The sequence below is a fragment of the Humulus lupulus genome, chromosome 9 (assembly GCF_963169125.1).
Source record: "Humulus lupulus chromosome 9, drHumLupu1.1, whole genome shotgun sequence".
NCBI classification, from domain to species: domain Eukaryota; kingdom Viridiplantae; phylum Streptophyta; class Magnoliopsida; order Rosales; family Cannabaceae; genus Humulus; species Humulus lupulus.
This window is the reverse complement of record NC_084801.1, coordinates 126,726,450-126,798,538: the sequence shown is the minus strand read 5'-3', so window position 1 is coordinate 126,798,538 and position 72,089 is coordinate 126,726,450. Positions and strand designations below refer to the sequence as shown.

Genomic DNA, 72,089 nt, shown 5'->3' with positions numbered 1-72,089 from the left:
ACTACCGCTGCAGAGTCTTCCCCACCACATTGTCAGACACTGCCCAGGAGTGGTACTGGAAGTTCAACCCAGACTCCATCACCTCTTGGGAGAGCTTTAGGAAGGAGTTCTGCAGGCAGTTCAGTACTGCCCGAACCCCTCCTGTTTATGCCAACCACTTGGTGGGTATTAGGCAGGTTAAAGATGAGTCTCTCAAGAATTACATTCAAAGGTTCATGAGAGAAGCTAACCAAGCTACCGCGGTTGGAGATGAGGGGAAGATGGTGGCGATCTCTTCCGGTATTATCTATCGAAGTCCTTTGTGGGACAGCATCCATCGCCATCCAATTTCAACTTTACAACAGTTTTTAGACCGGGCGGACAAATACATGAAGTTGGATGATGCTATTGAGAAGGGAGAGAATGGGTTGAACAATCCAAGTGGATCAGGTGATACTCCGAAGGATAGCAGAAATGATCAAGGTGGTAGTAAGAAACGTGGGAATAACGGGTCTGACCGCCGCAATGAGAAAAAGGCTAAGTCGGGACCAAACGACAAGCCAACAAAGTATGAGCCTCGATTCACCAACTACACCACTCTTTCGGCGACCCGGGCGGAGATCTATCTAGCCAGTCATCAGGAGGTCCCTTACCGGAGACCCCCACCAATCAAGAATGAGATGAGTAAAAGGGATAAGAACAAGTTCTGTCATTTCCATGGAGACTATGGTCACGACACGAATGAGTGTAATCACCTTAAAGATGAGATAGAGTTTCTCCTCCGGTCGGGGAAATTAAAAAAGTATAAGGCAGAGAAGACCCAGGGAGAGGGGAGCAACAATAATCCTGGTTTCAAGCGGCAACGGTCCCCACCTTTGCAACCTGAACCTGTGGACTTCACATTAGATACTATATGTGGAGGGCCACATCTTGCTGGGGATAGCAACAAGGCGAGGGAGAGGTATGCTCTCACCCTTCGTCATGAGTTGGGTGCGGCATCCACCTCCGAGGTTATGACGGTGGAGGAGCGACCATCAAAGAACCCAAGGTATGAAAGTGAGTCCCTCACTTTCACCGAGGAAGATGCTAAACACGTGAGGTATCCTCACAATGACCCTCTTGTTGTGACAGTCCAAATTGCTAATATGAAGGTGAAGAGATGTTTGGTCGATACAGGAAGCTCTGTAAACATCATTTATAAGTCCTCCTTTGAGAAAATGAAGCTATCTATCAATGACTTGAAGCCATGCTCTCACGTCATTTATGGGTTTACTGGAGAAGGATTGTCACCAGCGGGGACAATCAAGTTACCGGTGACGACGGGGGAAGCCCCCAAGCATGAAACCGTAATGACTGAGTTTTTGATTGTTGACTGCCCGTCCGCCTACAATGTGGTTATTGGTCGACCACTACTCACCAACTTGCATGCGGTAGTTTCAATTTGGCACCTATCCATGAAGTTCCCGACCAGCGCTGGCATAGGCTGTGTCCAAGGAGACCAAAGGGAGGCTAGGGAGTGCTATAATGCCTCGATAGCTAAGGCGAAGAAAGGTGCCAAGGAGAACAACATGATTGTATGTGTTGAGAGAGAGGAGGTTGATGAGATGGATGTAGACCAGAGTCTTGTGGTAGTGAACGATGAAGAGATGTTAGAGGAGTGTGGCCAGGAGAGCACTCCTAGTTTGAAAAAGCAGAAGACCCCATCCGGTGATGAAGTCACCAAATAGGGCGTTGCCCAAAGCGAGGGAAGAGATTTTGATCCTCGCTTTGGGGATTATGAGAGTGATGTGGGACCGTCCGAGGAGTTAGAGGAGGTCCCTATAGATGAGAATGACCCGACGAAAGGGGTCAAGATTGGAAAGAAGTTAAAAGCTGAGGTGAGAACACAGCTGATAGAATTCTTGCGAAGGAATCAAGATGTCTTCGCCTGGTCTCACAAGGATATGGTGGGTATCTCACCAACTGTGATCAGCCACGTGCTCAACGTGGATGAAGGATATCCAGCAGTGCAGCAGAAGAGGGGATTGCTTGACAAGGATCGAGCAAAGGCTCTTAAGGAGGAGATAGAGCGATTGAAGGAGAATGGGTTTATCAGAGAGGCATACTACCCAGCTTGGGTTTCAAACCCGGTGTTGGTGCCCAAACCCAATGGAAAGTGGAGGACTTGTGTAGATTTTACTGATCTAAACAAAGCGTGCCCGAAGGATTGCTTTCCTTTACCGAGAATAGACCAGTTGGCAGATGCAACCTCTGGTCACGAGACCTTGTCCTTCATGGATGCGTATTCGGGGTACAACCAGATCAGCATGCATCCTCCTGATGAAGAGCATACCAGCTTCCGAACAAATATAGGGCTATACTGCTATAAGGTCATGCCCTTCGGATTGAAGAACGCAGGAGCTACCTATCAGCGTTTGGTGAATGGTATGTTTCGAGACTTAATCAGCAAGAGCATGGAGGTATACGTAGATGATATGCTGGTAAAGTCAAAGGAAGCTGGGGGGCACGTGCGAGACTTAGAGGAGTGCTTTTCAATATTGAGGAAGTATAACATGAAGTTAAACCCCCTCAAGTGCTCATTTGGAGTGGGTTCTGGAAAATTCCTTGGGTTTATTGTTAACTCCCGAGGAATAGAGGCAAACCCAGAGAAGATCGAGGCTCTCATAGAGATGAAGTCTCCAACAAGAATAAAGGATGTGCAAAGCTTGACTGGGCGGATTGCGGCTCTAAGCAGGTTCGTTTCGAAATCGACGGACAAGTGCGTCCCATTTTTTAACCTACTTAAAGGAGGCAAGAAGTTTGAGTGGACCGCAGAGTGTGAACAAGCTTTCCAGGCGATAAAGGAGCATTTGGCCCAACCTCCTGTTCTTTCCAAGCCAGTTGATGGAGAAGACCTATTTATGTACCTAGCAGTCACGGAGCACGCTGTTAGTGTTGCCTTAGTACGTGAGGAGGATAAGGTGCAGCACCCGGTATATTATGTTAGCAAGCGATTAATAGGAGCGGAGTCCCGGTATCCCATGATCGAGAAGTTGGCTTACTGCTTGGTACTTGCATCACAAAAATTGCGGCCATACTTCCAAGCACACCCCATTAAGGTCCTTACTGACCAGCCTCTACGCCAAGTGTTACAGAAGCCGGAGTCGTCTGGTCGGCTACTTAAATGGGCAGTTGAGCTAGGCCAATTTGAAATCAAGTACCAACCGAGGACTGCTATTAAAGGTCAAGCTTTAGCAGATTTCATCGCTGAATGTACCGGAATCGCTGATGTTCCCGACCAGCAAGAGAGTGTTACTGGGCAAAAAGAAGAAATTCCTACTTGGCAACTTTTTGTTGATGGGCTGTCGAATGAGCACCATTCAGAAGCTGGGATTATACTAGTCACACCAGAAAAACACCGAATTCATTGTGCACTAAGATTCGGATTTAATGCTTCTAACAATGAGGCGGAGTATGAGGCCCTCTTAGCAGGCTTGCGACTGGCTAGAGATGTACGTGCTCGGTCGGTGGAGATAAATAGTGATTCCCAATTGGTGGTCTATCAAGTATTGGGGGAATACCAGGCAAGGGGCCTACGCATGGTGGCATACTTAAACAAAACCAAAGATTTGCTAGCCCAGTTCGAGGAGTATACCATCAAGCTAGTACCACGAGAGCAGAATTCCAATGCAGATGCTCTAGCAAAGCTTGCTAGTACAAAAGACGCCGAAACTCTGAATATAGTACCAGTAGAATACTTGGTGGAGCCGAGCATTGATAAACAAGAGGCCATGCCGATCATGATAGCCGACACCTGGATGACTCCCATCATTGCTTACCTTGAGCAAGGGACCCTCCCAGATGGTCGTAATGAAGCAAGGAAGGTTATGAGGCAAGCTGCTAGATACACCATGGTAGATGGAGTGTTGTATAGGAGAGGGTATTCCCTACCTCTACTCAGGTGCATAACGCCCGACCAGTCAAAGAACTTATTAGCTGAGGTGCATGAGGGGTTTTGTGGAGATCATGCTGGGGGGCAGAGTCTATCTAAAAAGATCTTAAGGCAAGGATTTTTCTGGCCTACCATGAACGAGGACTCTATGGAATACGTGAGGAGGTGTGACAAATTCCAAAGATTTTCTAAAGTACCCAGAGCGCCCCCAAATGTCTTGAAGCAAATGCAAAGTCTGTGGCCTTTTGCAGTGTGGGGTATTGATCTGATCGGGAAGTTGCCCAAAGGAAAAGGAGGAGTGCAGTTTGTAGTGGTTGCGGTAGATTATTTTACTAAGTGGACTGAGGCCGAGCCATTAGCCATGATCACATCGAAGAAAGTATTGGACTTTGTGGTTAAGAACATAATATGTCGCTATGGTCTGCCTAAGAAGATAGTGTCTGACAATGGCACCCAATTTGACAGCGACATATTTACCGATTTTTGCACTCGGCATGGCATCACCAAAAGTTCTCCTCGGTAGCCCATCCTCAAGCCAATGGGCAGGTTGAAGCGGTAAACAAAACATTGAAGGACACTTTGAAAAAGCGCCTGGAGCAAGCTAAGAGTGCTTGGGCAAAAGAGTTACCAGAGGTCCTTAGGACATATAGGACTACTGCTCAGACGGCAACCGAACATACCCCATTCTCTTTGGCATATGGGTATGAGGCCATGCTACCTGTAGAGATAGACCCACCATCTCATAGAAGGACCATGTACAACCAAGAGGAGAACCATCAATTGTTAGCAGAATCATTGGACTTCCTCGAGGGGAGAAGAGAGGAGGCAAGCCTCAGAGTTGCTGCTCATCAGCAAAAAGTGGCGCGCTACTTCAATTCCAGAGTGCGAGATCGAAAGTTCCAGGTCAGAGATTTGGTCCTCAGAAAGGTGTTTGTAAGAGACCCGGCAGCTGGTGTGTTAGGAACAAACTGGGAAGGACCGTATCAAATTGAGCAAGTCTTGCCACCAGGCACCTACAAGCTTGCTCGGTTGAATGGAGAGCTGATCAGGAACTACTGGAATGGCGAGCACTTAAGAAAATATTATCAATAAATACTGCTTGCAGAGTAGTAGCTTTGTATCAAGTGCTTAACTTGTTATTTAAGTTTTTGTTTGTGAACTGGTTATTTGCTACCCAAATCACAGTATTTTGAACAATGTTATTTTGTTTGGAACTCGTTGTTAGACACGTTTTGTCACTTATTATTACGAGTAATAAAAGAGACCACGCGCAGCGTGGTCGAATCTTGCTACAAATTTTGCATATGTGTTGATTATTCTTGCTTGGCAGTGTTCAACTATCATAATTATTTAAACAAAACAGGTCTTCTAAAAACTAACTGTAAATATATACCGGACAGTGTTCAACTGGTCGGTATCATGATATGAATGACCAACGTTTAAATAATGTTTTTGTAGTGGTCAACTACTGAAATATGTTCGTATATTTTATGTGTTTCACGAGTAGTGACTACTCAGACAAATTCGATCAAGTAGCAAGTGATCAAGGATTTATCAACCCTCAATCACTTGGGGGGCACATAGGGTATACTGGTTTGTACTTCAACACAGGCAATAAGAGCACGAGCAAATATATCCGTTTTTGGGCTGACTTGTAAGTTTGGAAGTCTAAAAAGGCCATTAAGCTAACTTGTTTAACAAAGCTTAAGTAACTTAGAATTTTTAAAATTTTAAGTTAGAAACAGATATTCGTGTAATGATAAAATTTATGCTCATAAAGGGTTAGAGCAATAAGAGCATGAGGAAGCATATTTAGTATGGACTTATGGAATGGTTAGAATTTCTAAGTTAGAAAACTAAATACTCATGTGAAATTTAAGGCATCTAGGAACTTTACTATTCACAATAAAGACTTAGAAGTTTAGAGTTAGTCAAAAAAGAAAAAAAGTAAAGTGCTAAGTGTCAAAATAGCTCACTAATCCGAGCAAGAATATACAAAGTAAAGCAAACTATGATAAGGAGTCATTGGCGTGCTTCTCTGGTGGGTTGATCAACCCCCTCCTCGGCTTCAACTGCTCCTCTTGCTCGGAATGATAAGGTAGAGGAGGCGGGTGCAAGTGTAGGAGGATTGGCAGCTTCTTCAGCAGCCCTTGCTTCGCATCTAGCAAGCTCCTCTGCCTGAACCTCCTTGGTGAAAAAATCGAGATTGAGAGGTTTGTTCAGCTTCCAGACCTGATAAAAGCAGTCGAAGCTGGCCTCCTCAAAGCGAATTAAATCAAACTCCTTTTCTTGTTTCAACTCTTCATATTCGCTGATCAGTCTCTCATTATCCCGAGCTAACTCCTTGTTCTTGAGGGACAGCTTCTCCAGTTGGGTTGTCAAGGAATTGTTGTTTTGAACCTGCTGCTGATTCTCATTAGAAAGTTTCCTAAGAGACTCATCCCGTTCAGCTACGGTTTTCTCTGCCTGCTCCAACTTGGATTTGGAGTCTTTTTCTGAAGCCGTTAAAGTCTCTACTTTAGCCTGGGCCTCCACCAGTTGATCGTTTAGCACCTTGATCAACTCCTTGTAATCTACCGCTCGAAGCTGAGCATGACTGATGGTGACAAGTGACTGCATGAAAGACAAAAGGTTATTACAAGCAAAAATATTAATAACAAATTGTCTTAAGACAAAATACCTACCTTCATCAGTTGAGCAAGCCCTCTTCTTAGGACGACTTTAACGCTAAGCCTAGGGAAGGATTCGAAGCTTTGGAGCATTGAAGCGTCATGGTCGATCTCCTCAAGAAGTCCTTTTCCTAGGTCACTAGCAGCACGGAGGACCTCACTCGAGCTAGCCAGGCGGATAGGAGTTAAGCTCGCAGAGGGAGGAAGCGAAGAGGGAGTCAGCGGCGGGAGTGTAGTCGGTCCCTCGGGTTTTCTCCCTTGGCTGGGTGGTACTACCTTCGGAATCTTCCTCGGGGGCATGGAGCCACTTCCATCACCAGCTTTCCTCTTTGGAGCAGAAGCAACGCACTGTCTGAACATGTCTGGATCTGCAAAAGAGGAAAACACAAAGTTGTTAGAGATATAAACATAATAAAATGTACATGAGTATATACTACAATTTTGTTACTCTCGAATCACCAAGTTATCGAAAATATTCCTATGTTCACTAGACATGTGTTACCTGCGTTGAGGATCTGATCGAGGAACTCATCCTCGTCATCCGAGGATGAGCTGAGTTCCCTCTCAACCTGGATAGCCTTTCCTTTCCCGGACTGAGCAGGAATGGCAAATCTGCGTTGAGGCTTAGGCTCCCTAATGACAAGGTCACCAGGTCTACGAGAGAGTGGAGAAGGTCCAGGAGAAAGCTGATCAGCCACTAGCTCCGTGCCTGCGTTGGACTGATTAGTCGTGTTGTTCTCCCCGGTGGTACTTTCCACCGCCATATCTTGGCCACACGGTATCAGGCTTACCATCTGAAGGAGGTCCACAGTGACCAACTTTTTCACATCCTTCTCCCCAGGACTCATGCTAGCCAGCTTCTCTACTCGTTCAAACATCCCTTTAGTAGGAAAGGGTCGCTCGAATGGACCCGCATGTGTAAAGGCCAGATTTTTGGCCGTAATGTCCGATGTAAGGAAGTATTCTTTGTGATACTTCCCGGGGTTTGATTTGTGAGAGATACCACTGAGGTATGTAGTCCCTCTTTGCATGTGGTAGAAGTGAAAGAAGCCCGTGTTGTTGTGGGAGGGATTGGTCCTAAGGTCAAATAAGTAGTGCACCTCGTGAGGGGTGGGCTCGTCCCAACCATGCAGGAAGTAGAGGATGTACAACGCAGAGAGTGCCTGGATCCCATTTGGTGCGATCTGGAATGGGGAGATATTGAAGTAATCCGCTACAGATTGGAAATAGGGGTGTAGCGGAAGTGTTGCTCCGGCGTGCACATGATGCCTGGACCAGGCGCAGTATGTTTCACCAGGCCTATTGGCTCTCTGATGAGAGCCCGGGCATATCACGTTTGCCTCGCTCAAGCCCAAAGCCTCGATGTGTTTTTGGAACAACGCGGGATTAAGCCTTGAAGCTTCGGCAATGAACCAGGAAGGTTCTTCTTCTCCCCCCTTACGTGGCCTTTGAACAGCCAAGTCCTGGATCACGGTAGCAAATTTCTGAGAAGGTTCTTCTAAAGGAGTGGCAGTGCGAGCGTGACTGCGCTTTACCACCTTCTGCACCGCTCTACGAGCAACCTGTGGATCACGTTCCTGAGGAAGTCTGTTGGATTGTTTCACCCTCATCGTCGACTGAGAAACTTGTTGAAGAAACTGTTCCTCGTGGAGGAGATACAAGGCTGAGCGAGGGAGGATCTGCTTGAAGCGACGAAGGCAGTCCTCTGGAGTGCAACCGGTGGACGAGTTTGGTGAGGAATCGCTATTTAGAGGAGTCTCGATTGATTGCGGGATGGATGTATCGGAGTCCGTATGGTTGTCACCTCCCCTATAGTCAGAGCGATTCATCTACAAAAATGAATAAAAAATGGGGAGGTGAGTAACCATACAGAAAAAATTCACCAAGAATAAAATTTATTTTTATACTTAGAAAAGTTTGTCTAAGTTATAAAAATATAGCACACAAGTGAAAAAATGATCTTAGTGCCCAAGAGTGCCTAAAAGTGCCTTTAAAATACTTGAAGTATTTAAGGTCACTAAAATCTATATAAATGGAAAATTTTGGAGTTTTCCATAGAGGCTAAATTCCCTATGTGTGCATGCCAAAGGGTTGTGTATGTGTTTAAAAGAAAATGAAGAAGGCCGAAGCTAAGGGAAGTGAGTGTGGTCTGATCGGACCACATTATTGATCCTAAGAGGTGGCCATGCCTAGTGCATCCGATCGGATGCCTAGACACGCTAGTGCGCGCGACCGAGGAGATGTTCAGCAGCCATGGGAAACCGAAGAAATTGCCTCCGTGCAAGCCCAGCGCCAAGTCCCCCCAAGAGACCCGATCGGACGTAGCACACCCAAGGAGAGGCATGCCACATGGTCCGAACGGTGGCATCCGAGCGTCCGAGCCCAACATGTCCGATCGGACATGGGCAGTCGAGAATGGTAAGTGTGGTCCGATCGGACCACATACTTGCCCAGAATTTTCAATGGCTGATTGGCCACTTTCCTTAACTTTACACTTTTCATACCTCAAACCCAAACCGTATGAGCAAAGCCCTAAAATCCCCATCTTAAACACACTTATTCATTCACACATACAAAAACAAGATCAAAACATGGAAATGAAAAGTTTTTTTTGTGTTCTTGAAAACCCACTATACTATCAAAAACCCCAAAACCCATACTCATGATTCATGTCAAATTAGCCCATTTTTCTTGAAATTCCTATGAAATTAAAGGTAATGTTGGGTTACCCATACCACAAACATCATCAAAACAACAAGCTAACACATTGTACAAGCATTCATATGAACTTCAAGAACAAACTCAACCAAAAAAGCTATCAAGGAGTTTCGGCCATGGCATGGATTTCCATAGAAATATTTTGAAAAATTATAACAATGTAAAGGCATGGAAAAGAAGACTTACTCAAGGTTGGAGAACCTTTGGCTTGCTTGAAGATTGCTTTAAGATGGAGAGCTTCCCTTGAAGTTCTTGAAGATTTGGCAAAGAGAAGAGGATTTTGGGGGTTTCGGCCAAAAGAGAAGGAAGAAGAAGAGAGGTTTTTGAAAGATGTGATTTTTTCTTGTGTGAAGAAAAGTGTGTAAAGTTGGGTTATTTAAAGGGAGAAAAGTGGGGTTTATTGTTTATTTCTGGACCCTTGGCATTCCGGGACTATTTTTTCTCTCCACGATCATGAGCAGTTTTTTGCAATGATCGTGGGTCTACTGCATGGAGATGAACAATTATTATTTTTTATAATGACGTCAGCTGGAGAAAAAGTTTATTATGTGAATGTATCATATAATAAACTTGGGGGGCAAATGTTATCCCAAAATTTGAAAAGGATGAGGTGGCAGTAAAATTGACACGTGGCATGGATTAGTTGGGTGATTTGGCTTAGCAGTAGCCCAATGCATCAGTGAAGAATTTGGACTGCTTGAGAGATGCCATAGTCAAGTTAAATACACCCGAGGAGAATACTTGGGCTAAAGTGTGCTTGGCTCGGACCCTTGTCCGAGAAGCCCAAGTGTTTGGTTCAAACCCAAGTCTAAGGAGCTTAAAGGATGGGTTTGGACTTTGGCTCGAGGGACAGAAGCAGCAGGTCCGATCGGACCTTAGCTTGAGGAGTCCCTAGATGCTTAGCTCGGACCTATCCGAGGTAAGCTTTCAAGAGGTTTGGCTCGGACCAAGTCCGAGGAGAGGTCCCATGCATGCCAAGAGATGGACTTAGATTTTGGCCAAGGAGAGGCCACACAAGGTCCGATCGGACCTTAGTTGGAGGAGCCAAGTGCTTGGCTCGGACCTATCTGAGGTGAGCTTCAAAGAGGTTGCCTCGAACCTATCCGAGGTAAGCTTCCACGTGCTTGGCTCGGACCTATCCGAGGTGAGCTTCCAAGTGCTTGGCTCGGACCTATCCGAGGTGAGCTTCCAAGATGTTTGGCTCGGACATGTCCGAGGTAAGCTAATAGGTCCGATCGGACTCTAGTCCGAGGAGCCAAATTACTTGGCTCGGACCTTAGTCCGAGGTATGCTCAGAGAGATTGGCTCGGACCATGTCCGAGGAGAGCCAATGCATGTGGCTCGGACCTTGGTCAGAAGACGATACTCATCAACAAACAAACTAGACTACGTCAAATTCCCGGAAACTACTTCAGTAAGAATCAGTCTGGGCACTGCGGGAATCTCTCATTCCTCACTCAAATTGAGGAATCTGTTGTATTTTAAATATTTCTTGTAATTCAAATATAAAATGAATAATAAAATATCCCTATCTGAAGGGGATATCAGTTGAGGATCCCAATCCTATAAATAGAGGGTTGATGGGATCGTAAAGGGACTTTTTTGGGAAAATTGAGAATTAGTCTGTGTTCTAGAGAGAGAAAGTGTGTTTTTCTTGAGAGAATCCCTTTTTTGTATTCTGGAATATTTATACTTAAGAAACTCAGTTGACACTGGTTCATCTGATCTTAAGTGTGAATAAAGTAATAAAATCTCTAAGTGGATTAGGCTATTACCGACTGATCGGGGCTGAACCACTATAAAATCTCTTGTGTTATTTACTTTCATTGATTAAACTGTCTGTTGTCGTTTACATTCTCTTGAAGGCTTGTCGTTATTGACGTTCTCACGTCGTTGGCTAAAAACACAGTCAACATAAGCTAAACAGGGCCCACATGCATATTAATACTCGTAACACATGCATTTCACATATCCATATAATCATGCATTTAATCATTTAAATCACACATAAACCAATTATGCCCTCCTAGCACGCTAATCAATGCTCTTAAGCCTTATTAGTGATTTTGGGTCGTTATAATATACATTGTCTATAGCATTTTCTATGTTGTTGTGCCTGTCTGAAATGATTGCTATACCTGTATGAAAATCACGATGAAGTAACTGGTTATTGTGTCCAAATTAAGTAACTGGTTTCATTAATTTATATGACTATTATTTTTTTACACTGTTTTTACTATTATATTGCTGAATTATTATTAAACAATTTATTTTATGTGTTTAGTTTGTTTGAATAAGAATATAAAAAAGAAAACAATACCTTCTCTTTCTCCATATGTCTCTTTTAGCTTTGTGAAAAACCATAACCATGATGAATCATTTTCAGAGTCTCCTATTCCAAAGGCTAATGGAAATATGTTGTTGTTAGCATCCATTGTTGAAGCAATGAATAAAGTTCCTCCAAATGATGTCTTCAAGTAAGTTCCATCTATCCCAATGATTGGCCTACAATGTTTCCATCCTTTGATGGAATTTGCAAATGCTATGTACATATATTTGAAGTGATCTTTATTGTCTGTAACCAGGTGCGTTATTGTACCTGGGTTCGAGACTTTTAGCATGTGAAGGTGGATGGGAAGTTTCTGGTATGAATCATCTTGGTTTCCTCTTGCCAATTCTAAAGTTTTTCTCTTGCTCTCCAGGCTTTTTGATACCCCATTGAAACACCATAACCATCTAGCATGTCACTGATTATGTCATTTGGTGTGTGTACTCTCTTTATTGACATGCATTTTGTTTTTATTAGTTATCCAATCACATTGCAATTTGCCTGCCTGTGGCCTTCCATAATGATGTCCAAGGAGCAGGTGTGAGTTTTTACATACTTTCTGATTTTAAATATTTCTGTTTTCCTGAACTTTGAAGCTCTAAGTAACCAGCTACAATTGTCATCCACGCAAGTTACCAGGTACTCTCTCAGTTCAGATCTTTTTGTCTTAAATTGGATGTTGTGGATCATAGCATAATAACATAGAGCAAATTTCAAGAACTTTTTGTCATGATAAATCTGGCCTTCTTCAACTTTGAAAACTTTATGATCAGTTATAATTTATGTATCTTCTTCTCTTTTTCTTTTGTTTTCTTCTGTTCTCTCTATGATAAAATCTGCTACATTATCAGCTATGTTTGTAATGTTTGGGAAGGTTTGTACCGGTTATTTGTCATGCAGGTTGCTTCTTCATATTGTAACTCTGTAACTGATTGTTGGTTGTTTAGTTGAAGAACTAGCATTTCTAGATCTGTGTTCTGTATTTGTGTTTCTTCTTCATATGTATTGTGTTCAATAGTTTCAGCTATTGCTTTATCAAAAGTGGCGATGCATAGTGGTAGCTCTGTTATTGCATTTTGCTTCTTTTTTCGCTCAATGTAGAATAGGACTGAATTGTCAGTTAGTAATTTCATTGGTGGCATACTTGGTGATAATTGGTAACTCATCTCAATATTTTGAATATTGCATTTTATCTCATTTTTCACTAAATGAACCAAATTGTTCAGAGAACAATTTGTTAAAATTAGCAGTCCAGTCATGGTGTAGTCATCATACTGATATATGTCTGTCTATTTTCCTCCAAAATGAATCAATGTCATTATGGATTCCATTTCCGCAATATAGCACAACATAATTTTTAGTGTTGTTACTTTATTAATATTCAAATGTAACTGGTTACGCTAATGAATGCATTTTAACAAATGTTCAGAATATATCATGTAATCGGTTTCTTTAAGTTAATCAAGAACTATTTTCCAAGTTCTATAATTAATTATTTTGCATTATGTTCATTTTTTTTTTGTGTAACTGGTTACCTTAGTGAATGTATTGTCATTTTTTTTTATATTTCAAATATGCAAAGTTAAAGACATATTATGTAACCGGTTTCATAAATGTAAATCAAGATCTATTTTTCATGTTTCATGATAAATTATTATGTAAAGTGTTATTATTATTATTTTTTCGTGTGTAACTGGTTACTGTATTCATTTTTTTGTTTTATTTTTTATTCTTTTTGTAATATTTGAATTATGTAAATTTTCAAGTTATGTGATGTAACTGGTTTCATGTGAGTAATTAAAAAAGTAATTTCCTGTTTCTTTGTGTTATTATTTTCCATGTCGTATATTTCAAACAAGATTTTGTTTAGTTTAAATGTTACCTGTCGAGAAATCGTAGAAACGAAGCTAAAATCAGATTATTTGTCTGTGAAGGAGATGTGATTGTTGGACAAGAATCAAAATTATGTTTTAGTTGCCGAAGAAGAAGAGCAGTTGATCGGAAATTGAATTCTATGTTTAGTTCGATGACTATAGAAGGCTAGAGAGAAAGACTGCGAAAGTGTTCGATTCGCGAGGTAGATTTGAAGCAACACTTCCGAGAACAAATAGCAGGCAATCGGGAATTTAATTGCTTGATGGGAGAAGAAGAGTGTTGAGGCCGAAGAAGATGATGTTACGATCGGAAACAATGGAGGACGAATTGCAGTAGTCGGAGAAGATAATGTGATTGACTGAAACTCTGGAGTACGAGCTCCAGTTGCCAGAGAAGGAAGATTTGGTGATCGACAATTAGGTTTCTTGATCAAAATGTTGTAGTCGGAAGTTTATAGAAAATTTGTTAATCTGTGGTAATCTGGTTCATAAAATTATAGGAATCCCATAATTTTTCGTTTTTGTTAGGCAGTTTTTCCATATTTTAATTAATTATTTTTTTGTCCATATTTATATAAAGTTTTCTTAGTTTTCCCATATTTATGTAAAGAGCTCTTTTATATTTATTTTAAAGTAAAAGGCGGTTAAAATACCAATATTTTCAAAAAGTTACACTTTTATATCTATTTTCTTATTCTTTCTCAAAATAACTATTTAAAATTAAATATTAATATATATTTTAATAAAAATAATTAAAAACTTATATATTTTCATCAATTAAAAATATAAGTTTTTTTTTTTAAAAAGGAAAAATATAAGTTTAATTATTTTTATTAATTTTACTAATCTTAATTTTTTTTATTATTTTAAAAGTAAAAATAATTTAAAATTTTAAAAATAACTAAAATCCTATATTTTTCCTTCGCTTTTTTATTATTTCTCAAAATAATTTTAAAAAATAGGTATAAAAGTGCAACATTTTAAAAATATTAGGTATATTTACTGCAAAAAAAAGTTTGGATATAAAAGTGTAACATTTTGAAGACATTGAGTATATTTACCGCAAAAAAAAAAACTGGGTATAAAAGTGCAACATTTTGAAAATATTGGGTATTTTAGCCGTCATTTACTCTTTATTTTAAATACTAGGGTGAACATTTCACCCACAAAACCCGAAAACCTGTATAACTCGCCTAACCCGAACCCCGAGAAACTGGTTTTTCAGAAAACCCGTTCATTTCGGGCCTAATCTGATTCGAACCAGACATATGTTGGGTCAGGTTTGGATTCTAAATTTTAACATACACGGGTTCGGGCCCAAACCCAACCAAGCATATTTTTTTAAAAAAAATGAAACCCTAAAAAATATAACATTTTCTCTTTCTCTCTCACTCACGCACAGGCAGCCTCTCATTAAATAAAAATAAAATTACAAAATTTATAGAAACGACATTAACTCATAAAAAACGACATCCTTGAGAAAATGATAATATATTGATAAAATGATATAATTCCTAAAAACGATATCAATAAAAAAATACTATTTCAAAAAAGCATCTTTAAAACGACAACATTTTGGGGGAAAAAAATAAAAATTAACGAATAAAAAGAGAAAGCATATTTCACTTTCTTCCTTTTTTTTTTTAACAAAATCTATGTTAGGCCCAAAATGTTCGGCCCAAAAACCCTTTCCTCATTTATCGAATATTCAAAACGGAACGTTTTGGCGTACAGAAGTTCCGAAGGCAGAAGTTGTGGGTCAAAGGCGGTCCGCGCCTCTGACCCCTAAACGAGACATTCAAAGTCGGTATTTTTTGGAGGGAAATTCAGTTATTTCTTCCCCCCATTCCAGGGTTCGCTTGAACCAACTAACTGCTTTACATATTTTGTCCTATAAATATAAGATTCATAGGAGGGAAATGGGATCGACTTTTGAACTGACTTAAGCATCGGAGTGTCTTTCTTGCAGGTGATCCCGACGAATCAAAGGCAAACTTCATCACCGAAATAGTGACAGAGCACTGTCCATCGTTGGGTTGGACCTCCAGAAATAGAAAGACAAATTGTTGCTCCAACAATTGGCGCCGTCTGTGGGAAACGAAAAACATTTCGGCCTTAGCCACGTCGTCGAACCAAGAAATCAAGATCCTCTATGAACCCTGAAATCATGCCACCAAAAGGCAACGGAGTTTCGGGCCCAGTCGCACAGAGCGTCCCTCCGGCGGACGTGAGCGATCAGATCGACAGGATGTGTCGCCTGTTGGAAGCAAGCCAGCAGCGGTCCGACGAAGAAATCAAGACATTGGCCGAAGCTCAAGCTAGGCTCGAAGCCGAGATCGCTGAGCTACGCAGATCCGCTGACACAACACGCAACACCCAAGCCCACAACAATCTTGATTCTGGCAGATCTGAAGTTCCAATCGACCGCGTTAATTCCCCTCATCAAAACATGAACCCAGGTAACGATAATTCCCAAGGCATCCCGCCATCCTCCGGGGCCGAAGAGCGACGAGCCCCAACCTCTGACACGCATGGGCGGTCGGAAGCAGAACCCACCGGATCCGCTCAGCCAGCAACCGAAATCTGGCCTCAACGCACCACACCTCAAGCCGCGCACGATTCTCCCTCTGAAGGTCGTGTTCCCTCAATCTGGTTCTTAGACAGTTGGAAAGAAGACATGATGAGGGAAATGATGCAGAAATTCTCAGATGGGCGATCAGCCTACGCCACCGAGCATTTGGATCTAGTATCAAGAACCACTGAGAAATCTCCTTTCTCGGAATGGATTCAGAATGAGCCAAAGCCTCGAGACTTCGTCATCCCTTCCCTGCCTGCGTTCAATGGAAAAGGAGATCCGCTAAACCATTTATTCCAATTTCAACAGAAGATGGCATTAGAAGCCAATAACGAAGCCATTCAGTGCAAAGTCTTTTCAACGACTTTCTCCGGGCCAGCTTTGTTATGGTTTCGACAATTAAAGCCCGGGTCACTCAACAGTTTTAGTGATCTCCGACGGACCTTTTTACAGCAATACAGTGCGAACCGAGAGGCACCCAGAACAATGGCTGATCTCTATCGGATTGAACAGGGGGAGAATGAATATCCGAAAGCATACTTGCAGCGTTTCATTGACCTCGTGCATCAAATCCACTACGTCGATCCAATCACCGCAACAAATATCTTCGTCAAAAGCTTGCAGGTGGGATCTCTTTTACATGAGAATCTCACCATGACACCACCATACGACATGGCAGACGTGCAGACCCGAGCCGAGGGCGTCTTCAGGGTCTTGGAATTTCGAGAACGCGCACAGAAGAAGTCTGCACTCATCTCTGCTCCACCAACAAATAATCCTCCACCCCCTGCTAGGGATGACAAGAGGAAGCGGAACCAAACAGATCACACGAAGGAAGGAAAAAGGCCAAGACAGGATCGACAGTCATCACGATACCCGTCCTTCGAATACACCGTCCCGCAAGAAGTCATTTATGAAGAAAATAAAGACAGACCTATCTGGCGAGAGCCCTACAAAATTACCACTCCTTCTGACAGAAGGGATAAAAGCAGATACTGTCTCTTCCACAAAGATCACGGTCATACGATCGCTGAATGCCACAACTTGAACAATCAGATCCAAGCCCTCATGAGGAGTGGGAGGCTTACCCAATACATCAAGGAGACGGGCAGACCCGGCGCCTCGCGGCATAATTCCGCTTTTGCCCCCGCTCCACAAGCGTCAGACCCCGTGCACGCAGCCTCTGACAGCACCCAGGAGCCTCTTAAGCAAGTCCCTATGATCCACGGGATCGTAGAACTCATTGACAATCAAGAGCATACAACCAAAATCCATAAAAGGATGGAAGAACGAGTGAAGCGATACAAATCATTAGGCCACGTGGTCAATCTCGTCACTTCAGAAGACAGAAGCTACCCAGCCTCTGCAATCACCTTCACCGATGATGACCTGAAGGGCGTACACCTACCCCATGATGATCCACTCGTCATTTCCCTACAGGTTGACCATTGCCAGCTGGGCAGAGTTCTGATCGACGAGGGCAGTGGGGTCGACATCCTCTTCTGGGAAGCCTTCTAGAAGATGGGGCTAGAGGAGAATCAGATCTGGCCCTCCACCACGCCCATTTTGGGATTCAACAGCCAAAGAGTATATCTGAAGGGCGTCGTTCGATTAACTGTGGTGGCCGCAGAACGCGCCCTGCCAGTAGACTTTCTCATTATAGATTCCACCACAAGCTACAACGCCATCATGGGGAGAAATTAGATCCACCGGATGCAGGGGGTAGTCTCAACTCTACATCAGGTGATGCGATGTCAATCACTCAACGGGCGCTACACCGTCGACATCAAGGGCTGCCAAAAGCAGGCCAAAAAGTGCTTCCTTACCTTGAAAGAAATAAATAGCTCTGGCACTGCTTCCCATAACAACTCCCCTGACAAATAGCAATTACAGCAGGACCTACCAGCATGCCTAAAAGGAATCGATCTAGAGGAAGACCAAGAAAAACCCTTAGTTACGCTAGATACCTTAGAACAAGTGGGTCTAGACGACGCTGACCCCTCTCAGATAGTGCTGGCAAGTACCAAACTCTCTGAAGAAGAAAGACAGACCCTCATACGATTTCTCAAGACCAGAATGAGAACTTTCTTCTTGTCTCCACATGACATACCCGGAATAGACCCCTCCGTCATGAGTCACAGCCTAAATATCTCCAACAACTTCCCACCTGTCAAGCAGAAGCAGAGGAGGTTCACTCCAGAGGTGAATCAAGTCATACAAGAGGAGGTCCAACGGCTCCTGAGCACAGGGGCAATCGAAGAATGCTTATATCCCAGTTGGCTTGCCAACCCCGTCGTGGTCCAAAAAAGAATGGGAAAAAGAGAGTATGCATAGACTACACAAATTTAAACAAAGCATGTCCCAAAGATAGCTACCCTCTACCAAATATCGATCAAATGATAGACGCCACGGCAGGATATGAAAGAATGAGCTTCCTTGACGCTTACTCTGGATACAATTAGATCCCCATGAAATCAGAAGATTGGATTCACACGACTTTCATAACAGAAGGTGGTTTATATTGCTACAAAGTTATGCCCTTCGGTCTAAAGAATGCAGGCGCAACATACCAAAGGTTGATGCACAAGCTATTTTCCTCATTGCTCGGGAGAAATATGGAGGTTTATATTGACGACATGGTCATCAAGTCCAAACAAAGCTCTTCACATATAGACGACTTGACCGAGTGCTTCGACATCCTTGATACTTATAAAATGAAATTAAACCCCTCTAAATGCGTCTTTGGGGTGTCCTCTGGACAGTTCTTGGGGTACGTCGTCATTCATAGGGGCATCGAGGCGAACCCAACACAGATTGCGTCCCTCTCAGAAGTCAAAGAGCCCTGAACCATCCGAGACATACAGGCTCTGACGGGCAAAGTAGTAGCATTAAGTCGATTCATATCACAAATGTCTGACCGTTGCCAGCCCTTCTTGCAGTGCATAAAGAAATCTACCAACACCACCTGGGGACCAGAGCAAAGAAAAGCGTTGGAAGAATTGAAAACTTATTTGAGCTCCCCTCCTATATTGAGCTCCCCCATAGCTAATGAAGATTTATTCTTGTACCTGTCTGTCTCACAATTCGCTGTGAGTTCTGTTCTCTTCCGAGAAGAAGCTAATCGTCAGAGGCCAGTGTTCTACTGCAGCAAGATGCTCCTGGACGCTGAAACTCGTTACAGTATGATGGAAAAATTGGCACGCGCACTCCTTACGGCAAAGAAGAAGTTACGACAATATTTTGAAAGCCACACCAACATTGTATATACGGACTATCCATTAAAGCAAGTATTGAGTAAGCCCGACCTCTCTGGAAGGTTATCTAAATGGGCAGTTGAGCTAGGGACGTATGATATTCGGTTCTCGCCACGAAAAGCAAAAAAAGGACAGGTACTAGCTGACTTCCTGGTTGAAATTCAGTCGTTCACCCCTGACACTCTGCCAGAATTGTTAGAGTCAGAAGATCAATGGGTGTGGACGATGCATACTGACGGAGCATCCAATTCCCAAGGGGCTGGTATTGGCATTGTATTAGAGGCTCTCTCGGGCCTCAAAATCGAAGAAGCCATTCGTTTAGAGCAATCCACGACGAATAATGAAGCAGAATATGAGGCACTAATCTATGGTTTAGAACTAGCACGAGAAATGGGCATCCAACGTCTGAATGTCAGAGGAGACTCACAGCTTATGATAGAGCAAGTGGCTGGAAATTTCGATACTAAAGCACACCATCTGGCTAGCCTTCTACAGAAGGTAACTGACTTGCGATCACATTTTCACCAGTTCGAACTCATACAAGTACCTAGGGAGAAAAATCAGAAGGTCGATGCCCTTGCCAAATTAGCCTCTGCAGGAGGTTGCACACGCCAGTCCTCCATATCTATAAGCCGATCAAGCAAAGACATGGAAGTCTATTCAACATCATCCGAACCTGAATGCTGGATGGATCCAATCATAAGATACTTGTCCACCTCCGAACTCCCACCTAATCCAAAAGATGCAAAACTTCTGCGCCTTCGGGCACAACGCTATTCCATAATCCATGGGACGCTATACCGCAAGTCCTTCAACGGCCCCTACCTACGGTGTTTGCATCCATCAGAAGCTAAAAAATTGCTAGAAGAGATACATGAGGGGACATGTGGAAATCACACAGGGGGACGGAGTCTGGCATATAAAGCACTTACAGCAGGGTATTACTGGCCATACATGATGACAGAAGCACGTGACTATGCCAAAAAATGCGACAAGTGCCAACGATTTGCACCCACCATCCATCAACTTGCTCAAACCTTACACTCCATCGTTGCACCTTGGCCTTTTGCAAAATGGGGTATGGATGTGGTAGGTGAACTACCTAAGGCTGCTGGAGGAAGACGGTATGCTCTTGTAGCCACTGATTACTTCACGAAATGGGTTGTGGCAGAGGCATACGTCACGGTCAGCAAAACAGACACTATGTCCTTCATCTGGAAGCATATCATATGTCAATTTTGGATACCATGGGAGATAGTCGTGGACAATGGAACTCCGTTCCAAAATGCGAAGGTACAAGACCTATGCGACACATACAAGATCAAGCTTAGCTTTGCCTCTGTCACTTACCCACAAGGCAATGGTCAAGCAGAAGCTTCCAACAAAGTTATCTTTGCCAACATTAAGAAGAACTTGGAAGATAAAAAAGGAGCATGGGCAGAAGAATTACCAAAAGTGTTATGGGCATATAGGACAACAAAAAGATCCTCCACGGGAGAATCTCCCTACGCCATGGTATATGGAACAAAGACCATCATCCCAACAGAAGTGGGCCTACCTACACTTCGAACAGAGATCGCGTCTGATCAAACAACAGACAACAAACAACATTCAACTACTACACAACCTAGACCTTCTGGAAGAAGTACGTACGGTGGCACAATTACGACTAGAAAATTACCAAAAGGCTGCAGAACGCTACTACAACAAAAGAGTCCACTCACGCACATTTCGGGAAGGTGATTGGGTTCTGCGTAAGGTCGCAGGCAACAAGAATAAGCTAGAACCTAATTGGGAAGGGCCTTTCGAAATCATAAAAATACTAGGCAGAGGGTCTTATACCCTAAAGAATATACGTAGTGGGATAATCGTACCCCGTACTTGGAATTCAATGTCTTTGAAACAATATTATTGTTAATAGTTGTACTGTGCAATTCAAAAGTAATACAACAACTTTCCATTTTTTCACATTCTTTTAAATTTCTCTTGTACATGCAATTTCTTGGCATTATTGTCCACCATATTACACCAAGCCAGACACGTGACAATTAACTTTTCACTCAAAAGGTTTTCAAAATTATATCCCCACCTACCCTTGTTCAAAAATAACATTTTTCACGTGCACTCAAAAACCACCTACCACAATGGCTATAAATAAACAATTATCGGAATGCTTGAAGTTACCAACTTCCCATAGCAGTGCATCGTATGTCTTTGGTCTCAATACATATGTTGCCCACACCCACAACAAAAAATAAGCGCTCCAATAAACAAAGAACAATGCCTCTCACCCCGCAAATTGGCACTAGGCTAAATCTCAGCAGATCGTGGCAGCAAGGCCACTACACACAACCTGCGTACACGATCCTACCGCCTCTACCGTTTCACTGGATATTGTGCCGCACTCTAATCTGACTTGACTAAGCTCACAGGGAGCTACGGCCAGCCATTTCGCAGTCTAATCTGCCCTGACTATGCTGATCTGGCCGTCCGACGGAGGTGCACTGCAAACCCTACCCTCTTACCTGCATAAGAGGAGCACCTCCTGCTGTCTACTCTGCCCTGACTATCGCAGCAGAACCATCAACTGTCACACTTCGGATTCCTCACCAGTACATACTAACTGGTTTGGCAATCCAAGGCCTGGGAGGAACTTTTCCCGCAGTCGCACCCATATCCTACACAATGGGTGCCTCTAACAGAATACAAGACATCCCAAACAAGCCATCGCTATACCACATGGTATGGGTGCATTGGAAAGATATCTACCTCACAATCTTGACCCTTTTGCCTCTGCCTCGACGCCCGATTCTATGCTTCGTCCCCCGCGTTCGCCCAAAATCACATTAACCCCTTTGGCCTTGTGGGAAAGTATCAGCCACCAGAGGCCGAACCCCCTCGGATCAGACCGCTACATAACTCCCTACGCGTAAGAAGGTCTACCACTCAACAATAATGACAACGTCGCAGGAGTACAACACTCTTATCACTATAACTTAATTTGGCAGATGCTAAGCGTGGGCACACATATTTGCTCAATTCCTTTCTTAATAAACAAAAATGAATATTTGTACTATGCACGATCAGAAGGTGACGTGTACCCAAAAATGGCAATAAATCAGAAGTTGTTATTTATAAATTATGTTACATTAACGACAATATTAATTCCTAATTTCATAATTGATCTATTCTCTATGCACAAATATTATCTCGCCCATAATTAATCCCATTCAATACGGCGCATGTACTCTGCCATCGCACTCTCTAGCTTCGGATGGCCTAACCCATAACGTTCACACGATATGTAGTACGGGATGCCACTTCTTATAAGTTCTTCCATAGCCCACGTTGAATAAAGCCACTGTGGGTTATCAAAGATCCTCCTCAAAAAGGGAACCTTCGTCCACTCACGGTGCTCACCTGCAACAACAATGTTGTCAGCTCCAACCCATCACCAAAACACTAAGATGGATCGTTCACACAACACTTAACTGGGCATTCTCTCCCACCATCTGTATGATCTTTCGCTGTATCTCACACGCAATGGCCTGCAGGGTCTATGAAGCTTCTGATCCGAATAAACCATATGACTCTCACCTGTCATCACACCTTCAATTAAGTCCTAAACGAAAACAAACACATCCAATACACACACCAAGACAGCCAACAGGAAACAAAGCTCAATTTGTATTGATAATTTGCTCTATTACAATTATCTACATACTAACGGCCAAAAAATCCCAAAGAATGCATATACAAAAATTAATTCAAAGCAAAACATGACAGAATTTAACAAAACGATAGTGTGTCATTCATTCTACGGCACCTCTTTCACCATCTGGCTTGGCCTCTGCAACAGGCGCGGATTCTGCTGCCTTCTGATCAGACGCCACATTAACAACACTATCTTCAACAGCTTCCCCATTGGCATTATACATCGACCCCAGCGCGTCACCCCTCAACTTCAACTTCTCTAGATGACACGACGGATAGGAAATCTGCAGATCCCCAAGTTCATTCAAATACTTGTCGACATCATACTCTCCTATTTTCACATCGACGCTTTTACAATACATCTCCAGTTTTGCCCATTTCTCCTCTAGGGTCTGCTTCTTATTGCGTAATGCCAAATCCAGATACTTCACAGTATCTACCTCAGCCACCCTCACAAGTTTGCGTTCGGTGATCTCGCGATCTCGAATGCGCTGCCTTGTGGCTTCAATCGCCGCCTCTGCTGCCCTCTGCAAAACCAAAAACATTATGAAATCAACACACATGTTTTATGGGCCCATTCATTTTCCAATACATTAATAACAAAAGAAGAGTCGCATACCTCTGCCATCTCCTCCAACTGCTTCTTGGTTTCGGTCACCGCCCCTTCTGCTTCCTTCAACTTCTTCCCTAAATGAAGTTCAGCCTCCAACTTCTGTTTCCTGGCGTCCGCTGCGCTGGCCTCAAGATCATTTGACTTTCGCTCCAGCTTTTTTTTCTCTTTTTCTAAGATCTCCTTATCAATCTGCAACGACACTATATCCTCTTCAAGGTCGTTCATCATACTGCTAAGCTTCTCCATGCGGGCTTCATGCTGAACGCAGACTTGATTTTTCTCCATCCACTTATTGGTCATATCCACCAAGTCAGCCTTCAGTTTGTCTCACTCTACTTCGAGTCCGACAGTGCCTACCAGCTTCTCCTCTGTGGCAGTCACCCTCTTCTTTGCCTCTGCCTGCTCTGCCTCTAAATTCTTGATGGCTTCCACAAGCACGCCCCGATTTGCCTCGACCATCATTCTCCCCGCCCGCTCCTCTTCTAATTTCGCCATCTGCTCCGCTAGTTTAGAACCATTCTGTATAGCCGCCGCATATTCCCGCCTTGCAGCAGACGCGCATACATAGCTCTGTGACAAATCAATTACGCCCATTAAATATAACATCATACACATATCACGAGATATAGACAAGGCCTGATTTTTTAACCAACTTACCATCCAGATGTGGTCTGATACTTGCTGCAGCAAATCACCTTGCCCGCTCAAGGATCCAATTGCTTCTGTAGGTAGATGGGGTCTGCTTATGCGTAGCATTTCATCCATAACTTCAGTAGACGCAGAAGGGCCATATTCTGACACTACTCCTGCTCTATCACTTGCTTCTCCCTCTACAAATGCAGCCGCAGAAGCAACGGGGGCAGCTGGCTTCCCACCTTCTGCTAACGTCGATACCATAATGCTATCAGACGCCAGCGCAATTGTCCCCATGCCAGAAGAATACATCTTCGAAGGGCGTATAAATAAGCTATCATCTTCACCCAAATCACTTGGGAGGTACACCGGCGTCTGCACGGCAGAAGACGTTAGCTGCTCCAAGAAAGCGCTAGGAGATTCAAAAGTGCTAGTACCCTTCGGAGACACAACAATGACATCTCCTGGATGAGACTCAAAAGCAGTAGGCGATAATAAGGAAACGTCAACACTGAGAGTGTCAACACCTGTCCAATTGCTATGCTCTTGAAGAGCCTGAACCCTGAGTATACCAATAGGTTGACTACATCACCCAACTTTTCATTCTTGTAAAAGCAAAAAAGATCAGATACACAAGAAAAAGAGGACTCCCTTGTATTATTATTCTTAGTCGAAGCTATGCATGAGTCTCTTGATGAGGAAGGATCCCAAGGGGCTCTTAATGCCACACGCCCGGTGAAAGGAAACTCATTGTGACTCATATCAAATGGTTCTCTCCAGATGGGCTACTGCGCGCTAACAGCTAACAAAAATAGGGCTTTCTTTTGGAACTTCAACAGCCCCTGATTCCTGACACCCAGGGGTAGTTTCAGATACAACGGTCTTACTTGGCTCAACTGGCAGAGGAGGGGTATCCGCAGACTCAAAACCTTCTCCGAAGGCATCCTCTAGAAGCTTGTTCTTACGAGAGGCAGAAGAAGGGCGTCTCCCCTCTGAGCCACGCTTATGGCCAATGTCAGACCCTTCAGCCAAAGCAGAAGCAGAGGGTAATGCCTCTGACGGCTTCATACAAAAAACAAGAGACTTCACCTCAACTGGTAAGCCACCCTGCACTCCATCTCCAGTCACCACTCCTGATAATTTGGACGGAGAAGAGGAAGCGCCCTCTGCATGAGCCACCCCTTCTGAGCCTGCCGCCAAGGAAGACCCAATTGCGTGTGAAGTAGGAGACGCCACAGGCAAATGTCCAACGGGGGCAGATCCTCGTGGCTTCTTGCACAACGAGAGAGCCTGGCCCGTTGGTAATTTTCCTGGGGTAAGTTTGGGGATTGCAAAGTGAGATCCTTGAGCAGTGGAGACAGAACCTTTTAGGATCCGAAGCTTGGACGAAATGCACTTCCCGTCGTCTGAATCTTCGCCAGAGGATTCCTAAGGCATCTGTAGGCAAAGGCACTTGTTGGAGAGGCTGAATCTGCAGGGTGTCAGAAGGCGTGGACGATCGCCCTTGGATACGGGAAGATCTACGCGATAAGCCGGACTTATCAGGGGACGAATCTGCAGCAGAAGCCAGACCAGAGCCCTCTTTCTTTTTACCTTCTGGGACCCCTTGACGCTTGGCACACGCAGCGTAGGTCTCAGAACACGCCATTTCGCACTCAGTCTTCGTCAGCGACAGAGTTGAAGGAGTAGGAGGGGATTTCTTCATAAAAGCTCCCAGCTGCTTCGCGCATGTTGTTGTAATCTTGCTAAGGGTCATGTCACCCTTCTACGATCTAACTCGCACGGCGCCAGGATCGACTCGATCCACAAAGCAAAGCCGAGTCATAATCTGCATACAGTAGGGGTTCAGTACACCCCTGATACTAATAACATTCTCCTTAGACTCATGCAGAAGCCCTTTCTCCGTCAGCTTACTCTGCCTTTCAAGACTCATGTTAACCTGAGGCCAAGAAAAATCTAATACAGAGAAGCGAAATAGTAATACACAGAGTTAAACTAGCAGATAATCATCCAGATATGATTAGTTCACATTAAAATCAATAAGGAACAGAATGAAAAATGTGACTCACCTTTTATAAACACCCTGGCCAAAGGAAAAATTTCCTGAGGCAGGTATTCAGGATACCACGCTCCCCCAACAGCAAAGAAATATTTATCCCAATTTCGATGGGAGCTATCGAAATCGGTGAAGATTGTCCGATCCTTTTTGGGAGAGAGGTAGAAGGTTTTCCAAGGCTTTCCCTCTATCGCCTTGTTCGTAGACTTGGTGAAGCACGCGTAAATATCGTCCGATTGAATGTTGACATTCCTGAGGCTCCCTATCATCTGAGCCCCGACTATTGACTGAATAGCATTTGGGAGAAATTGAGAAATGTGAGCCCCAGAGTTTGAAATTATCTGAACAAGCAGAGCCATGAGAGGGAAGCAGAGCCATTCGATATGTCTCAGACTCATAACGATCTCGGAAGGCTTCACTACGTCCTTAAATCGCCATTCTCGAAGCTCAGCATCCGAGAGCATCCTCACCGTGACATTGTCAGGAATGTCGAACGATTTGCGCATGCGTTCATACGCATTCTTGTATCCTTCGCGATCCAAAGGCTCGGGAGATGAACGAGAAGACATTATTACGCAGGATGAGATGATTGTCGAAGGATTGAACTGGGGGAAATCTCTAGGGTTTCTTCAGAGCTTCTCTCTGGAAGTTGGAATAAAGTTTGGAAATCTGAATGAAAATTATTTTAAAATAAAACTATTTAAGTGAAAGGTAAAATTCTGAACCAAACGCTTCACTCGATAACTGTGTTTGCATTAAGTGTAGCTTGTCAGGCAATCAAATGATCATGCACCTACGGATTACCTCGGTTTACGGAGAATGACGGCTTTAGGCGAAATTTTTGGTGTTGAAGAGTCGGCCCAAGATTCGAACAGATTAGCACGCCTTGCCTGTTCGAAGCTTGGGCCAGGGGGCATCTGTTAGGCCCAAAATGTTCGGCCCAAAAACCCTTTCCTCATTTATCGAATATTCAAAACGGAACGTTTTGGCGTATAGAAGTTCCGAAGGCAGAAGCTGTGGGTCAGAGGCGGTCCGTGCCTCTGACCCCTAAACGAGACATTCAAAGTCGGTATTTTTTGGAGGGAAATTCAGTTATTTCTTCCCCCCATTCCAGGGTTCGCTTGAACCAACTAACTGCTTTACATATTTTGTCCTATAAATATAAGATTCATAGGAGGGAAATGGGATCGACTTTTGAACTGACTTAAGCATCGCAGTATCTTTCTTGCAGGTGATCCCGACGAATCAAAGGCACACTTCATCACCGGAATAGTGACAGAGCACTGTCCATCGTTGGGTTGGACCTCCAGAAAGAGAAAGACAAATTGTTGCTCCAACAATCTACTCATTTATTATCTTGTCTTTCATAGCATCATTTCACTTTTCTTAAACGACACCTTTTTTCAAAATTTGTAATTTTTATGTTAAAGTTATATCTAATAATGATTTTTTAAGAAAATTTTGTCAATCATTTCATTAATTAAGAAGACATATGACGGCATATGTTTGGTAACATAATTGATTTTTACTTCTATATATAAAAATAATAATTATAAATAAAAAGATCGAGGACATGTTTGCAATTGCAACACATGAAAAAGACAGATTTTTCACACAACTATTACTATTTTTTTTTTTTAAATTGTATTCCAAATCAAATCTCAAGAGAGTAATTTAAAATCACTATGGTTTTCTCGTGTGATTCTCATCCTTAATTCAAAATACTTAATTTTTTATAAAAAAAAATAAACAAATTTATTAGAAAAATCCTTCCTCTAATCTATACCAGAGCAGGGTCAGTTTATTTAACTTTTCCTCTTTATTCATCTCTTATCAATCAATACTCCTTTTTTTTTTTAAATAAACAATAAAAATAATCTTTCATCATTCCCCTTAATTTTGGCATGTTTTAATAGGAATTTCACAAACTCCAACCACAATATTGAGTGATTAAAATATATATATATATATAATACAAATAAAGATAACAAAATACCGAAGCTAAAAGGAGCAATGGAAACAGCTGATTTTATTGGCAAAACTACCTAATTCTAATTCACATTAGACCCATTTACACAAGGGTTATCACAGTCATCCACTACTGTCAGCTAATCTATAAATAGCTCTTTTTCACTCTACCTCTCTCTCTCTACAATCAAGTGTACACAACTTTCAATATATCTACTGACTACTTCTCCTGCTCTATAAATAAACAAAAAGAAGTCTCACAGGGATAAAATGCCAGGCATTAGTAAGGGGGTTGGCTTTGCCCAAGCTGGGAAGGAGATTTGGCACCTCAAGCTGTGTGATCTATGCCCTGTAAAATCAAAATGCTACTTGAGAAGTTTCGATAATCATCAATCGCCAAGAGCTCGGTTCAGTAAAAAAATGGTTTTGGGAAGCTTTGAAATCTTCCGGTGTACAAAATCTTCCTCATTTTGTATGGTACAGTCCCTTTAGCATCCAAGGCTTTCCTTTACACAACGCGAACCCATGTTCCACCGCACATAGGACAGCCATAAGCCCAACGGCTGATCCACCAAACCTCTCGGTCGTTTTGATTAGCTGCGTTGGTAACAGTGGGTGAAGTGAAAGCTGAAGTTTGCCTCAAACATCTTATGCACTGCATAATGTCAAACCAAGAAATAGGTGCTCAAATGGATGCATAAAAAAAGAAAAGGCTTTTAAGATGCCACAAACAAAAGAGTACAAGAAGATTAATAAACATGGATGGTTAAATATCAAACCTTGTACCAAACTCCTTCAAGACCAGTCTTCCATACAGCAGTAACAACATCTCTACGAGATCCCATTATACCGAGATAGGCTCCAAGGCCTACAGATGTATTAAGTCCAAAAGCTGCATCTCTTTCAGACATCCTGCGTTTCCTTGGCCACAAGCCTTGAGTGCCGTAGTAAACATCACAACTCTCCACTGAACTGAAGTCAAGTGGGTGAGCCGAATAAGATGGCTTGGGAGTATCATCTATGGAGCCCATATCATCTGGATCTGACCAAGGTCCACCAAACATGTTCCTCCTGTGCCACTCTTCAGCTGGGGGATGCAGTTCTAACTCTCGAAGTAACAGACCAGCAGCATCAGCACCTCTAGGCCGTGGCATATTCTGTATAGACATTATAGAATTAGAAGATGTTTGGAGGATGCCAATTTCCCCGAAATTACTGATTAAAATGAAGAACATATAATGGAAAAAACAATTGTACCTGCATATGAGGACCCAGGGATGCTTCAACAACCTCTGGAAGAACGGTGTAATTACCGTCAATATAATGCAGCCGCACCTGGATGTTGCCACTTCCAACCTGAGATACTGGAAGCGGGTGTAATAGGCCTGCTGTCCGCCTACAAAGATCCATCAGTATAAGGAATAGGACTTTCACCTACACAAATGCAAAACATGTTCATTTTGTTATTAGGAGCTGCTTAGACAGTCTCTGACAAACAACCAGTACTACTAACTTCAACAAATAAGAATTGAATGAAAGAGAGAGAGAATAATAAGTAAAAGCATGAAATGGTACCTCCTCAAAAGTATACCCTTGACCGGCATTACCAGAACCCAGTCTCGACCTTCCAGCACTTCCTTCTTCAACACCTTTTGCTCCAGGCACGACCTGACCAGATCGGGTTACCTGACTTTCATCTGGTCTAACCACTGATGATGGCTTTGCAGGACCTGAACCCATTTCTTCAACTTTCCCAGGCTGGCCAGACTGAGGCCTTTGCACATTTGTATCAGTATTTCTTTGTGCATTACCCATATAGCGAGGCAGCTGTGTTCGGCGAAAGAAAAAACAAAATAGTAAAAGTTGGCACAGCCGATGAAGGAAATGACAGTCGCCGATAAGCCTAACGGCTGGAGTTCCAGGAAAAGTTCCCGTGTTAATGCTGATAGGCATGAAGGATGATGGACCACTTATTGGGTTGGGAGCTGAGCTAGACACACCATCATTAGTGCTACTAATCTTTGCAATGGCACCTTGTACCCAAGCTTGCATTTGGGTGCTTCCAGTTGAATTTGTTGTTCCATTTTGACCCCCTAACAACAATACATTACTCTCTTTAATAATTATGATCTTTTGCACATAAAGAGACTGCAATAGGAACAAGGATTTTGAAGAAAAGAAATGCACACTAACCCTGACTTGTTGCAGGAGATGCAGAACTTTGAGTAGGGCTTGTCACCATATTACGGTTACTTCCAGTACCTGCAGTGACAGCATGACTTGCCAACGTGCGACAGAAACTTGCATACCGCCTCAAGCGTGTAATAAAATGTGAAGCTAGATCAAGAACTGCATCAACATAAGCCTGCATCACATGGGAGTCGTTGCAAAGAAATGGATAGATCAGAATATTACAAGGACAGGACAAATTTTGTTAAAACAATATGGTACTCGGACTACTGTTACATCAACAAGCTTGATATCCACACCTCATCTATTACTTCCGGGATATAGCACACATCTATGCAACAATATTACTAAACAAAGTGAAGAAATCTAGAAAAGTCACTAGTAGTAGTGAGTTGATTACAGTATTGACACTCGTGGGAAAAAGAAATTAACGTATGTAGGCTAAACCACCAATAGTATGTACTTAAAGATATGAATCATATGATACAAAAGAACACAGTAGTCAGCAAAACCTCAATTTTAAGAATCATTAGCATCTAACAACCAACAAAGTTAAACACCAAAAAAAAGATGGAGAATTTAAATCATAAAAAGTGGCACACCTGAATACTGGAGCATAGTGCTGGATCAACGGCCATTGCTTCAGGATCAATGCCAGACAATGTCTCACCAGATGCATGCCATGGTTCGGCTACCAGAGCAGAAGGATTTATCAAAGCTGATTCAATTCCTTTCCCCAGCATATCCAGTAATAACCTTGCTTGCATATCCAGAACCATTGCCCTGACTTCTTGAGCATTTGTGCCTTCCAATAGTCTACACTTTATCCTATCTAGACTCTGCATTAACAGTTAAACTAACTTAGCCAAACAAATAAAACCAGTCAACAAGATCAGAAATTTATGTGATTATGTAAATGCTTGAGCTATCAATAAAAATGATCACATACAGTTATCCATGAAACAGATAACAAGTTTGGCTCAAACTTGAGGGCATGCATGGCATTGTTTTAGTAATCCGTTTTCCAAACTTGTGTTTCCAAAATTGAGAATAGAAATGCACAGTTTTTGTTGTTTTCAAAATACAAGAAGCCGGTTATTTCTAAAAATAACTTTTATATATTTATTAATTGAGTAGAAAATCAAATATCTTTGAAAAGAAAGTTTATGCAAAAAAATGATGAGAGATATTGAATAAAGAGATCACGATACAAAATGAAGAGGGAGAACGAAATAAAAAAATCAATGAGAAAGAGTAATGTGGAGCAAAATTTTAGAGAAAGCAATGTGAGAGAAATTAAAGGAATGAGAAAATTAATGAAAGCAAAAATGATAAGGAGAAAAATGACAAAAAAGAGATTTATTTATTTATTCTGAAAACAACAAAAACATTTTTGTTGTTTTCAAATCTAATGCTTTCTTGTGACTCTTGTTTTTTTTTTTAAATCTAATTATTATTAGAAAATGATGTGAGAAAATTTATGAAACACTGAAACAACCTTTGTTCTTAAAATTCTGTTTCAACAAGAGAATGGGGCAAGCCAATTATTTCCTAACAAAGGTACTTCCTTATATACTATTGGAGTAGGAGGCATTTAGTACAATTGAAACTTACAGGACCGTACTGTTGCCTATACTGAGTTGAAGGAAGAGAGTGAAAATCCGCATCCAATACCGCAATAACACTGTTTAATGAAACTGTAGCAACCAAAAATAGATGTCAGACTAGCTGCTGCACATCATTCAGTTAAGAAGTCTTCTATCAACAGCCAAAGAAAGGAGATATCTCTTAAATTGTTTAAAATTTTATTTGATTCATTCTTAGACAATAAAAGCATAAAATCAAACTTTTTTTTTACCAATGCCATCCTCAGCAGCACTCTGTGTACAACCGACAGCATCCCACCAATCAACTCCAACCATAAGACTCCACCAAAATCTGTTTCACCAGAACAAAACAAAAAGCATTTTCATCCCAGATTATCAACATATCTGCATTCAACTAGTCTTCTTACAATAGAAGTTTAAAATTATTAAGCAAAGCAAGAAGTTCACTGTCATTAAGTACCTCTCTGCAATTGCACGTTCCCAGGTTGATGAGTTTGCCTTGTCTTGGCTACTTGGAACAGCAGGAGGAAGAACACGAATAATCTTCAAAATGGTTCGATCCTTACTGGTATCATGCCAAACAGATGCAGAACAACAGCTTGTAGATGAAAATGCAGGAGCAGCAATTGCAGATCCAACATTGATCTGATAGTTATCAACAGGTGCAAAGTTTGGGCCAGAAAAGATGTGGACCCCACCTCGGAGAAAAGAAACAGCAATCTCACCACCGTGCGCAGAATAGACTATTCTAGCTAGTGTTCTAACATCACTGGGCAAATCAAAAGGATCAAAAGTTACTCGCTTTGCCTTCTCCACAATAGAATCGGATGTTGGTCCTGCTGCAGTTGTTTGGTGACACTTAAAGTCATTAGTTGGCTGTATGCATGTATTCACCTTGGACTCCCAAACTGTTTGCATGGGTGCCTGCCCACCAAAACTGGAAGTTGGATTTCCAAATATTTGATGTAGAACAACAGGTTGGACAGAGGATTCCCAGCGCTGCACTCTCCATCCTGTAATTGAAGGACCCTCATCCGGATCATAAGGAGACATGTATTGTCCTGCGTGATAAAACCAGAAATCATATCTCAAATAATATAACTCTGACATATTCAAGCCCGGCTTGCTTAGCTAGCTAATAATCCATTTCTCACCAAATAAACTAACATAAAGTTAATTTCCCAAACCCAGTTACATGTTGACAAGGAAAAGGTCCACCTCCACCTCTGACAAAAGGCATAAGAAAGGACAGGACCCCAAAAGATACCTAAAACATAGCCTACCAAGAACCAACATTTAACTTTCTCTGCAATGTTTTAAGAAGAACCAGAACCAGGGTTTTTTTTTCAAAGAAATGAGAAAACAAGGTGGTGACAATTGGGAGGATTTCTTGCCTACAATATGCCAAGTACATGGTCTGGAAATTTCAAAAATAGTTGAACCAAGTGGAATCAACAATTAATTATTAATCAAACCTAAAGATTGTTTAGAGAAAGAATACAAGTTCATACCCTCAACTATGACAACAGCTATCACAGAACCCCCGCGGGTGGGATCAAAGGCAACAGCAGTAACTCCAGAACCCCAAGTAGTAGTTGTTGCAGATTGAGCTGCAGCTTCAGGGCTTACATATGCAGAAAAATTTGAAACCGGAGAGCAATGAAGTTGCACAGTTTCACTTAATTCTAAATCTGTCTGCTTCTTTCCGCTCTTTGCTTCAGATATTAGATACTCTTGCCAGCTAAACAAATATGCAGCTAAAGGTGAAAAACCTGCCCAAGAAGGTGGACTGATTGAAGGTGGAACTCCATTGCTTGCGACTCTCTTTGCAGTTGTCTGAAATCCACTTCCAGGGCCAGGAGTCACCTCCCAAACAACAACAGTAGATGGATTTACGATTGGAACACCTGCAACATGCATGGCTCCACTATCTGTTATGATAGCATCAGCAGCCATGATCCCACTAGGCCCTGCACCCAAGAGTCCTTTACTTGTACAAAACCACTTGGCTGGAGCAGTACTTTGATTAGGAGGCCACTGGGACCAATGTAGTTGAACAGAACCCGAAGAGAAAACAGAACAAACACAAAGAAAATTCGGCCACCTAGCTGAAACAAAAACAAAATACCAGATCAGATATATAATACACCCAGATGCATACTCAAGTTTACTCCAACTTTGACGATTTCCAAATCAAAATATATAACTGGTCCAGATAAGAGAGAAGAATGATTAAAATACAAATTTTGACTATAAATACCATCAGTGTCGTGGAAAACATGGCAGAAATAGTGGCACGGAAAAATTTCTGATATAACTAGTTCTAAAAAAAGCATTTTTTTAAAGTGGTTTTGTCCCAGAAAAATAAATTAAAACATTTAATGTCCTCATTATTTGTACTTGTTGTCACACACACACAAAAAGAAAAGAGTTTAGAAACAGCATAAACTTTCTATCTTTATTCATGGATTCCTTACTTATAGCCATTCTATTAGAAGTATTTCTCCAATTAACAGAAAAAAAGAGTTTCCTACTTTGATAAAATCATAAGGTATATCGTTCCTCAAATATGTCATTGACAACTATCTATCAGACAAGAAAAAAAGAATACAAGAAGCAGCAAACTAATGATGTCTAAAAGCAAATCATTTTCATAAATAGGTCAAATAAACATGAAGGCTAAAAGAGAAATTAGATTAAGCAACAAACCTGAATTTTGAGACTGCTGTGAAATAAATTTTTCTTCAAATGTTGACTTAGAATTTGCACCAGTGCTTGATTTTGAGGAAAGCCACCTATACTGATTCATCAGATAACAAGCAAGATTAGACACCTAATACTAACGGAAATTTATATAAAAATTCCTTTACAATGTTGAATTCTCTATATTTTAAATATGAAATTAGAATGTTTCATGTAGCTACTGAAGATAGCAAAACAGTTTGCATACAAAGAAAATTCAGAGCCTATGCAAACAAAGAACCAAAAAAAGTACACACATTATTTCAATGTAAAACAAATAGAAGGAAACTGCCTACCGGAGACACCCCTGATAACCATTTTGTGACAACAGCAATATCCTGCCGCCATTGATGCTCACGTTGCCAGCAGGTAGCATCACGTACTACATTTGCGGAACCCTGAACCAATGAAAACAACATAAATTAACCAGCACATAGTAATAGCATAGGAACCAAGATGTGCATTCAATGACTTCTGGAAAGGAAGTTAAAAAGGGGGGCTTTAAAAGAAAAAAAAAGATTATCTTTTTCTTTAGAAAAACAATGTAGCAGAAACAGCTTACTTGTGAAGGCTGAGTCCATATGGTTACCCTCCCATGAAAATTGGCAATTAGTAAAGCACGAGGACAAGAAGTAGGGGACCATTCAATAAACTGAACGGAATCACGAGGAGAGTCTGCAACATATATTCAATATCACTCATAAATGATCAATTATGACCAATAACAATACACATACAGAAATAAGCATCTTAAAGCATAATGTATAAATTGAGCATTCTTATTGGTCACATCTTGGATCTTATTTCTTTTTTTGTATTCTTATTGGTTATGATTGAGCATTTACGAGTAATACAATGACAAGGATAAGAAATAACCAACTGCAACATAAAAATTAATTGTGTGCTACTATTTTCTACTGTAATAGGGTCTGCCACTTTGCATGCCTCACATCGCACACCCCTCAATAATTTGCAAAAGTTATTGTTTTTGTTTTCTTTTACAGGGAGAGGTAGAGGGAGGGAGAGAGAGAGAGAGAGAGAGAGAGTAGGAGAATAATATGCAGAAGTTGATGAGGCAGATTTCAAACATTTCACTTTTGAGTTTTGACGAGTTAACAAGGACCCAACCCATTAAAAACAAAGAAAATGAAAGAGCTCAACATGGTATAATCTATCAACTACTCCCACTTGAAAGCAACAAAAAGCAATATCAGGTGCAAGCAAACCTATCGCCTTCATGTTAGGTGCTTATAAAAGACTGAATATCTAAAAATGTCTGTGAATCAAATACCATGTTCTAATTTCCTAAAAGCATCTGAAATAGAGATCCTTTATACATATAACAGCATCTGATATAGTTATCTGAAGTATCTATTTTATAATTGAAGAACAAATTCATAGACAGTAAAAAACATCAAAAGGAGCAACATTGCAAAGAAGAGTGCATAATACCTGCTACAACATTAAACACTTCGCACTCAGTTGGTCGCTCTGGGATCACAATATGAATGGGGATCCAAAATGGTGAATTTGCATTGGAACTATCACAAGCAAAACATAACCAATAAGGATTATAACAGCACTTAGAATAGAATAACTAGATAGGGTTCAAACAGAGAAGTAAAAAGTTCAATAAGGGTGAGAACCAGGCAGTTTTTTTGCAAGAGAAGATGATAAGTTGATAACGAGGTTTTAAAAGGGAAACTTACGTATAAACATGTGTGTATGGCACATGCAAACAATGACATACACTTTTCTCACATAAACATTTTAATTAAAAAAAGTGCATGCATTTTTTTGGGAGGTGCAGATATTCTATAACCATTGAAACTCCATACGCAGAAAATTAAAACATTGACAAAACTCCTGTTCTGTTGCATGCCTGAGACTGCAATTTTAAGCGCATATATATAATAAAAGATAGACATTGTAAATCAATCCTTCCATGTCAATGAGGTATTTGCATAACTTCATGGTATGAAAGATTAAGAAACAAATAAAAGATAAAATTAGTTTGCCACATGATCAGACCATAGAATATCAATACAAGAAATGGGTTCATCAACAGGTTTCATAATGAGGCTCCAAAAGCTTCTAGTGGCCAATCAAACTACTCCAATTCAATTTTGTAGGATGTGCCTACTTAACAATAAAAAAAATTGCCATAAACTAATAAAATTCAATTATATATTTCCAAGTGTTGTTGGATAATTGATCTTTTAACTCAATTTTCATCTAAATTTTATGACAAATGATTTTTATTTTTAAACAAAAAAAAAAATCTGTAATGGCACAAAGACTTGACCGGTAATACAAGAAATAACCTTTCTCAAAAAAGCATGTAATAGAGTTTAGCATCGAACAGTAATTTCTCAAGAAATGACTACATCTCTTATCAACTCAGTAATATAACCTTATTTAAACAGACGCCTTGAATATGACCTCAAACTGATGGACTAAGAAAATACAAGAAAAGGAACTAATTATGCTAACCTTGGAATTCTTGCACAAGTTTCTGATGCACAAGCTATAGCATTCAGCTTACCACACCAAGCAACTGCACTGAAACAAGCAAATGTAGCATTGATGAGAAAATCATCTCAGTTTAGAGATGTGTCTTTCTCTGATTTATGTAGAGATTGGCAAGTCTTCCTGTAATTTTAGTGTTTCCTGTATTTTGTTAATGTTGTTTTATGTTTTGTTGGTAAGATGGATGTACAATCTTTGTACACCTTCTTCTGTTTGTATTATTCTTTTCAGTAATAATACAAGTTGTGGTGCTTTGTTTCAAAAAAAAAAATCTCACTTTATAACTTAAATGCATAATGCTTTGGGAGAAGATAAAGTTTTGGGTAACAACTTGGGTTTATCGAGCTAGGTTTTGAGGGTTTACCTTTTCTTGATCTTAGTAGAGATTGGGCAAGTTTTCTGAACTAGTTATGTTTTAGATGTGTAAGTTTATTTTTTGTTTTGCTTTAGTTTTATTTCATCTTGATTGTTACGATGGTTTTCCTTCACTTATAGGGTTCTTAATAAACTTGGCAGGACGTCACTCATGTACATGTGACCTTTGTCTCTTTTTTTTCAAAAAAAAAATGCATTATGAGTAAAAATAAATAAATAAATAAAAATTGGAAGTGGCAGGTCTTCCAAAAACATGCTCGTTAGGGGAAATCTTTAACAAAAAGATGACCCGCTATTATTATGAAATACTATCTAAAAAACGACAAACAAGCAAATTTATGCACCAATTCTTTAAATTTTTGGAGGAGGCAGATATAGTCTTTTCAGAACCTCAACTAAAGCCCCCCTCCCTACTCAAAAACTAAGAAGTATCAAGCCCTCAAAACTAAAAAGTAGCGTTATCAACAAGGGTCTCCCTCCAGCCCTCAAAATTAAGAAGTAGAACATCAACTAAGGCCCCCCTCCCACTTCAAAAACAAAGAATCATATCAACAAGGGTCTCCCTCTAGCACTTAAGACTAGAAACTAGCGTATCAAAAAAGGTCTCCCTCCCTCCCTCGGCAAAACTAGAAAGCATTCCATTTCAACAAGCCTCTCGGTTGTAGCTCCTATACCTGGTGAAAACTAGGGTTCAGTAATTGCAAATAATACCAAAACAGTGAACCTCAAGAAAAAAACAGAAGCAAAGGGAGGCTCATTGTGCCGCTCGACCCGCCTTTGTCTCTAAAGTCTTCCTTTGGTTCAAATTGAAAGTTGAAACTGAAGTGTTAATAAAAAATCTTATTCAGCGCTACCAGACTCCCATCCATGGACGCTTGCAGACTTTCAATTGTTTGTTTTCTCCCGATCTCATACTATCAAAATTCCAAAAAAGTATATATTTTTCTGCCCATATCTCGTTTAAATTTCTCATTAGATTGCATTAATGTCCTTCTTCAAATCCCATAAATTCCCACATTAAAACTCAAAATTCAGGCAAAAATTTTTTTACCTAAAATTGCGACATAGCTCAGGAACACTCATCTTATGAAGCAAATTTGACCTAGGCTGCTTGAGCCTAATACAGAAAACAGTAGCGGGACTGACCGAATCCTCCTCCATTGGATTGTCTGGCTTCTCGACGGCGTCTTCTTCTGCAGTAACAGCAGCACCAGTACCGGCGGAATCGGCCTTGTCGGAACCCTTGGAAAGCTCGATGGACTGAGTCGCTGACTCGTCCTCCGCTTCCTTAGACCCCGCGACTTGATTCATACCCGAACCAATAGAAAAACACCTAGAAATGTATATATACAACCAAAAAAAAATCCAATGAGAGAAGAGAGAGAGAGTGAATGTGAGTGTGGGTGTGGTGGGAAAGTCGCAATTGAAGGCGACAGATATCCTGTTAGAGAGAGAGTGGGGTAAGAGAGAGAGTGAGTGGGTTTAGGATTTGGGGGTTTTGGCTTTTCTGATAGAGAGAGAAAGTTAGGGTTTGGATGAGAGAGAGAGAGTAGACAAAGCAACCATTCCGCATTCCCAGCCAGCACCAACCATGTCTGCTCTCTCTTGTCGATTTCAACGATGTTCTCAATTTGTGTCGTTTTACGCTACAGAAACGCATTATCAATGTCGTTTTCATAAAAAAAACTACACGTCGTTTATTCTTGATGTTGATTTCGTTGAAAATGAAATAAATGTCTTTTTCAATTTTTCTTATTCTGTCTCTTGTCTATTTCAACGATGATCCCAAGTATGTCGTTTTACACAAAACCAACACATTTTTAATGTCGTTTCATTAAAACCATGTCGTTTTAACTTATGTTGATTCTTGAAAATGAAAGTCATTATTAGACCACATATTAATTAATCGTGTGGTGTTTAGCCTGTAGCATAATATTGTGTTTTACCTAATTATATGTTTTAAATATTGCCTGAATTTTGTATGGGAAAATACAATTTTAGAGTCTGTGCAAAAGTTATCAATTAGATTATCTATTTAACAAATTGATAATTCAAATTCTGTATTTTGCAAAATGTAACAAAATAGTACACTAAACTCAATTTTTATCAAACTTTTTTAAATATGACAAAAATACCCTTAAATTAAACTATTTAATAATCAAGGAATATCTCAAATAATTCAAAAATAAATATTAAATATTTACTGAATGTAAATTTAATTTAATATTAAAATAACATATATTAAATGTTTTTTCTTTTCTTTTCTTTCTTTCTCCCTCATTCTCTCGCTCATTTCGTTCCCTTCATCCCCATCCACGCCAATTGTCATTCCCAGACCAGAGCACTAGTTGTCGTCCCCAACCCTCAGCCCAGAATGCTCATGTAACGCCCTACTAATCTGGGATCGTTACATTCTATGTTTAAAACTGAAATTCCGTTTTTTAAGATTACCAACTTAATTATTCAAATTAAATAATTAATTGTTGAACTGTTACAGAAATGTTTAAACCGACACAAAGACTGTTTGAACAGAAACCATATATGTTTAAACAGTTTGTGACCAGAAGATAAAAACGAACATAAAATAAAGAACACACGAATTTTTACGTGGTATCAGCAATCTTTGCAGATTGCTACTAGTCCACGAGGCCACGCCCAGATAATGAAATTTATTAGAAGAATATCTAAACGATTACAAAACCAAATTGACTTATACAAATAAAGACTCCCTCTTGAATTTGTCGCAACTGTTGTAGTCTAAACTCCTAATCAAATTTCTTAAGTGCTAAGATCTTGAACTCCCTTCAAATCATAACACTTGCACTTTTCCTCCCGAAAAGTGACTCACGAACAAGACTTCTCCCGAAGCTTGATGACCAATGTCCAAGTGTGTTCAACCTGCACAATTAACACAAAGAAAACAATACAGAAGTACACTGTCATAAACCACTAAGAACTTGCTGGACTCAAGTTCTTCACATAATAAAAAGTCTCTCTAAAACTTGAAAAATATTTAGAAAATAATACACCAAGAGAGATGGTCAAAACCAACGACCTAAGGATGATTATATACTTTTTAGAATCCCTTTAGGTCGTGGAAAACAAATCAGAAATCAAACAGCCAATAAATGGAAAATCTTCCAAAACAGGAAAGTCAGAATCTGTTCAAACAGACTGGCAATCCGTTCAAACAGATTCATTGAACCTGGACAGTTTTTCAACCCAGTTTCCTTAAATAAATAAGGAAACAATATCTACATTATCACTGCAAGCTGTACACGATTTCTGGGCAACCAAATCAGATCAACACATAAAAATAAATACCAATAATTTCAAATTTAAGAAAAATATATTCTTTTATAGGAAAATATATATTTATTTTATTAACACATAAAAATCTGAATATAGAAAGACACATTTCAACAAAACAGGAAACTACCCATTTTGAAAATACCACTCAATATATTTCGAAAATGAATTCCATAATTAATTTTGTCAATTTTATCAAATATGCCAATAAAATATTTTACAATCTCCCCCTTTGGCAATTTGATAGACAAAATTAATTCAAAAACCTGCAACACAAATGTTAGTGATAAGTAAAGAGAAAGAACTCCCCCTGAAAACACGCATTAACTTATAACAAACATGTAAAGAGACTAGACTTAACTCCCCCTCAAAATAAGAAGGTCCAGAGTTAAACAAAACAACAAACAAGCAGGTTTTTGGAGTATCTACTCTGCCCCTTTGTGTCTTTCAAAGAAGCCAAAGAACCATAAAACAAAAGAACAAAAAAGAGTATCAATATTGATTTGACAAAAACTAAACAACTGGATCTTTGGATAGAGATTGAACAGCCTCCAACACAGAACGTTGCAGTCCTTCAATTGACATCACTCGAGCAGTCAAAGAATCAACAGAGGCTCGAACAGCAGCTATTTCTGTTGCAACAAGTCCTGAATCTGTGGCAACAGAGGAGGAGGCATGAGGAATGTCATCCGAGGCAATCTTCAGAGATTGGGGCTTGACTTTCTTGGAGGATGGAGCAGCAGTGGCTTCAGTAGGAGGGGCAAAGGCCTTGTAGGAAGCAGCAGTAGTGGGTGCCACCAAGTCTTCTTGATCACGTTGGAGATCGTTTTTCTGCATACTCAACACTTTATAAATAACTTGAGGAAAAGGAAGATTCAAGTTTTTCCTATTACCTTTGCGAAACCCAATGATTTGATCATGAATAACCAAAGCCAAATTTATACCAAGACCGGTCCCCACCTTGTACAAAAATGATGCCATATCAAAAGAGATAGTGGCGGTGTGAGAAGTGGGCTTCCAATTTGTTGTGGAAAACTTATGGAGGACAGCATAAGTGTAGGTGAGATTGGAGACTGAGATGACTGTATTAGATGGCCATACCATTTTTTGACCTACCAACTCAGTGATAACCATGTCCTTGTCAAGAGAGGCACCATCAACATCATCCTCGACATCAAGGGGAAGATGCAAAGCAAGAGCAATGTCTTGAGGAGAAAAAGAGAACCAATAGCCCCTAACAAACACTTTATGATACAAAGAAGATTTAGGTTCCATAGTTTCATGAGTAAGATTGGCATAGAATTCCTTGACAATTCTATCCACAAAACCAGTAAATTTAACCAAAGAACCTGTCCATTTTCGATCTTGAAGCATTGTTAACACACCATAAGGCCGATGATCACTCAGGACATAATTTCTCTCAATGATAAATTTCCTTTGAGCATAGAGAACCATATCACGAGCATTATCATTATAACAAAAAGTTGAAGAATAAGGTTTGAAATTTACACCTGAACGTTTTGGAGAAGGTGTAGGTTCAGAATTTAGTCTCTTTCCTTTAGCCTTGGATGACACAGGAGTTGCAATTGGTTCTGAGTCAGATTCGGCTTCTTGTTCAGAGGGAACAACGTCTTCTTTTTCTGGCTCATCAGACTCAGCCTCTGATTCTGCATGGTCAGGAGCCGTTTCATCAGACAATGTGGTATCACGGGTTGCTTCAGATTCAGACTTTTCTTCCTCAGGATCAGATTCGGAGGAAGACAGAGAAGGAGGATGAGCCTTCAGTCTTTTCTTGGTAGCAGTCAAGGGAGAAGAGGACTCGTCCATTCTCAATTTCCTTTTGGGAGTCACATAATTTTTCTTGGACTGGCTCGGCTTCAAGGGCAATTTGAGCAACCCAGCGGCAGCAGCTTTGGAAGAAGATGAAACATTTTTTGAATTTGCCCTAGCCGCCAAAGACGAATCAATCGGAAGAGGAGAATGGTCCTTGGCTCGAGAGGGCACCACCACTTCAGATGGTGGTGCAACATCGACAATGTCAGCAAAGATATCTGGAAACACCATGGGGTGTTCATGAGAGAGCGAAAACACTTTCTTACGTGCCTTGGATTTGCAAGATTTTCCAACAGATGTGGCAGCTGCTGGAACAGAAAGAGGCGCTGTTGACACAGACGGAGGAGGCGAAGGAGATGGCACCTTTCGGGATTGAGAAGCATGGATCTTCTTGGAGGAAGCACCACGAGTTCTCACCATTTTTTCTCTAAAAAACATAAAGCACTTACAAGAAAATGAGAGAAAAAAAAATTAGAAGGAGAAGAGATAACTGAGTGAAATCGTGGGTGAGAAGAAATAGGGTAATGGCATGCCTTTTTAAATACAATACTTACCCAAAATGGACATCCACGGCAATAAAAGGTTTCCTTTTAAAAAAAAAACAAATTTTAATTTAAACAATAAAAGGAAACAACCTTTAATACACACGATTTTCATACAACTTACCCTTCTTTTTTTTTTTAAATTCAGTTTATGAAAATGTAATATTTATAAAATCCCAATCCAAAAAAGGTAACCAAAAAAAATACCCCACACGATCATCTTATTGACTTTTTCCCTCTTTTTTTTTTTATAAACAATTCTAAACAAAGTATAAGACAATAAAGATACAAATCATGGTATTCTAAATTGAGAAAGAAGACAAAAATAAATTCCTTGGAGACAAAGAATATATTAAATCACACAATTAAATGCATAATTTCACATAATTACCACAATGATTCGGTCCACCATGAATTTCCTTGTCAAATTTTTTTTTTATTATTTTTTATTTTCATTTTATATATGCACAAAGATAAAACTCAACCAAAAAAAAATTCTGCTTTGATCAATGAGAGTCATCCTGATAAGACTAAAATCAAGCAAATGAAAATAAGTGTTGGTGTATACCATGGATAAGAACACTTGTGAAAATAAACAATTAGAAAGAATATTCGAGAGAAATAAGCCACAATTCAGTCACAAGCACATATTCTTAAGTGAATAAATCAACATGTATGAGACTTACACACATTTTTTTATTTTTTATAAACTGTGTATGATTTTTTATTGCATTGTTTCAAGCATAAGTGTGTGACAGTATATGCAAGGGAACATTGCCAATGACAAATAAGTCTTTTTCGAAATTAAAAATAATTGTAACCCATGAAGACGCTGTCACACTACACCAGTGGTAGCCCTTTTCTTTGGTAGCGTATCCTCTTTATAACTCCGAATTACAAAGTTCCAACTTACTCAAAAGACGGCTTTCACACACTGATGTAGGTAGCTCTATTCTTGCACAGGAGCTTGAAACAATGCTACACAAAAGGAAGCTCAAACATTAAACATTGATTAATTTACTCGAATATGCCTAGGAGGAATTGATTAGATTTCTCTCAAGAATATACAACCAAAGATTCATAAACACAAGATAGATTATCCAGCTTGACACACAATAAAATTTTCAAATTGATTGACAATTTTCTTAACCAAAAATAACACACATTAGATCAAGCGAACAACACCAAAACAAGAGAATTTAAAGAGAACAAACCCCCAAAGATTTTCGGAGGAAATCAAAGCGAACCGAATCAAGAGCTTTAGTGAAAATATCTGCAATTTGTTTATGTGTTTCAATATATTCCAAGACAAGAACTTTATTTTCAACTAATTCTCTTATGAAATGATGACGAATATCAATATGTTTAGTACGGGAATGTTGCACAAGATTTTTTGAAATATTAATTGCACTTGTATTATCACAAAAAATAGTTAAAGTGTCAAGATCAAACCCATAATCCATCATCATTTGCTTCATCCACAAAAGTTGTGCACAACAACTTCCCGCTGCAATGTATTCAGCCTCAGCTGTTGAGAGAGAAATAGAATTATGTTTCTTGCTGTGCCAAGAGACAAGATTATTTCCCAAGAAGAAACATCCTCCACTAGTGCTTTTTCTGTCATCAGTGTTACCTGCCCAATCAGCATCACTAAAACACACTAGATTAGGGTTAGGTTCTTTTGAATACCAAATACCATAATCAGCAGTCCCATGAACATATCGAATGATTCTTTTGACAGCTGCAACATGAGACTCCATGGGATTTCCTTGGTACCTAGCACACACACCAACACTATAACTCAAATCAGGTCGACTAGCAGTGAGATAAAGAAGACTACCAATCATGCTCCTATACAGTGTAGGATCCACTTTGACACCATTTTCATCTTTGGATAGCTTCACAGTCGTTCCCATTGGTGTTTTGGCAATCTTTGAACTTTCAAGTCCAAACTTTTTCACCAAGTTCTTAGCATATTTGCTTTGAGAAATAAATGTGCCTTCATCTAATTGCTTGACTTGCAAACCTAAGAAATAGGTCAATTCTCCCACCATGCTCATTTCAAATTCCTCTTTCATTTGTTTCACAAATACCTGCACCTCATTGTCAGAAGTAGAACCAAACACAATATCATCAACATAAATCTGAGCAATAATTATGTTAGATTTAATATTTTTGATAAACAAAGTTTTATCTACTCCACCCCTTTTGTATCTATGAGAAACAAGAAATTGAGAGAGTCTCTCATACCAAGTCCGAGGGGCTTGCTTCAAACCATATAGAGCTTTCTCCAATTTGTAAACATGATCAGGTGCATGGGGATCTTCAAACCCTTTGGGTTGTTCAACATATACCTCTTCATTCAAGATCCCATTGAGAAATGCGGATTTGACATCCATTTGGAACAACCTGAAACCAATCAAGCAAGCAATAGACAATAATAATCTAATTGATTCAAGTCTTGCAACAGGTGCAAATGTTTCATCAAAGTCTATTCCTTCCACTTGTGTGTACCCTTGTGCCACTAATCTTGCTTTATTTTGCACGATTGTACCAAATTCATCAGATTTATTTTTGAAAATCTATTTTGTGCCAATAATATTGGTATGCAATGGTCTTGGCACAAGGATCCACACTTTGTTTCTAAAAAATTGCTGCATAGCTTTAATCCAATTTTCATCAGTTAAAGCTTCTTTCACATTTTTAGGCTCAATTAGAGATAAGAAATAAACAAATTGAACAACATTACTAAACCTTCTTCGTGTTACCATACTGTCTTTTGGATTTCCAAGTATTAAATCTGCTGGATGATTTAACTTAACTCTGGTTGATGGCTCCTTTTGGACTTCATCCAAAATAATATCTGGAAATTTGTTTTCTGTCTGTCCAGAATCTGCTTCATCGGATTCGCGATTTGTTGGAACAGATGGACCAGACGTTGCAACAGTAGTATCACTGACAGAAGCTTCTTCATGTTTTTCAGTAGGTTCATCAATAAACCTTTCAATTTCTTCCTCAGTAGAAAACTCAGAAAAATCCCTGGAATCATCAATAACAACGTTAGCCGACTCTATTACAGTTTGGGTTCTCATGTTATACACACGATAGACCCTACTGTTAGTGGAGTATCCAATAAAAACACCTTCATCACTCTTAGCATCAAATTTACCAAGATTTTCTTTATCTCTCAAAATGTAACAAACACATCCAAAAACATGAAAGTAAGCCACACTTGGTTTCTTACCTTTCCAAATTTCATAAGATGTTTTAGATGTACCTGGACGAAGAAAAACACAATTTATGATATAGCAAACAGTGTTAATTGCTTCTGCCCATAACCGTTTGGTCAATTTTTTGCTGTTTAGCATCACTCTAGCCATTTCTTGAAGAGTGCGGTTTTTCCTTTCTACAACTCCATTCTGTTGAGGAGTTTTGGGAGCTGAAAACTCATGAGAGATACCTGCAGACTTACAAAAATCATCATAGACAGAATTCTCAAATTCTTTACCATGATCACTTCTTATACGAACAATTTTTCCAATGTTGCAATCTTTTTCAACTTTTAATTTCAAGCAAAGAGTTTTAAAGGCATCAAAAGTGTCAGATTTTTCTTTCAAGAAATCCACCAAAGTATATCTAGAAAAATCATCCACACAAACAAAAATATACCTTTTCCCATTTAAACTCTCAATTTGAATTGGACCCATTTGAAGCAATTCTAAAACTTTCGAAGTGTTTATGTCAGAAACACTTTTATGTGTAATTTTTAATTGCTTACCAAGTTGACAACTCTTGCACTTACCATCAGATTCTTTGCCTAGCTTAGGTAAACCACGAACACTCCCTGCATGTGACAATTTTTTCAAGGTTTTGAAATTTATGTGACCAAGTTTAGCATGCCACATATCAGTGTTATTACTCACAACAGATTGACACATAATAGATGGCAGAAGAGTGTAGCAATTGTCATTAGATCTATAACCTTCAAGAACATTCTCACCATTCTTGTTTAAAACAAAACAATTCTCTTTATCAAAGTTAACAGTATAACCTTGATCACAAATTTAACTTATGCTTAGAAGATTAGCTTTAAGACCTTCCACAAGTAACACTCTTTTGATTCTAGGCAACCCTTCAAAGTTAAGAGTACCCATACCAAGAACATTACCTTCAATTCCATTGCCAAAAGTAACAGACCCACAATGCATAGGTTTTATGTCTGTAAGAATAGACTTGTCACCTGTCATATGTCTTGAACAACCACTGTCAAAATACCAAAAATATGAAGAAGCAGATCTATCATATTCACTAGTAAAACCAGCAAAACAATTATTCTTTTTTATCCATATTTTCTTTGATTGAACATTTTCCTTTTTTACTCTTTTGAAATTATCAAAATAATTGAATTTTTCAAAATATTCATTTTTAGCAAAATTCATAAGAGTAAAACACTTAGGACGAATATGACCCTTCCTACCACAAAAATGACAGATTGGAATGAATTTTTCAAATTTACCATTGGATTTTCCTGCTGACTGTGTCCTTTTTGTTGGAACAATCCGAGTATCGGATACAATAGATTTCAGTGAGGATGACACAGGAACATCAGACGATAACATCCCAGCCGAGATAAAGACAGTTTTCTTTGATTTTTGAGAACTTGAAGCACCCAGTCCCACATGACTTCTTTGACCTGAATTCTGTATATTCTCAAAAACAGTTGAACCGGGGTTAAGCATTCTAACATTTTTCTCAAGAGTATCCAAATCTTTAGACAACTTATTAATTTCAACATTTTTTGAAATTATTTCTTTTTCAAAATTTTCATTTAAATCAGTAAGTTGTTTAATTTCAAAGGATAAATCTTTATTTTTGCTTACCAATGACTGATTTTCAGAACACACTTTCACCCATGAACCATACATCTTTTTGTAAGATTCACTCAAGGACTCATCATTCAATTCAGATTTATCACTATCAGAATTTTCTTCATCTTTTGAAACATTATTTAAGCAAACAATTTTTTCATTTTCAGATTTAGAAACAGGTAAAATAGAAGTGAGAGCGACATTACCTTCCTCATCTTCACTACTTTCAGAGTCATTATCACTCCAAGTAGCAATCATACCTTTTTTGTTCTTTTTCAAAGTATTTGCACATTCAGACTGGATGTGACCAAATCCCTCACATTCCCTGCACTGAATACCCTTTTTATTAGTTTGAAAAGGTTTAAGAGAAGAAGGATTACCTTTTGACATCTTGCCATTGAATTTCTTGTTTCCTATCTTATTCATATATTTTTTAAAATTCTTTGCAAGCATTGCCATTTCATTATCACCATCTTCATCATCTGAGACTTCCTTTTCAGTGCTCTTGAAAGCTATGGTTTTCTCCTTTTCTTTGGAAGTACTTGGCTTGTCTTTTTGACGAATCTTTTGATTTAACTCAAAGGTACGAAGTGACCCCATCAGTTCTTCTACCTTCATAGTACTGAAGTTTTTTGCCTCTTCCATAGCAATGAGCTTAACATTGAACCTGTCAGGAAGAACTCGAACGATTTTTCTAACAAGAACAGAATCATCAAGTTTCTCACCAAGTGCAAAATACTCATTAGAAATATCAGATAATCTCTCATAAAATTCAGATAGTGTTTCAGAATCAGACATTCTAAGGTCATCAAACCTAGTTTGTAACATAATAAATCTAGACCTTTTAACATCTACAGTTCCTTCGAACTGAGTTTGAAGAATTGTCCAAGCATCTTTAGCCGAGACACATGTGGAAACAAGTTTTATAAAAATTTCTCCAACACCATTAAATATGGCGTGCAGAGCTTTATTATTATAGCTAGATACTTTTTCTTCTTCTGTATCCCAAATAAGTTCAGATTTTACAATTGTGCTTCCATCTTCACCTTTTTCAGTAGGAGGTGATCATCCAGACAGAATTGCTCTCCATGCTTTCTCATCTTGAGCTTTTATGAAAGCTCTCATCCTAACTTTCCAATATGGATAGTTTGAGTCATTTAGCAATGGAGGTCGAGACACCGAACTACCTTCTACAAAGAAAGACATTTCACACAAAACAAATCAAACGGAAAATAACCACAAGATCTCACTAAGAGTTTAGTGAACCGCTCTAATACCAATTGAAATTCTGTTTTTTAAGATTACCAACTTAATTATTCAAATTAAATAATTAATTGTTGAACTGTTACAGAAATGTTTAAACCGACACAAAGACTGTTTGAACAGAAACCATATATGTTTAAACAGTTTGTGACCAGAAGATAAAAACGAACATAAAATAAAGAACACACGAATTTTTACGTGGTATCAGCAATCTTTGCAGATTGCTACTAGTCCACGAGGCCACGCCCAGAGAATGAAATTTATTAGAAGAATATCTAAACGATTACAAAACCAAATTGACTTATACAAATAAAGACTCCCTCTTGAATTTGTCGCAACTGTTGTAGTCTAAACTCCTAATCAAATTTCTTAAGTGCTAAGATCTTGAACTCCCTTCAAATCATAACACTTGCACTTTTCCTCCCGAAAAGTGACTCACGAACAAGACTTCTCCCGAAGCTTGATGACCAATGTCCAAGTGTGTTCAACCTGCACAATTAACACAAAGAAAACAATACAGAAGTACACTGTCATAAACCACTAAGAACTTGCTGGACTCAAGTTCTTCACATAATAAAAAGTCTCTCTAAAACTTGAAAAATATTTAGAAAATAATACACCAAGAGAGATGGTCAAAACCAACGACCTAAGGATGATTATATACTTTTTAGAATCCCTTTAGGTCGTGGAAAACAAATCAGAAATCAAACAGCCAATAAATGGAAAATCTTCCAAAACAGGAAAGTCAGAATCTGTTCAAACAGACTGGCAATCCGTTCAAACAGATTCATTGAACCTGGACAGTTTTTCAACCCAGTTTCCTTAAATAAATAAGGAAACAATATCTACATTATCACTGCAAGCTGTACACGATTTCTGGGCAACCAAATCAGATCAACACATAAAAATAAATACCAATAATTTCAAATTTAAGAAAAATATATTCTTTTATAGGAAAATATATATTTATTTTATTAACACATAAAAATCTGAATATAGAAAGACACATTTCAACAAAACAGGAAACTACCCATTTTGAAAATACCACTCAATATATTTCGAAAATGAATTCCATAATTAATTTTGTCAATTTTATCAAATATGCCAATAAAATATTTTACAAAAACAGTGCTTAACTCGCAAAACAAGTCATTTGGACTTAAACGTGTGATTAATATTAATAAATAGGTTAGGAACTAAATTTTTTGGCCAAAAGAGTAGTACTTTTTCATTAAAAGAGTTTAGTTCTGTCTCTGCATTAGTTCCTTAGCACACTCAATCTCTAGACGCGACATCAATCCCAGCGAATACTCAGAAAACTCATCTGAAACCTCACTGGCCACCACCATCTCCACCTCCATTAGCATCATTCATTAGCATCCATCATGCTTATATTTCCAAAGAAAGTCAAGTTGAACATTGGAGCTCATCAATTCCAAATCTAGTCAAGCTTGAGGGCATTCACAATGACAACCTTCAAGTTGTCTTGTATGATGCTTATTATGAACGTCAACCACTTATTGATGTATGTCGACATGTAAAACACTAAGGAGGATAGCTATGAATGTACTACAATAGAGCAATGCATTGGATTACAGGGAAGTTTTCTTTTCCATTTCTTTTATTTATACATCAGGGATATTTGATAACCCTACAAAATAGAGTTATTTTACCACTTTTTATGTGCTAATTGTTGCTTAGTTCTTGAGTTTTTAATTGATTTATTAAGTTTTAAAATAATTTTGAATTTATTGGGTTTATTTTGATTTTATATATTTTTGCGCGTTTTTATAGTTATTTTATTGTAGAAAGTTGTAATTAGTTAGTTGAATTTTTTAGTTTGAGGTAAAAAAAATGTTGTATTATTAAACTTAAATGTTAAATATAAATTAAATTATAATTAATATTTTCAAAGAATTAAATTGATTTATTTTATAGTTGAAAATATTTTATTATGATTTATTTTATATTCATTTTGTGGGGAATTTATGGTATTTTTGGGCTTTGAAAAGTAAGGAAAAGAAGAAAGAAAAATGGTATTTTTGAAATCAAACCCAAAGCCTCCAGCCAAGCCCATCAGCCGGCCCAGCCCACTAGCAGCTGCCTCACCCTTTCTCCATCTGGGCTCGCGTCTGTCTCAGCCCAAGCCCGAAGCCAACACCTCCTGGGCACCTGATGCCGCCTGCTTCAATTCCCAGCCGTGCCTCAACTCAGCAACACGGGCCTGGCACCACACTCAGCAATTGCCTTGTTCCAGCCATGTTCAGCCTGCCTCCAGCCCAACACGTCCAGCTACCTCCTGTTGCCAGCTGCCTTGTCCCAGCCAGCCCCACTACTCCATTTTGAGCCCAACAATTGCCCAATGTCCCCTTGTCCCCTATGATAAAAAATGCCATTCTTTTTACCTAATCTTTCCACATATTTCACCATGACATCATCATTACACCCTATAATTTACCCCTATTTACCATATTATTATTAATTTAATCAATTTAATTAATTTAAATTGATTATTTTAATACTCTCATTTTGGCTATAAATAGGGAATTTTCAAGACCATTTGGGGAATGCTTAGCTTGGGAGAGGTTACACTACACAAGTTCTACACTTTCAAGACCTCTCTATTCTCTTCATCTTTTTATTCTTTTTGGTCATTTTTTCTATGAGTTTTTAAAGGAAAAATTTGGGAGTTTCTCCTCCAAATTTTCCTATTTATGTTTGTAATTTTTATTCTAGTTATGAGTTTCTAATATTTTTAAGATTATTAAGGTGGTGATGAAATAATATGTAACTAGATAGTATTTATTTTGTATGTTGATTTCCCATTGTGTGCAACAAAGTTTATGAATTTTTCTTTTTCAAATATCTTCTTTCATCTTAAATATCATGTATTTTTTATTGTTAGCAAATATTTACACTTTGTTCTTCATTAGTGTAAAATCATAATATTCTTTGTGTAAGATGTGTCATTAAATTGTACATATCCAATGCTTATAACAAAAATATTATGTTTTGCTTTATAAATAATGTTATTTGATTTTTTTTGTTTCATTAGGTTGATTCACATTAAATACTTTGAAATTATACTTTTTGAAAAATGAAGAAAAATCTTATTTTTTTAGAAGTAATTTGTGCTTAAAATTATAAATCTATTTGGAAAATGATAGTTTGATTTATTTTAACTATTAATAAAACTTGGGAATTAATGTACTTACAAATATTATTGAACTTATATTTTGTGGATTCTAATACCTTAATAATCTTCTTTTACCATCTTGATTTCTACTAGTAATTTATGTGTATACATTGTCTTTAATTTCTTTATTATTGTCTTTTATTTTATTTTCATTATACAAAAATATAATCAATCTTTGGAGCTAGGTTATAATTTATTAATTTTGATTTAAAATAGTTTTCTTTTTTATTTTAGACAAGTCCTTTGGGTTCGATCTTGTGCTTACACGAACACTATATTCCATATATGATCGTGCGCTTGCGAGTTATAAATTTTTAAAACATACCCGTTTTGGGTCCATCAAGTTTTTGGCACCGTTGCCGGGGAGTTGCAAGAAGAGAAACGCAATTTATCTCAAGGTTAGTAAATTATTCTACTAGTTATTTTAATTTTTGCACTTACAAAAAAGCTATATATACAAAAATATAAAAAAATATATATCTATAAAAACTAAAAAAAAAAAGATAAAAAGAAAATTTGGGACGTCATTTGTGCCTCCTATCTATCTTTATAATTTTTATAGTTGACGGCACTTGTGCCTCATATCTATCTTTTTAATTTTTATAGTTGATGGCACTTGTGCCTCCTAATTTTGTTGTAACTTTGTTGTAATTTTATTTCGTTTATATCTTTGTTAGTTGACGACATTTGTGCCTCCTAGCTTTTATGTTATTATTATTGTTATTTTGTGATAGTCGATGGCATTTGTGTCTCCTAATTTTTTATTTGTAGTTGATGACACTTGTGCCTTCTAAATTTTGTTTAATATCTTAACATTGTTTTTGTTATCTTAATTTTAGATTCTTGTTCTTTTTACCTTAATTGTCAATTGAAAAAAAAAAATTCTTTAGTTTGTCATTTAGTTTTTAACATATGTGTCATTTTAATTATAGTTGGAATTCTGAGTACAACTATTATGAGCTCTCAAATTTAAATTATGGAGAAACTAATGATATGTATGATATGCATGAATCTTTTGATACCCATTTTACCCCCGTCTATAATCCAACTTTTTCGTGGAGCCATACTCAATCTCCAATGAATCAAGAGCATGAATTCAACATACCTAATCCAAGTCATGCCCAATCCAATCTATCATATCCCATTCAACAAGAAACGAGTCCATTTTTAGAGGATACCCTACAACAGTTCATGCAATCAACCTACTAAATCTTACTAGCCCAGTCTCAATCAATATCAAAAATTGAGACAATAGTAGGACAACTTGCAACTGTTATTGAGTCGGAAAAACAAGTTTATCCCAACCAACCCATTCCTAATCCAAAAAGTCAAATTGAAAATGAAAAGGAGAATGAAGTTGTTGAAGAACTTGTAATATGCATCCAACCCCCTAATAAAACAAAAGAGTTGGATAAAATAATTTTCAAGGCTCATGAAGAAAAAGAAAATGATATTGTTGTATCTCATGAGCCCATAGTTGAAGAAATATGCATATTCACTCAAATTGAAAAGGAGGTTAAAAAAGATGTGCAATTTTCATACTTTATTGAAAATCCACCAAAATTGCATATTTTTAATTTTCTTGTAGGTGTGGTGTTATTAATTATTATTTATGGCATTTGCATCAAAGTCATAACTCACTCTACAAATGAAATTTTACACCATCGATTGGGTGTAGATTGAAAGAAAAAAAAAATTATAGTCGAGCTAAAGACTATAAACTAAAGCGCTTTGTGGGGGGCAACCCATACTTTTTATGTTTCATTTTATATTTCACTTTTGTTATGTGTTTTTGTTTCATGTTTTTCAAAAGCTTGAAAGAAACTTCTTGCCAAAAAAGAAGAGAAGAAAACAAAGGAGCCAAATCAAGGAAGCATACATTCAAGGGAGTAGTTCTTAATTTTTTCTATTTTATTAAACATTGAGGACAATGTTTCATTTAAGTTTGAGGGTAGTGTGTATGTGTTTTCTTGGTGTTTATGTGTTTTTGCATGTTTTTCATTTGTTATAAAATTAAAAAAAAAATTATTCTCTTTGTTTTGTTTGAAATAAATTATTGGTGATTTTCATTTTATGATGATAAGAATTATGATTGAAATTGTTTTCAGTTCTTAGAAAAGTATAAATAAATCTTAAGCTTTGTTTTTAATTTTTGATTTAGTTTTACTTAATTATAGATTTTTTTTTCATTAGATGATACTTTTCTATTCTATTTGAATTATTGTGATATTTGGACAAAGTTTATTTAAATATTAAATTCTTTAAATCTCTAATTTTTTTTTTTGAAAAATCCTAGAATTTGCTTGATTATCTCTTGAGATTTAATTTATTTTTGTTTGCATAAGCTTGTCTAATGTTCACATGATGATTTGATGATAGATTTGTGTTTGCATGTTAAATATCTATTTTGAAAACAATTTTAACTTTTTAATTAATTACATAAGCTTTACTTTTATTTGTGATTTTCTTTGAACTATTTCCATTAGGTAATTTTTGAAAAAAACATTTGACATCACCAATTAAAAAAAAATGTGTGTATTTTTATTTTTTTCTTTTGCTCGAGGACTAGCAAAATATTAAGTTTAGGGGTGTGATAACTCTACAAAATAGAGTTATTTTACCACTTTTTATGTGCTAATTGTTGCTTAGTTCTTGAGTTTTTAATTGATTTATTAAGTTTTAAAGAAATTTTGAATTTATTGGGTTTATTTTGATTTTATATATTTTTGTGCGTTTTTATAGTTATTTTGTTGTAAAAAGTTGTAGTTAGTTAGTTGAATTATTTAGTTTGAGGTAAAAAAAAAAGTTGTATTATTAAACTTAAATGTTATATATAAATTAAATTATAATTAATATTTTCAAAGAATTAAATTGATTTATTTTATAGTTGAAAATATTTTATTATGATTTATTTTATATTTATTTTGTAGGAAATTTATGGTATTTTTGGGCTTTGAAAAGTGAGGAAAAGAAGAAAGAAAAATGGTATTTTTGAAATCAAACCCAAAGCCTCCAGCCAAGCCCATCAGCCGGCCCAGCCCACCAACAACTGCCTCATCCTTTGATAAATTATAGTAAATGGCCTAAAATAAAGTCATCAAGAAGCTAATGTCCTCATTTTTAAAATTGTAGAGAAATAACTATTTTACATTGTTAATTACCTAAAGTACATTTTTTTATAATTTATTTATTTATTTAGGACTGTATGACTTAATATAGTGGTATATGTATATTAGTTTTGTTTAATTAGTTTTTATTTTAAAGTTATATTGATTTTTTAAGTTTTTTATAGGTTGTTGGTATATTATTTTCCAATTAGTGTATATGTTTTTTGTGGTATGGTATATAATTTTTTTTTTGTGATATTTAGTTTTTATTTTATTATACATAGTGGTAATATATAATTTTGTATCATGATATATACATTTTAATGGTAGTATATAATTTTGTTAGCATAGTATATACATTTTTTAGTAATAATTTTGTATGTTTTGATGGTATATTAATTTTCACCTCAGTATATATACTTTGTGGTATGGTATATCATTCAACAACCCATAAAAAAAAATCAAAATAACTTTAAAATAAAAACTAATTAAACAAAACTAATATACATATACCATAATATTAAAATATTTAGAATAAAATAGTAATTTGTTAAATGACATATTTGGTAATATGTGATATTAATGAGATGATTGGGCTATTTTACTACAAAATTAAAAACATGGATATTTACTTACTTTCACACATTATTAAGGGTCATTTTGCACCATGGCCCCTCATCCTTTCTCCATTTGGACCCGCGTCTGTCTCAGCCCAAGCCCGAAGCCAACACCTCCTGGGCACCTGATGCCGCCTGCTTCAATTCCCAGCCGTGCCTCAACTCAGCAACACGGGCCTGGCACCACGCTCAGCAACTGCCTTGTTCCAGCCACGTTCAGCCTGCCTCCAGCCCAACACGCCCAGCTACCTCCTGCTACCAACTGCCTTGTCCCAGCCAGCCCCCCTACTCCATTTTGAGCCCAACAATTGCCCAATGTCCCCTTGTCCCCTATGATCAAAAATGTCATTTTTTTTACCTAATCTTTCCACATATTTCACCATAACATCATCATTACACCTTATAATTTACCCCTATTTGCCATATTATTATTAATTTAATCAATTTAATTAATTTAAATTGATTATTTTAATATTCTCATTTTGGCTATAAATAGGGAATTTTCAAGACCATTTGGGGAATGCTTAGCTTGGGAGAGGTTACACTACACAAGTTCTACACTTTCAAGACCTCTCTATTCTCTTCATCTTTTTCTTCTTTTTGGTCATTTTTTCTATAAGATTTTTGAAGAAAAATTTGGGAGTTTCTCCTCCAAATTTTCCTATTTATGTTTGTAATTTTTGGGTTTGTAATTTCTATTCTAGTTATGAATTTCTAATCTTTTTAAGATTATTAAGGTGATGATGAAACAATATGTAACTCGATAGTATTTATTTTGTATGTTGATTTCCCATTTTGTGCAACAAAGTTTATGGATTTTTCTTTTTCAAATATCTTCTTTCATCTTAAATATCATGTATTTTTTATTGTTAGAAAATATTTACATTTTGTTCTTCAATAGTGCAAAAACATAATATTCTTTATGTAAGATGTGTCATTAAATTGTACAAATCCAATGTTTAGAACAAAAATATTATGTTTTGCCTTATAAATAATGTTATTTGATTTTTTTTGTTTCATTAGGTTGATTCACATTAAATACTTTGAAATTATACTTTTTGAAAAGTGAAGAAAAATCTTATCTTTTTAGAAATAATTTGTGCTTAAAATTATAAATCTATTTGGAAAATGATAGTTTGATTTATTTTAACTATCACTTAAACTTGGGAATCAATGTACTTATAAATATTATTGAACTTATATTTTGTGGATTCTAATACCTTATTAATCTTCTTTTACCATCTTGATTTCTACTAGTAATTTATGTTTATACATTGTCTTTAATTTCTTTATTATTGTCTTTTATTTTATTTTCATTATACAAAAATCTTATCAATCTTTGGAGCTAGGTTAGAATTTATTAATTTTGATTTAAAATAGTTTTCTTTTTTATTTTAGACAAGTCCTTTGGGTTCGATCTCTTCCATATGCGATTCGTGCGCTTGCGAGTTATAAATTTTTAAAACATACCCGTTTTGGGTCCATCAATATTTTTGTTTGGTTGTCTTTGATATGGTGAGTAAATGAAAATGTGGAAAAAGGAAAAAAAAAAAAAGGAGAGTGTGGACGACAGTCACAAGAAAAGGGAAAGGAAAATTGATTTTTTTTTCTAATTATTCTCTTGATTGGTCAAGACATTTATTGTCTTGATTTGGGAAAGAGATTTGATTAGTTTCCCTTTTCATTAGCATTAATTGTTAGACCTTAAGGGAAATAAAGTAGTGAACAATGAGTATTGGAAACTCATTATGGTTGGCGTGCAAGAAGAAAGAGAGAATGAGCTCGAGAACTAGAGAGAGAAAGAAAGAAAGATAGTGCGAGTGAGGAAGAGAGAGAGAGATTATACAGGAGACGAAGGAGAAGAAGATGAGGGGTTTGAGGTATGATTTTTTTTAAATTTTGGTTTATTCCTCTAACCATGTTTCTTCTCCTCACTGCTAAGTCTCTTTTTTTTTTCTCCTTGCTCGTGGTTCGAAAATGTTGGAAGGGTAATTCAAGGTGATTGTACTCTAGGGTTCTTGTCACTCTTGTATTCTTGATTCCACAATCAAGAGAGGTAATAAATTCTCTCTTATTTTTATTGATTTGGTGTTGATTTTTGGATTTTTGCTTTAAAGTATGAATCGATATGAATTTCTAGCCTTGTTGTGGTTGTGTTGTATTTTGGCTCTTGTTATGCTTTGATGGTTGTTGACGAGAGAAGACATGATCATGATATGAGGATTTTTGGATGGTGTATAGTCGGCCTAATGCATGTTTTGGGGCTCTTGTTGTTAAGTCTTTTGGTTGATAAACATGCTTATGGAAGTAGGCATATGATTTTTATGTATTATAGATCAAGGCATGCTAGGGTTTTTGTATGTGTCGTGCTTACGTTTTTGGTAACCTAGAGTGCTTATGTATAGTACTAATATTGTTTATGTATGTTCAATGTTTTGAAAGTACAAATATGTTAGGATTTCTTACCTTTTTGCATGTTTGGTTTTACACTACAAGAAAAAACAGTATTCATAACACTTAAAAACTGCTAACCGGGACTATTGATAGCACTTCTGAAAATGCTAACATAGCCCTTGTTATTAAAAGTCCAGTCTTTTCTATAACAGTTTTTGAATGTTATGTTCGGTGTTATCTTAAACTATTCAATAACACATTTTTAGGTGCTATAATATTCAAATAATAACATTTAGATAGAGTTTTTGGTTATAAATTTGAAGTTTAATCTTGTACTTTTTTCATAACACTTTTCAACTGTTACATTTGATTATTTTGATAGCATTTTTAGTTTGTTATATTATATAAATCATAACGATTTGTTTCGCTTATAATATGTTTTTAAATCGTAACATATAGTAATAAAATTTTGTTACTTTAGTGTGGGTAATATATTTTAAATTTTATTTTAATAAGTATACTTATATGGTTTTTTTTAATTAAAAGATCTTCATTATTGTATTTTGATAAAAAAAAAAACAAAATTAATTATAAAATGTAATTCTCAATAGATTGATAAACCATAAATATTACATTAAAAAATAACTAATTCAAACCATGAATGTGTCTACTTCATAAGATATTAGTTCTAACTTAAGTTTGAAAGCATAACATAATAAAGTTTTATAATCTTAAACATTTTTTACTTCAAACTATAGTTTGGATGATGTTGTTGCTGCTAATGCTATTGTTGTTGTTGTTGTAGCTGTTCTTCATATTGTTGTGCTTGACTATGAACCCCAAATGGCGTACTAGTCCTTCGAGGGAACTTGTTCAAACTCTCTGAAAAATAAATAGAGAAAGATAAGCAGTCAGGTTTGGAGAGCTGATGCCACAAACCTAACATACAATTAGCCCCATTTAAATCATTACTGACTATAATCAACATGAACAAAACAGAATTCAGAAATCCAAATATAAATAAGCATAATAGAAAATGAAATGAAGATTCAAACAAAGCTTGGGAACAACTGCAAGATGAAAACTAAAATAAATAAATAATATAACAAGTGAATGCAAAGCCAATCACATAACTATCATATAAACTATAACTTACCAAAGCTATAAATAAGAAAAGAGAATACAGTGCAAATAAAATCAAACTTGTCAAACAACTTGGTGCCATTAAGAGAATACAGTGAAGTATATCAATATGTTTCAGTATATTTGTATTTTACTGTTTTAACAAGTTAATAATGAGTTCATACAACCCTGTAAAGATAAGGCAGTAGAAGAGGTATAGAAGAAATTTCTGCTTGAGTTTCACATACAATAAATTCAGTATTCTAACACTTAAATTGTGTCTGAAATTAGCATAATATTATAACAAAAATAAAAGTAAGAGAAGTAATAAAATAGAATAACAAATTTAAGAAACATGAAAAATTTAAATTCTCATTTCACAGACAAAAGGATCTGTAGCTCTCATATTATGTCATGGTGTCAGCCAAGGGTGATGAGGGTGCATCTAACCTTGTAAGAACCATAGGAACTCCACTAGTATCCCTTGTTATCTGCAAACACCAATATAAAGGTTCAGGACATAGTTGGTACATACCCTTTCAGATATTTCAAAATCTAATGCAGGCATAAGCCTTTAGTTTGATGATATGGTTGAAAATGTTTTACATTTCAGCATCCTTATTATGATCTTTAATATGTACACACCACTCAGATCAAAGACTCATCAAAACCAAAGAAAGTTAAAAAAAAAGCTAGAAATATTTTCTAACTACATGAAAGAAGAAGAAATCAGATCCCTACAGTGAAGATAGCAATTGATTATAGGTGCTAACTCAAATTTTAATTTTTTGGTATTAATACAGCAGAAAAGTAAGCTTAGCCAAAAAAAAAAGGAGTTATAACATTACAAAAAAAGGCAATGAGCAAAGGCAGGTCAAGTATTTAATAGAGGACAAGTACAATCAAACAGTCCAGATTAACCTCAAATAGAGGAACCAGCCGAAACAAAGAAATCAGCAGCTAATTACAAAGAATATGCTCAATGAATAGCTGATCTTGAACCGAAATATTGTGTCTATACACTTTGTAAAGCCTAAACTTAGTAGTGAATTTAATATCCTGAACTAAACTCAAAACAGATGAAGAGTAATTGTCATATATACACCTATTTCTATTCTTCCAAATATTGTAAACAACTGCAGCAAAAATCATGTTCACTATTTCTAATTACCACATTTTTAATGTTTTTTTTCCTCATTGGTGGTAGGTACTGTAAGGAAACTTAGTGACTGAATGAATAGAATCAATTCTCATTAATGAAGTAATGATACAAAAGAGTATATATACAGAAAAGACCAAAACTAATAAAGTAACTAATCTACAAAATAACAATAATTAGTTACAATGAACAACTAACTAACCAAAACAGTTAGTAGCTGTAAAAATTGGCCTAACAGGTACCAAATTTTAATGATCTTTTGAATCTTTCTAGGGAATATTATAATGATCAAGTGTCATCAAAGGTGAGTACAAAAAGTATCCTAAGCAGTCAACACTTAATGATCCTTTGGCAAATTTATCATGACAGCAGAAAAGCTACAAGTTATACTATTATAATAATTAGTTTTTCAAAATTGATAAATCAAATCAATAAAATTACTCATAAGCAAAGGAGATTATATAGCAAAAAGAGATTGAGGCATAGAGAATGTTTCAACAATTTACTAGTTGCTTCATTAACATAGATATGAATATAGTAGACAATTTTATAGAGAGAGCTACAATCATAATATGAGAATCAGATTCAGATTTTACCCAAAATTGCAGAAAAAAAAAAGATGAGACTTGGATCTCTAGAGAAAATCTAAAATGACAGAGAGAGGCTCAAATTTTACACCTTAAATATGAAATGTTGAAATGAGATCGATAAATGCTTCAATACAAGGGAAAAAAATTGCAGAACAGAGCTTGAAATGAGATTGGCCTTCTTTTTATTGTTCTATGCAATTTTGTCTAGTTATTTGTTTCAAGTTAAACTCCTTCACATGTCCTTTCTCAGTCATATCACAATGCCTAAGTACCACTAGACAAGGATTCCAAACATTTTTTAAACCAAGTAATCTATATTCATAATTCTACTTTGGTTGTTGGCAAACAAACAACAATCAATTTCACAAAAAATAAGAATCATCAATTCAGAATTAACAAGCAAAACTTAAAAAAATACATGAAAGAAAATACTTGAGAAAAGCTATACAAAATATGCTGTGAAAAATTGGGCCCTCTTAAGAGAAGCTACATAAACATTCAACACATACATTGAATATAATAACTTCAGCATTGAGCCTAGGAAAGTTGTGTATGTGCATGTAAAAACCAATAAATCAGATAAACTCAGACTGCTAGATCATTTTGTAAGTTATTTTAACTAAACAAGAAGACAAAACAAATAAACTCTTACTGCTAGATCATTTGCAAAAATCAAATAATGTTTGCATTAGATATCAAAAGGATTTTAGATCAAGGTTATATGTACAGAGAAGATTCACTTCATCATGGTGAGCTCTAGATTTTATAAGTGTGTCCATTTCTATTAATAAATCAAGTTCAAACACACACTCAATTGAAATTTGTAATGTGTCTTGACACATGATATAATCATTACACATGATATAAACACCTTCAACTTTACTTAAGAAAAATAGAAAAAAAGAAGAAACTAAACCAGGAGTGTTTATTAGTTTCAAAGTAAATACTTTTAGATTCCAATGCTGGCAATGTCAACAAGCACTCAAATCAAATAGCACTAAACTTCCAATTTTAATGAATCTTTCTTGTTAAAAGACAACAAACTAGTATAATACCAAAATCAACCAAGCTTTCACTGCCTAGTTATAGGCATTGAAATACAACTAGAATATACTTAAATACACAACAGAAAACATAAGCAACATTAAGAGGAACGAAAACAAAGTGTGTGACAAATACCTTGATCATTGACTCCTTTTCTGATGAAATCCCACAGAGGCACCGAACCTTTGTTTTTGACTGAAAAGAGTGATCATCAATTTCCCCTTTGACTTTCACATTACTGCTATCTGAGACACCCTGTCCCTTTGACGCTAAATCAGGGGCTGCAGACACATGCATTTTTCTGAGAAACAGGAAAATGTATTTTCTAAGGGAAAAAAAAATAGACAGTAGCAAAAAGAGTAGAATCTAGTGACTTTATGAATCAGATAGTGAAAAATATAAGACAAACCTATATATGTCATCTACAAGCTGTGCCACCTGTTCCTTCCCCACGGCATTCTTCTTTGCCCACAATTTAGAAACTGTAAAAGAGAACATAAATTCAGCTAGAATTAATTTCACACAAAATAAGAGAATTTAGACCACAACCAGGACATGGTAAAAGCAAGAAACCTCAAAGCAAAATGCTCAATTACAGTACTAATAAGCACAAGTTTGAGCAACCCAACCAAATTCTATACCAGGCTACAATGCCAGAAAACTAAATTTGAAATGGAAACTAACCTATAGAAAACATAATAATAACTTTTTTAGAAAAACAAAGATGTGTGATGTAGACAGTCGCTGTTTTAGTGTTTAAGACTGACTATTTAATAGATATCTACCTAGACAAACATCAACTACATAGCCAAGGTCCAAATATATAAATTTCACTGGAAAGAAAAGTAAATAACACAAGACTGACAAATGCAAATGAAAGGAATTTAGAAACATAACCAACCAAGGATAAAGGACCACTACCCAAAACAAAATACCAATTCGCTCTCACATCTAATTCTTTTGTTGCCTACTATACGTGAAGCATCTTGGAGGCCAATCACATCTAATACCTTTCCTAATTGCAAAATAAAATAAAAATTAAAACTAAAACAAAAAATGTAGAAAGAATATGCTGATATTGATGATTGTGCCACACTAATCCTTCTCATTTGCTGACATTTTACCATGTCACAGTAAATGGAGACATTTTACAAGATTGACCAATCAGCAAAAATAGATTTTAAGGTCACAGTAACTTAGTAATGCATACTATCAATACTAATAATTCGAACCCAATGTGGACACACTTTTAACATAACGATACTGATTCTAAAAATAGAACCGACTAAACAAAATTAACTTTTCAAATTGTGTTCCATATCAAGACACTGCACCTTGTCTACATACCAGAACGTCTATGTGCAACTGCATTGGTATAAATTTTAATCGAGCAGCTATACAAGGCAAGACAAGTCATTCAAAGGTACCTCTTCTCCAACAATTGTAATGTTTGGATGAGTTTGCAAAGCACATTCAAGTGTTATGTGTGAAGCTGCACGCCCCATAAGCCGCACAACTGTAGTTGACAATTAAATTTCGTTAAGCACAGTAGAGTGCAAATCAAAAGATAAGATGGGTTAAAATGTAATCTAAAAGCTAAATCACTACATGTTCCATGACTTTCAACCAGCATACTTACAGTGATAATATTTTCCAGTTGATCTGGCATCTATCATGACATTTCCAATCATTTCTGCATATATCTGAATAAAATGAAGTGCATCACATTATTATTAGTTTCCTTCAGTGTATCTGTTAGTTGCATATCATAGAAAGTGTCACGCTATTCATGCCAAGGAAAATCAGGCAGAACCAGACTTAGGCTAATCAAGTTAGTGTTATATACATGATCCAATGAAGTATTTTTTTTAAATTTCTCAGGAAATAAACCTGTTAGAATAATAACTTTAACACCTAATTAGTTTTTTAAGCAGGACAAGGTACATTGAATAATATACTTTATTTCATCAAACACAACGTCACCAAACTTTCTTGCTAGTTATAGTTGATGGCCCACACAACAATTAACCAACTGATCTGCAAACAATTTTCTATGAGAAGTTCCTTCTCTTAACATGTAAAGGTTGATGCTTAAAGTAAATTCATAAGTTCATGACCATAATGAATTAGCAAGTAAATAAGATGATTCTAGGAATATAAATATAACTCAGTGGCAGTGAAAAAAAAATGCTTCAACAAATAAAATTATCATCAGGTACATGGATAAAATTTTCAAGCTAGTGGGGTTCAAGTTCGTATCTGCTAAAAAATAAAGATTGCTGCTCCAAAATTTCCTACACGATATATGGAAAAGACCACAAAGAAATTTAAGGGTTCAAGTAATAAAAAATTTCTTTTAGTTGCAGTCACCTTGCAAGCAGTATCAAACCCAAAACTTATTGGGACTTCTTTGCATTTCAAGTCACCATCAATGGTTTTTGGACACCCAATCACCTGAGTTTTCAATTTCTTTCCCCTGGTTGAACAAAAGAAAAAAAACCAAACTGTGTTAAACAAACCAACGAAACAGCGTTAAAGGCAAGACTCCTGTAACCCTGTCGAACTGTTAGATAAAGAATCCCTAAATTCTATTTGGATGGGTCCCATACACTGATACAAGCACCTAAAAAATAGATGGATTCATGGATTACATGAATGACATATGAAGACAAATACAGGCAACAGTTCCATCTGCCAAGCAAGATTTTTCTAGAAAGAAAAAAATTAGTGATATACCTGAAATTCTCAGCAAGGAGGCAGGCATTTGTGTTAGAGTCATCCCCACCAATAACAAGAAGTCCATCCAAATCAAGCTTCGCGGCAGTATCTGCAGCTTGTTGAAACTAAAAGGAAAATCCATTTTAACAATTTATTATGAACTTAATGTGTTAATAAAACTTAACATGAAACTGTGAAGAAAGAAAAAAAAGTCACCTGCTCTGGAGTTTCAATCTTATGTCTTCCACTACATATCATATCAAAACCACCCTGATAAAAGAAAATTTTCTCCAATCAAATACAATATCTTGGTTAAAATGCCAGCATCCGCATGTATGAATTTTGTATAAATCACTAGAATAGAATGGATGCGCTATATCTTCTGAGCAAATTAGAACACTCAGAAGCAGCTATCTTTGCACATGATCATGGACCTCCACTGCATAAATGACAAAACCAAACCATAGTCCAAACTCTCACCTGGTTTCTGTACGGGTAAATACATTCTGGTGTACGTTCCACATACTTGCCCTTCATGATTCCAGCTGGACCTCATGCTCCTGCAAGTAATCTACCAGGAAGCACAGAATGAATGAACTCAACCATACTGGACACTATTAACTGCAAGAAAACGAATTATGATAACAAAAAATTCTCACCAAAAATTCCAGAAATGACATTGTGCCCTCCAGGTGCTTGGCCTCCCGACAAAACGACACCAATTTTCAACTTTTTCTGCGAATCGTTAGAGTCAGAATCGCTCAGCACCACCAAGGCAGATGGCTGGCCGAAAAGTTGAGGAAAAAGCTTTGTGATTTCATCTGAAAGCATAAAAAGAAAAACATAACCACATGAAAACGAGAAGCCGCAGAAATTTTTATTATTTAAAAAAAAATTGCTATGTTTTACTAAAACTAAGTCAAAACCTACAAATTTCTTGGTTTCCTAATTTAACTATTTTCCGGCAATTTTTCCATCAACCAAACAAAGATTGGAAGTGTTCGTAACAGATCATAGTGTACAGAACCAATTTAATCGACAAAAAACTGTGGATCCAATACCTGGATTGCCAGCCGCGGAACTAGGTGGTCCTTCGACGATCTTGAAGCGGTTTCTGAGCACGGTAGGGAGAGGGAGGGCGTGGTCGATGCGACTCGCTTGGACCTCGCTGTAGACGGAGGCAACACGGCTGGCCGAAAAGTTGACTTCGTGAGGCAGAGATGAGACGAGAGAGACTTCGTGAGGCGGAGAGACGAGACGAGAGTGAGAGATGGAGGCTGAGAGAAATCTTTCGGGTAACTTAGATTTAGGGATTTTGGCAGATGAGACCAAAAATAAAATTCATTTTGGCGCCTGAGGTTTATTCATGTGGCGCCAAAATATGTTTCGTGGGTTTTTAATCCCCCACCAATAATAGCACTTTTAAATATATGATATTCTTTAATGTAATATATACTAAAAATTGTTGTAGTGTTAATTCCCTTCCTACCTTGTTGTCTTTTGTAATCTTAGAAACATGCTAAGATTTTCTTTGAGTTTTGGAAACAATAAGGATTTGAAATGTGCTAAGTATTTTTCGGCATAGGCATACTTCTTTGAATGATGAGTTTATGTTATCCCTTGTTGCTAATATTAAAACTATTGATTTGGAATAGGTTTATTGGTGTTATTTTCATGACTTGTGCCATGAAGTTTTCGGCCTTGTGAGTGTGATTTAAGATGATTAGTTGTTTGTTGCATGCTAATGGTAATATTAAAATGCATAAAAGGGATATAGAAACATGATAGGTTAATGATTAAATATGATTAAGAACATATTTAAGTAAATGTATGCTTGTTGTTTTTTTTTAATTATTTGGTGGTGTTGATATTAAATGATTTTTAAAATGCACAAATGAAGCCTCAAAATGACATTTTGATTATATATAAGTAAGGGGCATTTTATTTCACATGATAATAAGCTTTTATTCAAAATAATTAACATGCAGTTTTTTATTTAATTTGTGAAAAGAATATGGTTTAAATTCAATTTTGTGATTTTAATTAAATAAAATGCTTGCTGGAATTTTTGGTTATTAAGAGAAAATGTCTTTTAATTAAGACAAGTAAAACATACACTTCAATAAATTAAGTCTTAGATTTTATATATGAAAAATGTGATTTTTCCACACTTTAAATATGTATTGTCACACTTATAAACATGCAGTTTTTTATAAGTAAAATTAATTTTCTAAAAGTAATCAAGAAATTCACTTACACTATGTTTGGTAGAGAGGAGAGAGGGGTGGATGGAGAGGAGTGGAGGGAGAGATATGACGGGAGATGGAGAATCCCTTATTTGGTAAGAGAGAGAGATAAATAGAGAGGAGAGATGGAGGGAGACCATCTCCCTCCAAACTATTAAAATTCAATCCTCCCATTTTGGAAGGATTCAAGAAAAAGATAACCAAAATATGTAAAATATCATTATTATCATTTTAAAAAAGTAACAAATATCTATGTTACAGAGAATAATATGGTAACTTGAATAGTTATTCTTTTCTCCATCCTTCCAACTTCATCCTTCATACCAAACAACATAAAGGAAATCTACTATCATCTCCATCCTACCTAAACTCCATATCCATCCTACTCCCCCTCATTCCTACCAAACATAGCCTTAGTCATTATAAGTAACTACAAATTTTGTCACAATATATTAATTGTTATAGATGACATTATTATTTCATGAGAAATTAAAAGGCTAAATGAATTATTTTAGAAAAAATGAAATTTTTGTAATAAAGTTTTTGAATGATAAATATGTGGTTAAAAGAAATGATGAAGTAATAATTAAGTGGTAAATAAATTATATTTGCTGAATTTTTTTAGAAAAGGCAATGAGATAAGCATGTAGAAATTATCGACTTTAAACGTTAAATTTTAATGACACTCCCACGTATGCATGTTACATGCAAGTGTATTTTTACGTTCAAAATACGCCTATTAGTCAAACATATGATTTTTATTTTGTAACCATGAATGATTGATTGGTAGAATTTGCATTATTCTTTTATGATTTTATGTGAAAATATTGTATTTTTGTAATTGTAGTGCAACTTGTGCCACATGTACATTGACCATGCACACGCGGGGTATGTATGTTGGGCATGAGTATTCTTACGTGATTTTAAAGACGAACGTTTGATTATGATTATAGGCTCGTTGTGACGTTTTCACACTTTATCTTGCTTGGACCCGAGGTAAGGAAGTTGGATAGTATTTTATATGTTTTATGCTATGAAAGGTATGACTTGTTATGTTGCAAGAAATAAAGTGCTAAAGAAAGTATATGTTCTATGTTTTGATTTGTCATGATAAGCCAAGCGTTATGAAAAGTGAAATTCTATGTTTAATATGTTATGATAAGACAAGTGCTATGGAATGTGTAATTTCTATGTTTTGATGTGAACTGTGACGCATGCACATGTATGATGAATGAAAAGAAAAGGTTGCTAGCGTGCTGAACGCGACACAACAAATGAGTTACTAAGGATATGACATAACTCAAAGGGCAGATGCGACGAGGTTATTCAAGGATCTCAGATCCTGTTTACCATAGAGGATGTCTTACTAGTCTATGTTATATTGGTTACCTCAAGATGTGACATGGACAATAGAGGTGCCATGATCACAGAGTATGCTTATGATGTGTGATTGTGATGTATGAAGATATTTACTATTATGATTATAAACTATGAGTATGAAGATGTTATGTTTTGCCCTGATTTACGATACATGTTCTTCTTGTGTTTTTCTTTGATATTGTTGTACTTCCTTACGGGGCTTTTAGCTCACCCTCATTACTTTCCCCCTTTCAGGTAAACAATAGGGTTTTTCCTTGGCACACGTTGTCATGTGGGGAGTTCCGACGTATGAGTATGTATGGCATGGGGTGTCCTATGAATGTACAACGATCAATATGAGCGCCAAAAATAAAAGAACCTATGTTATGAATTTTATTTTTAATTACGTCAGTGAGACTTAAACTTTTTATTTTTATTTTTATTTATGAATATTGCATAAAGACACGTTATTTTATTTTTCAACTATTGGGCCCAATATGCATGTTTTACCAAGGCCCCACTGAGTTTTCCTTAAAGTGATATTTTTCTATTAACTATGAGTTGAGTGACGTTTTATAAAAGAATAGAATTAGGATGCGTTTTACACATGGTATCGACTAGAGCCTACCCAAGACATGATTGACATGGCTGACTTTCTGGCTAGCCTTACCCACGAAGAGAAGAGTGTCAAACACCTAGTGACCATGTCCAACCTTCGGTTGGTCGGACTCTTGCAACCTCACCAGGATGAGGAAGAGTCAACCATGGGGAGTGCCACTGGTGAAGGCACTGATGACCAACCCCCCATGGACCAGCCTCAAGATGTTTCTCAACCCTTCAGGTGTTGGGCTACTGAGTTAACATAAGGGAACCAAGTGAAATTCCCCGACCAACACCAATCCTTCTCTTTCACGACAAGGGAAAACAAAAATTGCCCAAGCACCCTGGTCGGGTGGAGTATTCCTTGTCAGAGGAAAAAAATGGTATGAATTTCTCTTCATTACTTGCACTATTGCCCATCCCGACCAATTTATTTGATAGGGATGAAAAATTTATTCCCTCGAACAGTAATTGTGATAATGCATATTTTAGCAGTAGCAGTAGCTTAGATAATGTAGCGAGCAATATACATACTTCAGGTATACTTACTAGAATTTTGCATCTTTTTATTTCTTACTCTGCTCGCATATTTTTGACTAACTTGTTGTCTCATTACAGTCATCCAGCCCTCAAAGGCCTTTGACATTTACGCTTCAAGTGGTGCCATTACTAGTACCAAGAGGTCAAGTAGAAAAGAGATGGGAGGTACTAGAAGGGCCTCTCCAGCGAAAAGACCACGAACAGCAGAGGCTACTCCTCCGACCTAGAGTTGTAAATACGAGCCGGGTTTTTGAGCACGGCACGAAACCGGCACGAGCACGACACGGCACGAAAAAATATGGGCTTGGGCCAGGCACGGCATGAAAAAATATGGGCTTGGGCCAGGCACGGCATGACACGGGCTTAGCACAGCACAGCACGGCACGACAAGCCCGAAGGCATGACACGAAAGCACGAACAAACTAGCCCGAAAGCACGACACAATAAAAAACCCGATATTTTGACATTAATAATCATAATAAATTTTTATATGTCAATAATTAATCAATTAAAATGATAATATATGTCTTATTTTTCTCAATGTTTATATTTTTATAATTATATTAATTTATTTTAAGATTTGTTAGTTAAATTTTTAGCATTTATTAGTAGGTATTAAAATTCTAATAATTATCTTTGATATAATTTTGTGTAAAATATTGTTAAAAAGTATATAAAAATATATAAAATTATAATTTAAACAAAGAAATGTATTTGGTTTGGTGGTAAGTCCATTGATGGTTAAAGAGGAGGTGGAGGGTTCAATTCTCCATCCTCACATTTTTTAGCAAAAAAAAAGTGGGCCTAAAAGTGGGCCCAAATTTGGGCCCGAATATAGAAAGTGGGCCGACCCGAATAAGGAAAGTGGGCCGGCCCGACTTGGGCCCGACACGGCACGACATGGGCCGGGCCTATGGGCCGTGCTAGGCCTACTCTTTCAAAAATGGGCCGGGCCGGGCCCGGCCCGAATTTATCGGAGGCACAAAAATGTGGGCCGGGCCGGCCCACATTTACAGCTCTACTCCGACCAAGGAAGCCATTCCTCCACCATCAAGCAAACACTCGTCCGCCATCTCTTCAACAAGAGTTTGCATCCGAGTAGACCGATGTCTCCACCGTTGCCGAAATGTTGAGCAATTTAGCCAGTTCAACCATCAACAAGCTCAAAAAAGTGGCCAAGCATCGTTTAAGAAAGCAAGCGTTTGCTTCTCTTCCTGCCCTTAAGTCCAACCACGTCCTTGGTCGGAGTTTTAATGAGTTCCTCAGTGTAAGTTTTCCCATTATTCTCCATTGTTGCTAATAAATTTTTATACATAGAATTTTATTTCTAATTGCGCACCTTGATATTTCTCTGATCGCAAGCCCTTTTGACATTCAACAATGGCTGGAGGCGTGTCGAGGAAGAGAACAACAAATTTGCTGAGGAGCAAAAATAGTCGGCCATTGAGAAGCAAAACATGGCTAATATGATTAAGGCCTTGACCAAGGAGCTAAAGCAATCTAAGGAGGATCGGGACAAGGCGAACAAGTCTGTTGATAATTATAAAAAGCTTGCGAAGGATAATTATGATGAGGCGGTGAAGCTAGAACAAGATTTGGTTGCGAGCAGAGAAGAGTCAAACGTCCTCGAGAAGAAAGTAGACATGCTCGAGCAGACCAATTATGTAATGACCTAACTAATTGTTAGAGAATATATTTTGTAATTGTTCAATGGAAAAGTGGAAAAACCAATATACAACTCTATGCAATAATTACAATAGACAAGGTAATTGATTAAATAAATATTATAACTCAATTGCTCAAAATACAAGTAACTAGAAAGATGT

At 37.5% G+C, this 72,089-nt stretch overlaps 3 protein-coding genes across 4 annotated transcripts; 1 reads left to right on the top strand and 2 right to left on the bottom strand.

The window, feature by feature from the left end:
- Window positions 1–15,667: 15,667 nt before the first annotated feature.
- Window positions 15,668–17,593, top strand: LOC133800026 (uncharacterized). Its single transcript, XM_062238006.1, has one exon. The coding sequence runs from the start codon at window positions 15,668–15,670 to the stop codon at window positions 17,591–17,593; it is 1,926 nt and encodes a 641-aa protein (XP_062093990.1).
- A 10,754-nt stretch (window positions 17,594–28,347) lies between these two features.
- LOC133802373 (mediator of RNA polymerase II transcription subunit 16) lies at window positions 28,348–39,308 on the bottom strand. Of its 2 annotated transcripts, XM_062240672.1 has the most exons (16): window positions 38,808–39,308; window positions 37,346–37,414; window positions 36,305–36,393; window positions 35,415–35,527; window positions 35,149–35,250; window positions 34,820–34,910; window positions 33,622–34,218; window positions 32,571–33,171; window positions 32,362–32,441; window positions 32,118–32,200; window positions 31,106–31,342; window positions 30,507–30,678; window positions 29,889–30,406; window positions 29,571–29,747; window positions 29,093–29,470; window positions 28,348–28,968 (listed from the first exon to the last, which is right to left on the bottom strand). In XM_062240672.1, exons 1-16 carry the CDS (start codon window positions 39,065–39,067, stop codon window positions 28,822–28,824), a joined length of 3,714 nt encoding a protein of 1,237 aa, XP_062096656.1. In that variant the 5' UTR covers window positions 39,068–39,308; the 3' UTR covers window positions 28,348–28,821. The 2 variants fall into 2 exon arrangements, with proteins under 2 accessions (XP_062096656.1, XP_062096657.1); XM_062240673.1 differs by lacking the exons at window positions 37,346–37,414; window positions 38,808–39,308 and having other exon boundaries at window positions 34,820–34,905.
- A 2,270-nt stretch (window positions 39,309–41,578) lies between these two features.
- Window positions 41,579–43,318, bottom strand: LOC133800025 (uncharacterized). Its single transcript, XM_062238005.1, has one exon. The coding sequence runs from the start codon at window positions 43,316–43,318 to the stop codon at window positions 41,579–41,581; it is 1,740 nt and encodes a 579-aa protein (XP_062093989.1).
- Between the last annotated feature and the right edge of the window lie 28,771 nt (window positions 43,319–72,089).

What these genes read in the sequence shown, in the direction of transcription:
- LOC133800026 (XM_062238006.1), top strand. Translation starts at nt 15,668, where the DNA reads ATGCCACCAAAAGGCAACGGAGTTTCGGGCCCAGTCGCACAGAGCGTC.
- LOC133802373 (XM_062240672.1), bottom strand. Translation starts at nt 39,067, where the DNA reads ATGAATCAAGTCGCGGGGTCTAAGGAAGCGGAGGACGAGTCAGCGACT. An exon ending in GAGCTATGTCGCAATTTTAG is followed by an intron (nt 37,415 to 38,807) that starts GTAAAAAAATTT and finishes TGCTTGTTTCAG; the next exon opens with TGCAGTTGCTTGGTGTGGTA. An exon ending in CACTATGCTCCAGTATTCAG is followed by an intron (nt 30,679 to 31,105) that starts GTGTGCCACTTT and finishes CATGTGATGCAG; the next exon opens with GCTTATGTTGATGCAGTTCT.
- LOC133800025 (XM_062238005.1), bottom strand. Translation starts at nt 43,318, where the DNA reads ATGGTGAGAACTCGTGGTGCTTCCTCCAAGAAGATCCATGCTTCTCAA.